The 72,089-nt window shown below is 35.9% G+C and overlaps 2 protein-coding genes across 2 annotated transcripts; both read right to left on the reverse strand.

Annotated features, from left to right (window-relative positions):
• Window positions 1-25,542: 25,542 nt before the first annotated feature.
• Window positions 25,543-36,700, reverse strand: LOC145100527 (protein transport protein SEC31 homolog B-like). Its single transcript, XM_079037771.1, has 22 exons — window positions 36,210-36,700; window positions 35,867-35,921; window positions 35,651-35,773; window positions 34,982-35,078; window positions 34,864-34,900; window positions 34,672-34,777; window positions 34,526-34,583; window positions 33,788-33,885; window positions 33,594-33,713; window positions 33,450-33,492; window positions 32,548-32,657; window positions 31,590-31,717; window positions 30,386-30,953; window positions 29,035-29,127; window positions 28,774-28,959; window positions 28,468-28,681; window positions 28,266-28,381; window positions 27,675-27,773; window positions 27,461-27,589; window positions 27,098-27,380; window positions 25,993-26,231; window positions 25,543-25,892 (listed from the first exon to the last, which is right to left on the reverse strand). The coding sequence occupies exons 1-22, from the start codon at window positions 36,536-36,538 to the stop codon at window positions 25,803-25,805; spliced, it is 3,321 nt and encodes a 1,106-aa protein (XP_078893897.1). The 5' UTR covers window positions 36,539-36,700; the 3' UTR covers window positions 25,543-25,802.
• Window positions 36,701-63,693: 26,993 nt separating this feature from the next.
• On the reverse strand, window positions 63,694-70,523 carry LOC145100538 (disease resistance protein RUN1-like). Its single transcript, XM_079037779.1, has 7 exons — window positions 68,975-70,523; window positions 67,155-68,280; window positions 66,749-67,072; window positions 65,751-66,668; window positions 65,076-65,673; window positions 64,910-64,975; window positions 63,694-64,092 (listed from the first exon to the last, which is right to left on the reverse strand). The coding sequence occupies exons 1-4, from the start codon at window positions 69,502-69,504 to the stop codon at window positions 65,856-65,858; spliced, it is 2,793 nt and encodes a 930-aa protein (XP_078893905.1). The 5' UTR covers window positions 69,505-70,523; the 3' UTR covers window positions 63,694-64,092; window positions 64,910-64,975; window positions 65,076-65,673; window positions 65,751-65,855.
• Between the last annotated feature and the right edge of the window lie 1,566 nt (window positions 70,524-72,089).

The following is a 72,089-nucleotide window of genomic DNA, read 5'->3' on the forward strand; positions in this document are numbered from 1 at the left end:
TTAAAAGATCCAAACGCAAATAAGAAAAAATTTCTTGACATGATTGTTTATGGATCCCAAAATTAGCAAGAACAATCATTTCAAATTTGAATATACCGTTCACAAGATCTAGTATCATACTGATGGACTTGTTCCAAATGCTATTTATTTTAACTAACAAGTCATGCCATTTCTAAGCTTTTGATTCCAAGCTCTTACTAGATGAAATTTTGGAGGTACCACTCACAAAAACACGATTATAATTTAACCAAATCCTACATGTAATTACAACATCCACAGCCAAATCTATCAAAACGATGAACACGCGTACACAAATGAGAAAGTGGCAAAAACTAATTGCATCTGTAACTAAATGTAAATTTCGATCACTAACCTCATTTAAGACAACTAAATGCACAACTAGAACAAAGAGTGTTTAGCTAGGCCGAGCTTTCCTTCCTGGAAATCTTACCACTAAAACCAAGTGAAAAAGCTTTGCTCATCATCATTGTAGGCATTAAAAGTACAAAAAAATCCCTCATAGATTTTGTAGCTCCAAACAAAACGAATTACACTTGGGCGGTTAAGTAAAAAACACTTTACAATGAGAAATTAAATATCATTCTACTTTTTTTTCTTACCATCTTCCTTGTCACATGTAATAGAATTACTAAATTTTTTATAACACTTGTCATCATTTAAAGTAGTAAGAAGATGAGTAGAAAGAAAAAGTAGGAGAATATTTAATTTCTCTTAAAAAACTATTAGTAAACCCTAATAGCGATGACGTCAACATTGATTGCCATTCCACGGTTACGATTTGGGAGGGGTTATATTAGGCGTTTGGGTTCCCGTTTTCTTCTACTTAATTTGTTGTTTGATTAGGAAACTTATGTATTGAAAATACGATACGATGACTGCTAATGAGTCAAAATGACACTTTGTCAAGAAAAAGAAACAGGATGTAATCAATCATGCAAATAAACAGGTTATAATCAATCATGCAAATAGTCCGAGTTTCGGATGATTAGGGTAAGTGTTTCAACCTAAATATTATGCATTAGAGAAACTTTCTATGAAGTATTACATCTCTATTTTCCCAAGTTTGTTGACTTAAAATACCTTTCATATGACTTGTTAAAATTATAGGAAAGTTAGTGCTATCTACATTCCATCGTAAGTTATCCAAGCTTGGGAAGCGTTTTGCTTTTGTTCGTTTTCTTCATGTGGATAACATGCATGAATGGAAAGCAAAATTTCCTCCATCTGGATTGGAAATTAGCATTTGTTTGCTCAATCAGAAGGTACTCTCATGGAAAGAATTCCAATCCAATGTTGATATGGGTACTGTTTTGCTTTTGTTCGCTTTCTTTATGTGGATAACAAGCATTAAATCGAAAGGAAAATATATTTCATTTGAATTGGAAATTGGCATTTAATTGTTTGCTCAATGGGAAGGTACTCTCATGGAGAGAATTCCAATCCAATGTTTATTTGGGGAGTAAGAAAAGTTCAGTTGTTGTGGTTACCAAAAGGAATGATGGAAAAATGTCTTATGTGAATATAGTATTCCATATTCAAAAGGGGTGGTACCAAAACCTGATAGAGAAGTTAAACGAGTCAATTTAGTTGATTTAGTTGATTTAGACTTTGTAACTAGTCTGGATTCAACTTGTGTGGTATTAGGATATGTTCGTGATATTAGGGGTATTGGAAATATTTTGCAATTATTTATAAAAAGAAGGATTCAAAGTTATGGAGGTCGATTATATTGATGGCACATGGGTGTATCTTGAATTTCAATCAAGGATAGGTTGTTCGAATTTTAAGCAAAGTGGAGTGAAGAAACAAGTGTTCAAGGAACTAAGGCCGGTGATTAAGTCATTTGTGGACAAATATCGAATGGTCTGGGGTAAGATAGATGGTCTTTCATTGTCTGGACACTCAATGTATTTAATAAAAATAAAAATAAAATAAAATAAAATAAAAAGTGGCATCTTTATAGTCAGAAGTGTTATTCCATGAAAAGGAAGAAGACAATGACATTGCTACATGGAGAGTGTGTATTAAGTCCTCATGCTTTGAATTCACTTTAGATCATGTAGTTGTCATGGTAGAAGGAATGGATTATATGGTTAGTATTGGGAGCTATATATTTGGTCCCTAAATATTAACAAGAGAATAGATGAATATGAGGATCAAAATGAAGATGACTCAAGTGATGTAGAGTCTTCAGAGGGAGATAATGTGAATGGTGTTGATTCATTTGGCGATGAGGAGGAGGTGACTGGTTTGTTTGTTGCCAGCTATTGCGGACATGCTAGTAATAAAGAACGGGTGCACTAGGGAATTAGGCGCACAAGGATGTAATGGTCATTTTAATCTAGAATAATGATCAAAATTCGATGTTGATATTGCAACCAATATATCATCTCATATGATAAAATTATCCAGTTAAATGCATTCTAATGGTGTAATGTGAACACAGGAAAAAAAATAGTAATCTTGTAAATACATTTAAAAGTTTTCTAACCTATTAAATACAATTAAAAGGCAAGTGGCCTAAAGAGCAAATTTTGCATTATTTGTTCTCATTTTATGATATTAACATTGGGGTAAGTGTTTGGACTTCCAAACCGGTATCAATTTACAACAATAGGTTCGGTTATAGATTCCTTTGGTTGTGCAAATGTCCTGTTTAATTGGGATATTTTAATGGTTTGGACTGGAACAATACAATGTAATCAGTAAAATTTTCAAAAGATCTGTTGTATTATTCGTTCGAAGTCGGATTGACATGAGATCTTTTTCAACATGTAGTTTAGAGTTTGTATTTAAGTTTAAGGTGTGATTTTCTCTTTTTGTTTGTTACATATTTAATAAGTTATGGTCCCCTGAAGTCGGGATATTAAAGTTGAGAGTTTTTCAGCTTTTCAACTTTTATTTGTATTTTGTAATCTATGAAAATTTTAAAAGATACATCTCATTCGTTTGAAAACGGATTATCATGATATTTTTTTTAAACATGTAGTTTAAAGTTTGTACTTGGGTTTAGGCTGTAATTTCATCATTTTTTGTTCCACATTCAATGATTTACAATGCCCTAAAGTCAGGATATCAAAGCTGAAAGAATTTCAGCTTTTATTATACTGCTTCAACAACTTGTACTATACGCAACTAAAGTTGTACATGTCCAACGTGTATAAGAACCGAAAAAACCAGAATCAGAACCGAAAATGGTATTGGCATGTTCATAAACTTTTCAAGCACCTCTTATAACCTTCTTGAAAATCATTGTTGGAGGTGAATGCGTGAAAACAAAGTTATAAACTGTCTTATTGAGTTTGATCTGATCTAATTCATGTCAAACAGAACGAAGGTCATTCTATTCTATCAATCATGTCCTACATAACAAAATGAGGCCTACAAGATATGAGGAAAGCATCAAAAAACCATGATGCTAAAAGTATAAGAATTATTACAATTACAGCCCAAACGTATTTTATAAAAACCATGCTCTCGATTTTCAACAAAATTATGTCCTTTAGCTACTCAAGAAAATGAAATCTTTTTCAATACACAAACAAAAACCATAGTTATGACAAAACCCTATAATCTAACATCTTTAAATTCAAAACCGTCCAAATTAATTAAAAAAAATACATCCACATCCTAAAAATGTATGAATTATGCTTCGTCTATCCCATATTTTGTCTAATCCTGATTATTCGTTTCGGTGTTGCTAACGAGAAACTGCACTCATCACAGGTCGTATGATCGACCTAACAAAAACAACAAACGCAATCACAAGGGTATTCATGTTTTTGTACATAGACCAGATATTTTTTATTGTGGTCTATTTAAAACTTTGTATTAGCTAGTTTCCCACTGGTATTTCTTATTGTTAGATGAAATTTGTTGAAAAAAAAAACAAAAAGGGAACTATTTCCCAGGAACTAAAAAAAATTTGGATTGTTAAATTTTATTACAATTTAATAAGATTGTGTTAGGTTTTTGGTGATATTTCCATGATTACATGGATATATCCATGTGCACTGTCATGCTACTATTTGTACCGATGTTGGTGGTTGAAGAAGAATCGATTGAAGCAACACCAAATCTATGATAATAAATGAAGGTTTTTTTGCCACATTTCATACTTTCATTCAATTTGCAAATGTCATTTTGTAGTTATTTTGAATTATTATTTTTTCCACGTGTTATTTTTATGGATTTTCTTACTTTATTAAATTTCACATCTTCCTATTCTAATAAATGAATATGTTTATTCTCCAATTGACAAGTGTTATACTATTAGAACTTCTTATTAATATTATATGTCACCTATCATGTCATTTGTCAACCTGTTAATTATCAATTTCAAATTTTAAAATTTAAATTTCTTACTCTAATTATATTAAATTAATAAATAGATGATTCTCCATTTTAAATTTCAAATTTTAAAAATTTTGATTATATTAAATTAATAATATTAGATTAATAAAATTAATATAGATTATAAGGTGATAAAACCTTACGTATTTATTTAAATCAACGATTATAATTTTATATAATTAAAAAAATATCTCTTAAGTAATAGTTTATTTAAAATTATTGATTATTAATTTTGAATTTTTAATATGAAATTTTAATTAATTTTATAACCGTGGTTCTCACGGGTTATAAACTAGTAATATTATAATATAAATATAGTAGTGACAATAAATGTACTAATAAATTGATATCAATTTCATTAATGGAGTTACATTTTAATTTTAAAATTCCCAAATTAAAGTTCATTAGTTTCTCTTGTGTATTTATTTAAATTATTTGTTTAAATTTAAAAGTTTAAAAAAAACATTTTAATTTTAATAACTCAATATTTTTCTCATTTTCTTCTAAATTCAAAGTTCTTAAATATTTAGACCTTTATATTTAACTTTTTTTTTAAATTAACCATTTTGATACATGGGTCTCACAACTAGTGAGAAAGAATTGTATGTTTGTTGTAAGTGGTTTGTTCAGGAGTGTGAGTTTTTTGAAAGAAAGATTGGTATTTCACTCTCTTAAGTAACTAGGGGCATATTCGTCGATCTATATATATTTTCAGTTCCCATACATATAAGGGCATATTTTAGTTTTTTTCCTAGGACATGGGAAACGAATGGACCATCCATGTTCGTAAGATGTAAAACGATATCGTTTTTTCCATAAAGAATGCCAACATCACACATCAACGGGTAAAATAAGCTATATTAGGTAACAATTACATTTTTTGAATAAAAGTTGTGGTATCTTAGGTTGTGATAGTAACTTTTTAATTCATGGTTATCTTTTCGAACATTTGACGTAGTTTGTCACCATTTTTATTACGATATCTACCATACTTTTTATTCTATGGATTTGTTACCCTTTATTACAACATCCACCATACTTTTTACAAATTAGTTGCTTTATCAACCACATGCAGATAGTTGTATCAATTGAGCAAATACATAATATCTATCACGTAACTAAGCAATGTCATAAGAACTCTTATTACCATTTTTGGCAATTAAACGTTAGAGTATGTTATTTGTAATTGATTGTAGGAGATCCTTGAGGGCCATTAGGATGAGAAAGTAGATGAGTGTCTTCACGACTACTATGATTACTAGCCTTCGGGAAACAGTCAAAATAATGACACATGAACGCACTTTCGAACGCACTTTTGCACACACCATGGCCAACTCCATACCTACAAATTTGGAAAACATGTATGGTTTTTCATATGTTAGTAATTAATTTTTTAAACAACATACAAATTCTAATTAACTCCTAAATTGCATCAAAGTATCATATGAGACTTTCCCCCTCAACCATTTTGGATTGATGGTCATCATGTCAACAACAACAGGTACTATATTGTTAGGACTCTAGTTAACGATTATTTAATTGGTCAATAAATATACCAAGCTGAATAACATGTTTTCTAATAAGTGCTTTCAAACTTATAGCAACAAATTACCAAAAACAATAAAAATAAATAAAAAAATCCATTAAATATTAGAAAGTAATTTAGGGGTTTTTATATTATTTACTTGGACATGGTCGTTGTCAAGAAACAAAAATTCATTTCTACGAATTTTTACTTAAAACTTTTTAATTGAGGAGAAGAGAATTGAAGACATTACATGCGATGACGAGAAACACAAGAAATGTGTAGAGAATCAAGGACTTCATCATGTTGATGTTCAGCTGATAAACTATATGGTAGTGAAGGGGTAGCTATATAGAACACAAGATCAAAGTTATTTAATTATAAATGCATTTATTGTTGGACTTAATAAGATATGTAACAAACTAAAAGTCAAACATTAAATTTTGCATGCCCATGGTTTTATAGAAATAATAATTTAAACTCAAAGTAATAAAACTTTGGATATAGAATTGTTTATGTACATTTATCTTATTTTTGTATCTTTTGAGAGTCAGTTTTGTATATCTTCATAATTAGAGGTATTTTCTGCATTTTATACTAATTAGCTATGTTAATAGTTTTTTGTATCGTAATATAACATTTATACTTATCTTGATCAAAATATAGAAGGGGACTACACCAATCTAATAAAAACACCACTAGTTAGCATGAGCTCGTAACCCTCAATCCTTGTAACAACAACAATATGTTTATTTACCATGATTAGGTTGACCTTCACCACCCTACTTTCCCTTAGTCCTTGTATATCTGTATATCTAGCAAATATGAGTACAACTACCCATGCCATCACCACCACTGCCGCAATTGTCACTACCACCACCGACGCCGCCCCCACCTCCACCCTACCACCGCTACTATTTTCTAAAAATGAAAACCGAAAGAAAAATACACATCTAAATACGTTTTATAATTTTTTAAAACTGAAAATGAAAAATGAATATGTTTTAACTAAACGGGTTTTCTAAATTTTCCAATGAAAAATAAAAATGGAAAACAAAATCTGGAAAAGGAAAATGAAAAACAGTAAATGAAAACTGTTTTTCAGTAACTAAACGTAAGCTAAATGATTGAAATATTATGTTTTTTTAATCTCTGTAATCATTTCAAATAGGGCAATGCAGGAAGTAACTACTTTGTTTCTTGTAAACCTTTTTTTTTTGTATATATTGACATATTGTTGCTAAAATGTTTTATAATTTTAGAGAGCGAGCAGATCTGAAGAGGTCTACGTGTCTACAAGTTGGAGCATGCTCTCTTTCAGCTTTTGTTAAACTTGGATGGTCTTTTACGAACTCTGCTTTTTCTGAATCCAATTATATGTTTTTCTTTTGCAAATCTGATCTGTTTATTTTAATTAAAATTGTTTTGAGACGAAATCCTAATTTTCAGATCAGGAAGATGTGTTTAATATAAAATCATTATAACCTTATATTGTCTTGCAGATCTGTACAATTTAAATTCACTAGATCTGAATTTGTTGATTATAAATGTTCTTTTGTAGTTAAGTTGTGAATTTGACTTATTTATTCTTGTATGTATTTAAAAAATATAGATTTTGATTAAAGAATTTGTTTTTGTTCAGGATGATTGTTTGAAGATGAAAGCTACCACGGATTTGATGGTTGATTTCAAATGAAAAGTGGATGGATGTAAAGAACAACTATGCTTGAACTAAACTTCACAAAATAATTAAATACGTTCGATTTTTTATTGTTTTTAAGGTTCTGATTTTTTAAGCGGTGTTTTTTTTTCATTTATGTTTATCGTTGTTTATATCCAGACTTACGTGTATATGATTATTAAAAACCAAATATTTATGGACGAAATAATGTTAGGCCCCGTTTGATACGCATCTTTCCAGGTCCAAACAGATCTTTCTGGCTAAATGGACCGGAAAGACTGTTTGATTTGCACAAAAGAAGGGGTCTTTCCCGGTAAGATATGTCTTTCCCAGAAAGCCCCAAAATCATATCTTTCTGGCTGAATGGGCTGAAAAGACAATTATATACCAAATCCCATATCTTTCTTTCTTTATTAGATTATTAATTTTTTTTAATTTATTTTTTATTGAATTATTACTTTTTTTCATCATTCAGCACAATCAATCAGATGTACAATCAAACAGCATGGTTTTTTTCTCAATCAGAAAACTTTCCCAGACAGTACTTTACCAGACAGCACTTTCCCAGATAGAAACTATCAAACGGGACCTTACTCTTCCTTGGTTTAAAAAATTGATATAATCGTGTTTGATTTTAAATAAAAACGAAACAAATGAAGCAAAACTTAAAACGGTAGGAAAATAGAGATTATTGTAATTAATACAAGAAAAAGTTTGACTTTTCAAACTCAAATTGTTGGAAATTAACTTACTGATGATTTTTTTTTCAAAAATTAGTATTTATGTTTTGCACCTTAATAGTTATAATTTATATTGCTATTTTATATAAAACGCACTGCTATTTTTTAAATGTAAAGTTTATTTAATATAAGTAAAATATAACTAATAAAATAATTAAAATGTAAATGATTCTTTTAGAAACGTATCTTTAATGGAGATGGGTTTAATTGGTATTAAGTTTTCAAGAAATTGTTTTTTTTTAATATACATATCCGTTTGATTACATGATATGAGAAAAAAAATGATAATTAAATTAGTAAAATGATAGGATTTTGACAATGGAGATAAATGGTTGCAATTAGATGGATGGTTTTTTTATATCATCTTTGTGTTTAAAAATAAAAATAAAAAAATAAAAAAATAAAAAAAAGGAGAAAATCGTAAATAACATTTTGTAATTGTGTTAACTATGAGTTGATTTGTGGAAGGAGTGGTTTCCTAGAACATGTTTCCATTGATTCAGCAAAAGAAAAGTAGTAAGGATGCCTAATAAGAGACATCTTATTTTATTTGGCTACTAGGTGTGAGACTTTTATTTTATACGGGTTAATTTAAAATTGCACGTTTGGTTCCTAACTTTTATTTTGCAGTCGGATGGTTCCTATGGTTTGGTCAAAATTGCACGTTTGGTCCCTAATTTTATGTATGTAAGGGACGAAAAACGCAACAAAATCAAACCACAGGAACCATCCGAGTGCAAAAGAAAAGTTAGGGACCAATCGTGCAATTTTAACCAAACCATAAGGACAATTTCAGTAATTTACTCTATTTTTTAATATAAAACTTTAAAATAAGAAAAGAAAGAAACATATTTATTGCAATTTAGTTTCGTATCTCCTCTAATAAATGAAAGTTATTTTTGTCACTTGTCAATCTCTGATAAGTTTTGACACTTGTCATTTTGTGGTATTTTTGAAATAAATATTATCCACTTGTCAATTTCTGTTTGTTTCAATTTTTAAAATTAAAGTCATATATTTATATATGTAAAGTATTAAATATAATATATATGAAATTAAATTGCAATGAATATGTTTCTTTCTTTCTTATTTTAAAGTTATACATAAAAAATATTTACTACTTACATTTTAATGTTTAATTTTTTTTTAAATTAGCCCGTATGATATACGGATCTCATACCTAGTATATTATATTTAATACTTTACGTATATAAATATATGACTTTAATTTTAAAAATTGAAAAAAACCAGAAATTGACAAGTGGATAATATTTACTTCAAAAATACCACAAAATTACAAATGTCAAAACTCATTAATATAAGTAAAATAAATGTTTTTTTTGCCACTTATCAATTTCTTATGAGTTTTTACACTTGTCATTTTATAGTATTTTTAGAATAAATAATATCTACATGTCATTTTATTGATTTTTTGAAAATTTAAAATTAAAAATGCACATAATACTTATATTTATATATGTAAAATATTCATTGTAATAAATATGATAGTAAATTGTAATGAATATGTTTCTTTTTTTTATTGTTTCGAAGTTTTATTTTAAAAAATATTTAATATTACACTTTAATGTTTAATATTTTTTTAATCAATCTATGTAATGCATGAGTTTAACACCTAATTTACTCTAACAAATGAATGTTTTTTTTTTTTGCCACGTGTCACTCTCATTCATTTTGACAAATGTTATTTTATGCTTATCTTGAATTAATTTTTTCCCTATATGACATTTTATAAATTTTTCTATTTTATTAGATTCACATAATATTTTAATATAATAATTGTTATAAATGTAGTAATAAATGGATATCAATTTTATTAATGAACTTACCTTTTAATTTCAAATTTTCTAAATTAAAATTCATTAGTTTCTTTTAGTTATTTATTTAAATTATTTGTTTAAACTTAAAAGATAAAAAAAAAAAAACACATTTTAATTATAATAATTCATTAAAAAAATTATTTGTCAAATTAATTCTCTTATTTTCTTCAAAATTCAAAGTTTTCAAATATTTTAATATTTATATTTATTTATTTTTTAAATTAACCCATCTAATATATAGATGCCCAAAAAAAATTATTATTTAATAACAATAAATGCTATTGATATTATAAATATATCGAATTTAATATTAAAAGTAATTTGACTTTTGAATGGGATGTACGTGTACCAACAGTCAAAGCAGAATCAATTGAATGACTTATCAAAATTTCAAAAGAAAACGTGTGTGGTGTCTTTATCTGAGTTGTGGGAACAAGACAATAAAATGATTAACTCTCATAGGAAATTGGTGTCTTTGTCTCTCCGAGTATCCGACACTTTTTGTAGTATATTAATTTTTTTAGTTTATATTTTATAGTAAAAGATCGGTTGAAAAGTCAAATTTAGATATTATAGTTCATCTTTTCTTTTTGGTTTGTCTTAAAATAATAGTCCACTTCTAAAAATAAATAACATTTTTACCAAAATACCCCTTCATTATTACTTAACCAACTAAGCATTTAATGGAACATTAAATGCAAAGTAATGACAAAATTGTCATTTTATTGTATAAAGTTAGTGATAATTAATGTTTTCTTAATTTGTGTGTTTTTTGTCTGTGGACAATAATATTGAGACGGAGGGAGTATTTCACATATGTTAGTCATTAATGAGATATGTACTTTCTTAACCTAACTATTAAAAGTTTTCATATATTATCTATAAATAAACTCATTAACAAAAATATTTATGTCATTGTCTTTTTTATGGTTTATAATCCTTGATTTAACATAAGTGAAATGAAAAATCTTTTCAAATATTTATTATTTTATTTATATATTTTAAGAATGTAAATAAAATTAAATAATAGAATCCAATATCAGTGTACATACAAAGAACATCAAATTCTATGAAAACCATACTAATCTTTTTCCTGTTTTAGTCTACATAAACCAATACATATAAGATTTTGAAAAATTTTAGAGTGGTTTTCAAGCAAATAGCAAAACAATGAAAATCAAACTATAATAGTATATTTTAAAAAACAAACTTTAAGAATTTTAAAAGCCTTAAAAAACATATCAAACATTTTCTTATAATATACTAGTATATCATTAGGCGTGCATTATTATTATTCCACAATAATTTAGGTTTAGGTCTGGTAACGTTATTAAGATGTGGTACTTGGATGGTTGGCCAAACTTTATAATTTTTGCATAATATTATTCATAACATGTTATGATTTCCATTTTGGATTTGTTTACAAATAATGGTTAAATATAGTTAAGCCAAAAATTCTCATGTTTTGTGTTCATCTAAAAATCTTGGAAAATTTTAATTATAATCAAGTACAAATATATCATTCAAACAATTTGCTTTTTTGACTTTTTTTTTTCAATTTTATGCACACTCATACAAATAATACTAAAAACTATAGTAATAAATGACTTTTAAAAGAAAACTATTCACCGCCACCGAATTCCCTGTCGAAAATAACTATATTGTTCAAAGTAGTTCACCAAAAGGCCGAATGAACTATCTGGCACCAAAAGGTAACTAATTTCCGCATGAAGGATGTTCATAAAAAAACTAACTAGCGCCGCTACATCGCGCGGGTACCCCACTAATATATATATATATATATATATATATATATATATATATATATATATATATATATATATATATATATATATTGATGTGACCTAGTTCTGCTATGGCGATATAGTATCCGTGTTGATTCCAATGAAAATGCGAGGTCACAGCGAGAAAGGATCGTCAGCCATCCCTCGGGAGGAGGTTTCTAGGAAAACGCTCTGGCGGTCAAGTTAGTAGATTATAACACCGTAAATTTTCGCACAAATTTTTTCATTTTTAAATTCACATAAATGACATCAACACATCTCACAAAATCTCAATCTATCAATTATCAAAACACGTGTTAATAATTATTTGAATAAAAATCCAGGATCCTCGAAACACAACTCCATCTCGTGTGTACAATCAACCCGGCGTCTTCCCGTGATCCTGAGAAGTATCTGAAACACATAACACATAACACGGTAAGAACGAAGCTTAGTGAGTTCCCCGAAATACCACACACATCCCATTAGCCTATCATGGCTATACTTACAATAAGACCCTCCGGTCAATGTGTCTTAGTGGGACCCTCTGTCCCACAAATCAGATGGACCCTCTGGTCCCTCAACTCGGAAACTCAATTAATCACAATATACATATCACAACAACAATAAGCAGGATATCTCAACACACAACATATGCGCATAGAAAATGCATACTATCACACAACTCAGGTAAGCACATAAGATCAATATTTACACAGATTACTATAACAGCATAAGTCACAAAGACAATATGCAAGATAATACATATCACATTATAAACAAACAAAACCCTCCGGTTCATAATGTACTAAGAGCCTTCGTTCTACAATGTACAGTGACCCTTCAGTCAATAATATACTAAGACCCTCTGGCCAATTGTGTAAATACGACCTTCCGGTCATCAACGAGAATAAGACCCTCCGGCCACACACAGATTACAACATAGGTAAATATAGTGAGAAGACTCACCTCGGATAGCAGACAGATCCTACAAATGTTGTTGTTGTACTCCGGACTCCGGCCACTAACGCTGAGCCAAACCCTCAATTAACCTCATTAGGATCTAAGACCATACCTTCACATATTAGGTCTAAATATGGTCCACCAACCCATCCCATAAATAATCCAAGCCAATTGGGCCCACCAAGGGCCCAATATCACATGGGTCCACAAAAAGTCCTCTAATGGCCCAATTTTCCAAATTAGGCCTAAACCCTCATATAGGCCTTACCTTAAAGCCCATCTAAAATTTTAGTCCACATGATTGCTCTTGGATAGCCCATCAATAGCCCAATAGAAAGGCCAAGCACAAGGCCCAAGCAAATTTAGGGTTTTCACATAAAATGACGATTTTGGTTAAGTGTTTCTAACTTAGCCCATTAAGGACTTAACCCATTAAGTCCATTACTCCACTAAGCCATCATACAATAGAATCGTCATGAGTTATAACTTCAGTCCACTGGTTTAAACGCGGGTCCTAATAGGCCCAAACAACAAACCCAAATTTAGGGTTTTCTAGCCCAATAACAATCTTGCTAGCCCAGATCAAGCATTTGAGCCGATTAGGGTTCAGTATGCCAAGCACCACCCACTACCACCTCAGGTAGTGGTGGTCAGTGGTGGCTTACAGTGGCGACCACCATCTCATGGTGGTGGTTGTGGGTTTTCCGGCTACATAAACACACATACAACTTCCAAAATACCGAAAACAGTGGAAACACTCGAGCACACACCCATAAACACACCTACAGCCACCTCCCACGGTGGCTGGTGGCGGTGGAGGGCGGCAGAAAATAACATTAGGTGGCTACAACCACCTCTCGGTGGTGGTGGCGGGTTCTTTTGATTTCTAGCTGATTAAACCTACATACATACACACAAATGCAATCTGAATCACACAAACACATCCACTCAGCCTCATAGAGTGGTAGACGACGACTGATGGCCTAGAAGCGGCGACCTAAGCTCACCGGCGACTACAGCCGATGTTCACGACGTCGCATTCATTGCAAGAATGAAGAAAGAGGATGTGGGTGGCGTTAGACTTACCGGGATCTTCCTATTCGCTCGCACCCAGCACAACAACGCATCAAGGCTCAATACTCGGTCTCGGTGGTTTGTTCGACTGCCCAATTACGTCTCCAACAGTAGGCGTTGTAGTGGCGGCGATCAACAGTGAGATAGCAAACAAAACAAGGTGGCAGTCGGACTTGGCGAATCGAGCGGCGGCTGAGGAGTCTCACCTTGGTGCCGGCTGAAGAAAAGATACACTAGGGTTAGGTTACTCGGCGTACATCTCTTGAAACAGGAAGGAAAGGAGTGTTGGGTTTTGAGCAATCTAACACTTCCTAAGTGTGCATGCAACCCTAATAAACCTTGGATCTATGTTTGTCTAAATACATGCAAAATAATAATTTTCCAAGGTTCATAACCTATCTAACATGGCATGGGGTACTTTTAAACATAAAAGAATTAGATTAGATTACATACCTTTTGATGATGAGTTTGATTCCTAAGGAGTTTGAGGGTCAAGCACCAATAGTGTGAATGCCTCAAATGGAATCACAAATCACCACAAACTCTTGGAAAACTTTGACAGAGTGTATACACACATAAAAATCGGCCACACACAAAGTCTCACACAACTAGTGCCACTAGTGGCTATTTCATGCAACATAAGCATGCTTATATAGTGTACATGATTAGGGTGAAACCCTAATAACCCATGACCTTTCCTTTTCCAAGGATCCATGGGTTAAAAGCTCCATGGATCATCCATGGACTTCCATACAAGCCTAGCCCATTAACAAATGAGTGTTAGCCCACACTATATAAAACCAATAGCCCACAATCTAATTAGTCTTCCTTTTAATCTCTAAATTAATTCATAATTAATTTAAGACTAACATGACTTCATATTAATATATTATAACTTATAATATATTAATAATCATATGTGTATAACTCTCATAAAATTATCCATAAATAGTTTGGATGAAATGCAACCCAAATGGACCATGTCGGGTCGGGTCAAGTATATACCAAATAAGTTATGGACTTAGACACCTTATCCAACAGACTCCCACTTGGATAAGTCTAATAACTATATTTGCGTATGTTATTTCAGGAACCAACCAGCAATCGTAGCTCTCGAAAACTATGTTGAACTATGAAGCGCCATTTTAGATAAGTGATCATATAATCCTCTGTTCTCATGATATCAGCCGGACAAATACATGGAACAACGTCGTACTTATTGTCCAGCAGTTTGTTTCCCGATTTTCGATTTGTTTGACAAAGAACTTAATCGAACACATCAATTTAGTTCTGACCGGCCGGTACATAGGTCACAACAAAATCATCGAGGGGCCCAAATATCGCTTCTATTTCTAGAAGGAACAAATAAACTTCGACTCATATGCTTGTTGTATTACTTGTTGAATTGTACACAAAGGCACGTTTTATAACATCAAGTTACTGATGCGTTTACGTGCAATCAATGCACAACCAACTCATAGGTAACAACTCATATCTCTAGGTTTGAAGATTTATATGATATTACCGTCTCACGATCACTCGAGATAAATTCCATGAAGTGATACAAGTGAGCGTGGGTTTATTCCAATACTCATAACTTATGAGCACTCATGAATGTTGTAGCAACCATTGCTATGACTAAACCCATTTAGCCATCTAGAAACTCGATTCATGACAGTCTTGATTCATACCTACTTCCAACATATGAACGACTGTGGAGTTTTTAAATAACTTAGTCATTCGGAAAGAATAACCTAGCTATTTTGGAAGTCAAAACATGCAAAGTGAAACACAATAATAATCGAATCCAATATGATCTCAGAACCCTTTTGAATATAAATAGAACCAGCTTTTTATTTATCACCATATTGATTACACATTATTCATTGTATAATGTTTCAAACAATCAACTTAATACTTGAATAAAAAACAACAGTCGTCCCATGCTCCTAGCATGTGCACTTTGTTTTTCTAAACAATAGTTATGCCATACTCCAAGTATGCATACTATGTTTGTCTATGATCCTTACATTGTGATGTAGATCAATTGAACATGATTCCAATGATACTCATTTCACAATCCCAAATCCTTATTGTAAATGTGAGAATCCCCGATTCCTATCATTTACCAAAAAATCTGTTAGATTTTAAACTTTTATGCAATGTTCCTCTTGTAATGATTATGCACAAAGTCACCAAAACCTTGTCACCAGTCATTACAGAGTATTCCAAAAAAGGTCAACCTCTATGGAACGGAAGTCTCATATTCAAAGTACATTGCTTTGAACATCCTTCTTGCATTAAGGTTTTCTAATCTTACATAAATTGAATAACTTCCACCTATGGAGACATTTCCATAGTCCCATTTTGACTATCACTTCCGAACAAGAGTTACTTCTTTTCAGAATATGTCAATATGGTCCTTTCCGACAACTTACATCATACTTCCAACTTTCCTTGAGCAACCAATCTTTGGCGAACCTCAGATTGTCCTTGATAATTGCTTAATCACTTTAGTCATATCCATTTCTAGACTTTTCCCTTCTCAATGCCTTAAGCATTTGGAAAACTTAGAAAAGATGAATATTATAGCACATGCAATCGATCCTATATCTGAAGCATATGGGACACGATTCATGATGCTTGACATAAAGACATGATACTAGACAAGTCTTTTGCTACAATATTTTTTTTTATTTGCCATGTTTTCAAAATTTAACTATGAAGAGGGATGCCGTAGTCATAATTGAATTTTGAGAACGCAATATATATAGAATTTCCTTAAGTCGAACCATTCAGACATAAAATTCATACATATATCCTTGACTAAAGATGATTAAAATCTCAATCTAAGCGTTAGAATTGAAATGAAGTATAATTTTCTCTCCCTTAATTATAGCAAAACAATTTTTCAACCCCTGCAACTTCACGAATTGAAACTTTGTTTTCTATAATTAACATTGCTAACTAGCAACACTAAACGTAATAATCATGCTCCCACTAACATGATGATTATCAACATAACACTTATGCTCCCACTAGCTCTGACATATTTCCAGAAATCTGTTGGACTTCTGAAATTTAGATTCATACATCCTTTCTTAGATAGCTCACATGTGTGTCTAAACAATTTTCAGGACTATGAAAAGGGATGCCGTAATCATAGTCTCAATTGCTTAGGCATTTGCCATTTCTCACAAGTCCATGTTAGTGTGCCGGTTAACCACACGCGCTCCACTAACGACTTTTGAAAATGCAAATAACACAATTGATATCTACGTAAAATCTACTTAGTGAAAGCGTTTCCTCACCATCATTTTCATGAATCAGAGAGAAACCTTATGACACTTAGATTTTATAGTGTATGAGTTGCTATCCATGTGAATTTGTCAAAACCATAATCACAAGATAAGATTAGTGACAAATTCAGCCTTACATGGATTAAACTTGTTCAATTTTAGTTTCTTGTCACCTTGGTAGCACAAGGCCCACCAATGCTTCCAAGTTGAAATCTGATAACTCACATGCAAATTCAACTTATTTGAAGTAGGTACAGAAATAAGAATTATGTCAACACGATAGGTTGCAAACCTTAAGTCGTGTGCTAGTGATAAATTACAGGTTTTACTCTTGATTAAATCTTGAAACTCTTTCAGGATCTTTAAGGCTCCCACTGTCCCCTTGACATATAAGTTTCCCCAGTCAAGAACCATTCCTTGACAAAACAAATATTCAAGGGATAGTGTGGATTCTTATCAAGACTAACACTTCACACAATTGGTCTTAGTTGGTCTTTGTCTCATCCAAGACATCACAACTTACCAATCTCAAATGTACAAGAGTAGAAAACATTTTACTCTTACATTTGACTAGTGTTAATAAATCTTCCTTTATGTCACTCAAAGTTACAATCTTGGAGTATGACTCTAAGAATTGTTTTGGAACGATGTATGACTCATCTTCTTGATTTTAACCAATCCAACAATTCATGACCTCTCTTCTTAGCCATAACAATGCACTAAGACGTCCTTAGAGTATGAATTTGTGATATGGTTTCATAATCATTAAGATGATCATGAAATACGATACTAAAGTACTCTCCCATCCTTTCAGATTTGAGAAACTTTTATCTTTTTGCCCAATTTGATTCTTCTCATTTGTTTTGTCATACATTGTAACCTTTCCAATGTTACAAAATTATACTTAACCTCATAAGTATAATCATATTTACTAATCTTTAGTAAATCATGACAAATCAATCTTTGTGGTGGACCTTGACCAGCGCACACCCAGTGTACCTAATTCCTTAGTCCTTCAATTGACTCACATATATATGTGATCAAAGAATTAGTCTTAATTTTCAAAGATGAAAATTCTCATTCATCATACAATACAACTTGTATGATTCCAAGTTTCTATCCAATTGAAACTTGGGTGATGAAAAACTTTCTTCATTTGGTAAATTCAAACACTACCACAAATGAAAGAATCAAATCCACTTTCCAATATTGCTATTATTGGAAACATATAAGCAACAATTTTCCACAGATGCCATTGTAAGGATATTTTTTTAAAATAAATAAAATTAAAACCCCTTTTTTTATTTTAAAACTTTGCGGAAAAACTTATCCTTACAATCCACATGAAAACCTTGTTGTTATCTATTCATAAGCAATATATTATAACTCTTAAGCAACAGCTCAAAATTCTGATTGTCGAACCATGCGATCGAAACACACCTTCGCAATCAAAATCAACATATACTTACTTTAAGCTTCCTATCTTTTCTTTGATTCTTAAAAACATCAACATGTGACCCATTCACATTATGTAATAAGAATCTCCAAATAGGAACATAATAGAGTTAGACAGTGGACTTTACCCGAAGTAGAGTCAAACCTCTTGACTTGATCAACCTTATGACCTTTCAGGTGAATAGGGCAGCTTCGCAACCAAAGCCCCTTCCTTTGGCAACAAAACACATGGACCCTTTGGTAATGGCACATGAGACTATATCAGACTTAGCCTTTCTCTTTACCATTTGGTCAACCGAGTTGACTATGGCCGATCCCTTTCCATTGGGAAGAGAAATGCTTTTCTAGATATCCAATGCTACCATTGTCAATGTCCATTTATGACTTGGGAAGTTGTTCTTTTAATCAAATTTTCTTTACTGGTGTTCCGAATCATTGCTGATTCCACAACACCAAGCAAATAGATAACATCATTAAGGGTCATGTCATAGTCTGTCTCATAGTAGTCCCAAAGAGACTCACTATGTTACTAAGAAAGTGATTGAACATCCAACTTTCACAAGACTTTGACACCCAACTCTCCCAGCTTGTCAATATGTGACTTTATCTCCAAGATGTGAGCACACATATACTATGCTTGCCAATAGGGATTGAGTGACCTTAAACTTGTGGGTTTGGGAGAATAAATGGAGGAGGTGGAGGAAGTGAAGCATGATGTTGAGGGACACCATCTTCAAGAGATTTGGGAAGATCATAGTTGTCTGAACCAGACATCTATAATGGGAGAAAATCAAGTTAGTTGATTCAAAGTCCTTAATATAACACCCAATATGAAATATTAAGGCTAGGACCCAACACAATATTTTATAATTTGGAAGAGGGATGTCGTAATCCAAGTTATAAAATATTTGAAGGTAGGCGAATGACGATTCACCAATTTTCACCATGAAAAACGAAATAATTTATTAGGTTTTAATTTGATTTGAAATTCCTAGATCTTTTGAGATTCATTGAACTTTTCAATGGCATGTTTCAATCTCGAGTGTGCCCTCTCAAATTTTGTGACTGGGATGCCGAGGATCACAAAACAAGGTGTGAATAACCATACCAATTCACTTGGTACCCTTAATATTATCACCTAATCAATGTGTCGGTTAACCACACACGCTCCATTGATCTATGACAAACATTAAGTCACCCTTCGTGATCCTTACTAGTCCAAGTTAGTGTCCCGGTTAACCACACACGCTCCACCAACGACTTGGTAAGGTACAAAGTGTGAATTCCATGGGCTAGCACCAAATTCACATTTTTCCTAAAGTAACTAAGATTGGGAATTAAATAAAAAAAATATTTAGTTACTTTATAATAATCATTATACTTTTAATGATAATTTAAAGTCATTGTCCTACCCGTTCGGCTAACGACCCTCCACCAGTCAAGCAAGCGGTGGGTGAGAGTGGACACTTGTTAAGTTGTCATTTTATAGGCAACAACCTTATACCCACCTTATAGACCGGCTTCGTGAATGAGGCCTACTAACGGTAAAACGACTTGTTCTTATACATATATACATATATATATATATATATATATATATATATATATATATATATATATATAATAATTAACCATTAATCTTATAATAGTATAAGGGTAGAATTTTAACTTTTAAAACTTATAGGGTGTGGAATTAAAGTTTGTGTGAGACTTTACAAATTCCAAAACTTGAGGGCAAGTTTTGAACAATTCATAAACTTTTGGATATTCATAACTTATGAGTTTTAATTAAGTGTTTAAAACTTTTAATGAAGAGTCTCTTGGAAATCCATAACTTGAGGACAAGTTATGGAGTCCATAAAACATTTATGGGAAAAACTCTTCAAGAAAATGTAACCTACAACTTCTTAAAAAAAACATTTAAAAGAAAACCTCTTGGAATTCCATAACTTGAGGACAAATTAAGAATTCCATTAAAACACATTAAGATCAAGAATTAACTAACAAACAATTTGCAAATAATTCCTATGATCTAACAAAACTCATATGAACATGAACATCCACATCAACAATTTCAAGAATCATATGAACACATATAAAATTGAAATTTTGATTATAACTTTGAAATTGGTCCACCATCATCATTACCACATCAAAAACAGGTTTTATGAGTCCAAAACAGTTTAAGATAATGATTCTAGACCAATTCCAGCACCAAAACTCGAAGATATGCTGTCTGGGGGTCCAACTCGTCGAGTGCATGAACCAACTCGCCGAGTTGGATGAGTTTTGCCTTGGACTCGTCGAGTCCCTTCATGGACTCGGCGAGTCAGCTGTGCAGACAGCATAAAATCTTCGATTTTCAGCAATTTGCATCAAGTATTCAAACAAGCAAGCCTAGGCTCTGATACCACTGTTGGGTTTTGAGCAATCTAACACTTCCTAAGTGTGCATGCAACCCTAATAAACCTTGGATCTATGTTTGTCTAAATACATGCAAAATAATAATTTTCCAAGGTTCATAACCTATCTAACATGGCATGGGGTACTTTTAAACATAAAAGAATTAGATTAGATTACATACCTTTTGATGATGAGTTTGATTCCTAAGGAGTTTGAGGGTCAAGCACCAATAGTGTGAATGCCTCAAATGGAATCACAAATCACCACAAACTCTTGGAAAACTTTGACAGAGTGTATACACACATAAAAATCGGCCACACACAAAGTCTCACACAACTAGTGCCACTAGTGGCTATTTCATGCAACATAAGCATGCTTATATAGTGTACATGATTAGGGTGAAACCCTAATAACCCATGACCTTTCCTTTTCCAAGGATCCATGGGTTAAAAGCTCCATGGATCATCCATGGACTTCCATACAAGCCTAGCCCATTAACAAATGAGTGTTAGCCCACACTATATAAAACCAATAGCCCACAATCTAATTAGTCTTCCTTTTAATCTCTAAATTAATTCATAATTAATTTAAGACTAACATGACTTCATATTAATATATTATAACTTATAATATATTAATAATCATATGTGTATAACTCTCATAAAATTATCCATAAATAGTTTGGATGAAATGCAACCCAAATGGACCATGCCGGGTCGGGTCAAGTATATACCAAATAAGTTATGGACTTAGACACCTTATCCAACAAGGAGCACCGGGTCTAAACCCGTGCTCATTCAAACATTCAGCCATTCTTTACATATTTGGCCACTACTCCACTAAAACTTCTCAATATAATCCCAATATTTACCATTTAACCCCTAAGCCTTCCGATCCTTTCAATTTAAGTCCAAAACTTACCATACACACCCTGACTTCTAAAACTCTTCTCAATTTAAATCCATGACTTACTCTTTTAACCCGCAAAATCCAAAATTATATCAATTAGCTCCCCAACACCAACACCAACACCCCGCTAAATATTATTTACTTTAGGATCACTATTCACATTAACCCTTATTTATTTATTTATTTATTTATTTAATACACGGGATGTTACATGGATGGACTAGAGACTGTATTGTGGGTAAACTAAGAGAAGACGACTTACCTTCCAAAGCACTTGGGGTAGCCTTTTATATTAAGTCCTTCTGCTAGTCTGTACGGGACAAGGGCGTCAAACCCGACATGATCGGGGACACTGATTGGGTGATCGTGCTCCTTAATCTGTTAGAGCCAACTATTGGTTCATGCGGTAATGCTATGAGCATCTGTCTTGTCGCCTGAGACTGTTATATTTGTCCCAAAATAGCGGGGCCGAGCCTTTCTCCATGAGCACTTTGCTCTTAAGGGCACTTATGGGCTCTAGGTTCCTTCGGGTGTAGCCCGCCGGGCGTGGCATCCCTTGGGGCAATCTATGGCGTGTCTAGCGCGACTTCCTCATGCGTGCTAGGTGCACATCAATACATCATTAAGTCCCCTAGTCTAGTAGTCATAGCGTTGCTAGATTAGCTGTGATGTTCAGGGCTTAACTGCTCAGTACACGCGTCGAGCTCTAATTCCATCGTCGTTTCGATTTTTACGATGATGTGACTGCCCATTATGGCAGTCAGTTACGTCATCATGTCAAGGATTTTGAATATCCCACATTTCCTTATTCTTTATAAGGCCAAGGGCGTTTCTCATTCACACCACTTCTTTCTTTTTTCTTCTTCAACTAGGACTTTTCTCTTGGTTCCATGGCTACTCAATCTGGTACCGTTTCATATGAAGCCGAATTCAAGCTCCATAGTGATGCTTATGGCCTTTCTCCGGCCGAAGGGGTTGAGTTCACGTTGCCTGATTTGATGATATTGTCTCCTCCTCCATGTAAGGTGGGTATTTATCAAAAACCCTCGACGCTGGACTACGCCTTCCCCTTACTAATTTTTAGGAGGAGCTTTTGAAGAAGAACGAATGTGGTATCCAAATGCTCACTCCAAATGTTTTCAACAAAGTGGTGGAATTTGAGATGATTTGTCTTCAAGTTCTTTTTTAGGTTATGTGCTATGGGCAAAAAATATACGTTCTCTGTCGAGTGGGAATACTCTTGTTCTTGATGGAAAGACCCCCAAGAACTGGCAAGACAAGTGGTTATGAGTCAAACAGGATCGGGTTGGCCGTGGGCGGTACCGAGCAAACAACTTGCTGATGTTGCTCCTAAGCTATACCCTCATAACCAGGCTATTGTTGATCTTTTGAATAGTATTCAGGTTGTGCCAGAGGAGTATTCGGATGCTTTGCTTGACGGTGTTGGGATGAGCCATTCTTGGAGACGCCAAGGGAAAATGCCCATTTTTTACACTGTTACTAATGGTGAGTAGTTCTATTATTCTTCCTCCTCCTCCCCCCCCCCCCCCTTTTTTTTTTTTTTTTGAAAAGAATAGGGAAGAGTTTCATGTTTGGCCATGTTGACTTTGTTCGTATAACCTTGACTTGCTTCTGCTTTTACAGGCGTTGAATCCCCTCTTTCTATGGACGAAGTCCTACGGAAGCGTTATCGGGGGAAGTTGGAGCACCGAGAAACTGGTCTAGTTGAGACGCTTCCTCCACATTGCTAGGCCAATCGGCTTACCATGACTGCTCCTCCGGTGTTTCCAGTTGTGGAAAGGTCGTCAGTGACCGTCGGGGGACAACCACTGGCTGCCTAGCCTATCACCATCGTCGTTCCATCTTTTGCTGTCGGCTCTAGTCATACGTAGGTGGTCGAGGATAGCAAGGATGGCATCATCTCTCACGTCCGGCGGGCTATGGCTAAGAGGAAGGCCATCTTGTCCATAGGGGAGATCTCCACCGATGTCTTTAACATCGGGTGATAAGTTCAATCGAGACGCAACTTTACTCGTTTATTGAACTCAATCTCTTCTACGCCTAAGGCAGTCATTGTGATCCCTGATGACGACATGCAACAGTCGGAGGGGGATCAAGGGGCCCATTTTAATTGTTTTTTTAATTAACCAACTTTTTTTTCCTTTTTAATTCATCCTCACCCTACTTAATTGATCATTTTTGTCAAATCAGTTGTATTATTTTTTTTCCTAGTTCACTCTCATCCATTTTAATTGATTAGTATTATTAAATTATATATATATATATATATATATATATATATATATATATATATATATATATATATATATATATTGAGGGCCCATTTTAATTTTCGTTTTTTTCTAGTTAATTCTCATCCATCTTAATCGATTAGAACACCTTAGTAGTATTAACAATATTTTTTATATACATATAAAAAATTATATTAAGGGCCTATTTTTATTTTTCGCACAAGGCCTTCGAAATCAGAGAATCGGCCCTGACGAACTTAACGGAATAAATAAAACTCGAAATTTTATTTATCGGATTTTACTTTTGTTGATTAGAAAATAATGAGTTGTTACATTTTATGACATAACATTGGGGTGTGACCGTTTAGACTTCGAACCGGTACCGGTTTACAAAAATAGGTCTGGTTATCGATTCCTTTATAGTGTGCAAATTCGGTCCAACTTTGTTTACTAGTTCGGTCTAGCGAGTTAAAGTATTGGACCGGAATTTTAAAAGTCTCAGTACATGTAGCCTGTAAAATTTTAAAAGATGTTTTATCTCATTTGTTTGAAATTTGATTAACAATGGATCTTTTTCAACGTATAGTTTAAAGTTTGTATTTGAGTTTACGTTGTAATTTCATCAAAAAAAAATTTTGTTACATATTCAAGGAGTTACAATGCACCAACATCAAAATATCAAAGCTAAAAGATTTTGGCTTTTCATATACTGCTTCAACAACTTGTATCATAAGCAACTAATGTTGTACCGATACTAGAACCGAAAAACTAGTATCAGTATTTGTATGCCTACACATGTCCGGTCCACCGGCCACACTTTCACCTTAAATCGGTCCAGCCCAAGAATCGGTTCCGAGATAGTAGTCCGATGTGATCCAAGTGCTCACCCCTACTTTAACCCATATTTCAATGACAAATTTTAGGTTTTTGTCATCGGATGGTTGCTTATACCATATTATGCAAAGAGCAATTGGATGTCCGTCCTTAAAGACCTTTGCAATAAATACATCACAAACTTTTCTCACACCTCTTATAACCTTCCTCGGGATCATTGGACATGAATGCACGTTTATTTATGCGTGGAAAAAAGCTGTAAACTGTCTTATTGAGTCCGATCCAATCAAATTCATGTCAAACTCAATGAAGGTCATTCTATTTATACATAATGCCCTACATAACAAATGGGACCTACAAGATATGAGGAAATAATCATAAAAAAAACATGATATGCTAACAGTATAAGAATTAATACAAGTACAACCCAAGCGTATTTTATAAAAACTATGCTCTCAATTTTCAACAAAATTAAGTCCTTTAGCTACTCAAGAAAATGAAATCTATTTTAATACACAAACAAAAACCATACCTATGGCAAAACCCTGTAATCTAACTTCTTTAAATTCAAAACCATCCGAATTAATTTATAGAAAGTTAACAAAAAAAAAAAAAAAAAAAAAAAAAAAAACACCACACATCCACACCCTGAAAAGAACTGTGCCTTATGCTTATCCCATACTTTGTCTAATCCTGATCATTCGTTTCAGTGTTGCTAACCAGAAGCTACACTCGTCCCATTCACTGGTGGTAAGATCCACCTAACGAAAAAACAAAAAAAACAACACGATCAGAACTCAGAAGGGCATTCATGTCTTTTTACATTTTTGAGTGTGAGATAATAATATAATATTATAATACCTGGATTTTGAGGGCTGTAGTGAAGTCGCCATGATTTAATGCTTGACATAACTGAACAAGTTTTTCAGCAGCATTTTTGGAAATATCAGAATTGTTTAATTTCACAAACAAAGCACCGAGTTTCTTTGAGTTGTCATCAATCTCTCGTTTCTTAGCTGGAACTGCTCGTGAACCTCCTAAAGCCTCTGATGTCTCGTTGAACAGTCTGGTCAATGTCCCAATAACCGGCTTCTGTTGGGCTGCAACACAGAACGTCAAAACTTTTCTTTTAGACATAATTGCAAAAATGGTCCCTGTGGTTTCTCATTTTATGTGACTAAGGTCCAAACCTTTGAAAAGTTGCAAATTTGGTCCTTTTCAACAAGCTCTGTTGTGGTTTTGGTCCCTCTCTTGTTAATTTTAACTTTTTGAAAATGACAATTTTACCCTCAGGGACCATTTTTGTAGAAATGGTCCTTGTAGTTTCTCATTTTATGTGGCTAAGGTCCAAACCTTTGAAAAGTTGCAAATTTGGTCCTTTTCAACAAGTTCTGTTGTGGTTTTGGTCCCACTCTTGTTAACTTTAACAGTTTGGCTGTTAATTTTTTTTGAAAATGGCAATTTTACCAAACTACAAGGACCATTTCTGCAAAAATGGTCCCTGAGGGTAAAATTTGAAGTTGCAAATTTGGTCCTTTTCAACTAGTTATGTTGTGGTTTTGGTCCCTCTCTCGTTAACTTCAACAGTTTGGGTTTTAACTTTTTTGAAAATGACAATTTTACCCTCAGGGACCATTTTCGCAGAAATGGTCCTTGTAGTTTGGTAAAATTGTCATTTTCAAAAAAGTTAGCAGCCAAACTGTTAAAGTTAACAAGAGTGGGAACAAAACCACAACAGAACTTGTTGAAAAGGACCAAATTTGCAGCTTTTCAAAGGTTTGGACCTTAGCCACATAAATGAGAAACCACAGGGACCATTTTTGCAATTTTGTCTTTCTATTAATTTTAACTTTCAAAAATAATTCTTATAATAGCATCCACAATAGAAAAGTGAAAAACATTTAAGATATCTCCACAATTATTTAAATGAATATAATATTATTAGAATTATGAAAAGCTCAAATACCAGGAACATTTGACACGTCAGCAGTCTGTACTGTTGGAGGAGGGGTGGCAGGAGGTGGTGCAGCAGACTCGGGGCCACTGTTGGATTGCATTTGACCGGATCCTGTTCTTTGCATTCCTGTATTGTTATTAATAGGCATGAATCCTCTTACAGGAGGTGTGGGTCCCACGTCATGGAGTACCTTCGGCCCGGTGGTGGGGACCATTGGAGATGGGACCGGGGTAAAGGAACCGAGCCCCGGTGGGCCCGCTTGATAATTGGAATTTGCATTCAACTGAGATTGCTGATAAACATGGTGTTTGAAATTAGAAATTTAGAATCATACTTATTTTTTTATATCAAGGAATGGAAAGAAATACGTACAGGATATAACTGAGAACCCAAAGTGGGAGCTTGCTGATATTGGTCAGCATTTCTCATCATTGGAGGTGTCATGGGAACAAAGGGTCTTGCAGCCGGTTGATTTGCAGGTGGAGCTTGATTGAATCCCATCTAAAAAAAATATATAAAAGGGTATTTTGGTCATTCGATAAAAGAACTGGAAGAATGTAGGAATTAGGATCAATGATTTTCATACCTGTGGAGTGGGAGCTGCAGGAGATGGAACAAACATGTTACGTTGTGGCTGTTCATATTGGTTGCTGTAAGAAGGCCCAGGTGGTTGTTGATAGTTTTCCTGAATAAAAAAAATAAAATAAATAAATAATTAAGATGATAATGATACAACAACTCGTGTATAGAGAGTAAATTACATGAATGGTCCCTATGGTTTAGGGTAATTTGCGCGTTTGGTCCCTAACTTATTTTTTTAACTCAGACCCCTATTGTTTGTTTTTGTTACGTGCTTGATCCCTGTCTTACCTAAAAAGACTATTTGACCCTTGATTTTTTTAATTTATTTAAATAAACACACTCCCAACCCCACCCCACCCCCCTCACCTTACCTTACCTACCCCACCATTTTTCCCTCTTTAAATAATAGTCTTTTTAGGTAAGACAGGGGCAAACGCGTAACAAAACAAACAATAGGGACCAAGCACATAACAAAAACAAACAGTAGGGACCTTCCAAGTTAAAAAAATAAGTTAGGGACCAAGCGTGCAAATTACCCCAAACCATAGGGACCATTCGTGTAATTTACTCTAGATAATATAAAAAGCATAAATACCTGATAATAATTTTGAACAGGCTCCACAACAGGATTTGTTTGTTGGTTAGCAGAGTATACGTTTCCTGTATGTGTTTGAGAATATGCATAATCTGTAGATGCGTTTCCATTTATCTCTATAAGACAATAACAAACAACAAATTCATTCAGAATGTAGGGTTTAGGGTTTAAAATGTTGGGAAGCAGAATGAATAGTGAATACCTGGTTGAGATGAGAAGGCAATTCGATCACGTAAGATTACAAGTTCAGGAGACAAATCTTCAGTTCCCATTAGTTTCAAATACTCCATAGCTGTTGATAAAAGTCCTTGACTTGCTAAAATCTCAGCATACTTCTCAACAAGTTTACATAAAGGAGCACTGAATCTCTTTTGTCCAGTTGCTAAAGCAAGGACCACAGTTTTCTCCATTAAATCCTTCAAATACATACAACTTATATAATTACCAATTCACCAAAAGGAAAAGATTTTATGTATATATTAGATTAAAAAAGGTAAAGGACTTTTACCTGAAGAAGATCAACATAGGACTTTCCTTCATGCTCAGTTGAAACCTTCTTTGACCAGATTTCTACAGTTTTATCGATATTTCCAGAGCATATGTAGCAAAGAGTTGCTGCTAAAGTGTTTCCAGCATTTAGGAGTCTAGAAGCAAGAGTATCACAGAGTGAAGTCCATTCATCTCCTTGTGCAAACTGTGATTAGAGGGGGGTAAAAAAGTAATTAATATCATTGATTTCTCAGAATTGTAAGTTATTTTATTAGCTTACAGTGCAGAGGAGAGCAAGAGTTTCTTTCCAAGATCTGAGGGGCCTGATATTTACTAGACTAACAAGGTCATTATTTACCATTGCAGCAACAACCTGTCAAGTAGAAAATTATAAAATTAATAAACTAACGCACTTAAAAGTAGAAACTAAAAAAGCTGTGATTTAATAAACAACAAAGAAGAAAAAAAAACATTGTACTTTCATTGATTTGTTAACTATAACATTCAACTTCCATTTTTTTCTATTAAAGCTCTAGTTTTAAGAATCAACCCAATACAAAGAAAGTTTCATTGTTTCATTGCTATAATTGGGTAGATTTTACAAAGAACAATTTTTTTAATAAATAATAAAATAAACTGAAAGTACAATGCTACAATTGGCTATAATTTTCAAAGTGTGTCTTCATAAGAAAAAAAAAATCGAAAGTACAAACATTAATAGAAACAGAAGTTGTAAAAAACTGGTAGATGGTGACTTTGTAGGATTTTAGAAAATCAGCCAAAAGATTGGCTTGGATCAAACGCGTCTACTTGGTCAAAAAGTCAAAACTAATACAAAATGTCCTCATTTTATAAGGTTTTATACAGAAAAGTCCCATTATTTTGGGAAAGTTTTTGAAAAAGTCCTAAATCTTTTTTTTAATAGAAAAGTCCAGATTATTTAACATTTTGCCCAAATGAACGGAAAACCGCTTTTTTAAGAGTAAATTACACGAATGGTCCCTATGGTTTGGGGTAATTTGCGCGCTTGGTCCCTAACTTATTTTTTTAACTCGGAAGGTCCCTACTGTTTGTTTTTGTTACGCGCTTGGTCCCTATTGTTTGTTTTTGTTACGCGCTTGGTCCCTATCTCACCTAAAAAGACTATTATCTAAAGAGGGAAAAATGGTGGGGTAGGTAAGGTAAGGTGAGGGGTGGGTGGGGTTGGGGGTGTGTTTATTTAAATAGGTTAAAAAATCAAGGGCCAAATAGTCTTTTTAGGTAAGACAGGGACCAAGCACGTAAGAAAAACAAACAGTAGGGACCTTCCGAGTTAAAAAAATAAGTTAGGGACCAAACGCGCAAATTACCCTAAACCATAGGGACCATTCATGTAATTTACTCCTTTTTTAATTTAATAGGAAACGACAGATTATGTGATTTTCCCAAAATAATGGGACTTTTCTATTTTCTACATAAAACCCTATTTTATCTATATTCTAATTCTTATTACTTTTGCAACCTTTAAAATAAATGAAAGCAGAATGCTATAACACACAAAAACATTAAACTATGTTGATATTTCTTGCATTTAGCCCTTAAATCAAAGGTAAACAACATATAAAGTATAAAGAAAGAGAAGAAAAACATGCCTTTAAGTATGGAGAAGTATTCTTTTTAAGGTACTGATCACGTGTGGTCTCCCACAGGGAAGCACCACCAACTTGAGCAATAACTAAAGCATCTGCCATCTTATTTGCAGCTATACACTGTTCAACAGCTCCCTTGTAATCCCCAACAACCAATGCCCGTTGAACACCATCATCAAACAAAGCATCTTGTGAATCACTTTCTCTTGTTGGCTCTTCTTCTTCTTCAACAACTGGACCAGATTCTTCAGTGACAAAAGTGTTATGAGAAGTTGATGAAGGGGTCTCAGCTCTAGGAGTTGGGAAATTGTTGAAGAAATCTTCCCCGTTGTCAGAGGGGTCATTTGGTAATTTCAGTGTCAGGTTGGATTCTGTTACTTCTCCTTCTTTAGGTTCATCAATGTGGGAAGTTGTTATATCCTCAGACTCAGAGGGGTTGTTTTGTAATTCATTGTTTTGTGTTTCTGAAGGTAGAGTGAAACCAAGATGGTTTAATAGTTTTGTACGTGCAGTTCCATCTTCTTCAAACATAACCTTCAAGAATCCCCATGTTTCTTTGTCATCTTCAGATCTGTTTTTGACAATTCAACAAAATGTTTTTGTAAATAAATATAACTGATTTTTTCTTTATTTCAATATATATTATGAGGGTATTTTCGTGTTTCATGTTCCATTAAAAGACCAAAATACCCTCATAATATATATTGAAATAGAAAAAAAAATTAAAAAGATAAACTGATTTTTTTATTTCAATATATATTACGAGGGTATTTTCGTGTTTGATGTTCCATTAAAAGACCAAAATACCCTCATAATATATTAACAGACCAGAATTGGAATTTGACATTCCATTCCATGACATGTTTGGTTGCCTTGGATTCCTTCAATTTTCGTGTTTGATGGATTTCACCATCAGAATTCAATGCCATTAAAAGACCAAAATACCCTCATAATATATATTGAGATAAATAAACCAAAACACTCTGATTTTTTTTATTTCAAAATATAAGGGTATTTTGGTCTTTTAATGGCATTGAACTCTGATGGTGAAATCCATCAAACACGAAAACTGAAGGAATCCAAGGCAACCAAACATGTCATGGAATGGAATATCAAATTCCAATTCTGGTGGATTCCGTGAACCAAAAAGATAGCCTCAAATTTATTTGGAATGAGAAAAGTCCATAAAATTATTAAGAACACATACTCAGATTCTTGAGATTTTTTGTCACAAAGTTGCCTCAATAAAGGCCTCTCTCCACTACTCATTGCAGCTTCGAATTCAGATGAGGTGCTAACTAAACTATGTTCAGTAACCAACTCATGCACATCAACCTGAAAACAGTATTGAAAAACATGTTAAGCTAAAAAATAACAGGCAAATTTCAAAAAAAATAGGAATGCAGTTTGCCTTTTTTTACCAATACGAGTATCTACATCAGTTTTTACCAATATGATTAAAATCAAGGGAAATTAAGTAATCTAACCACTTTTTAATGTGTATTTGAAAAAATAACCCTTTTTTTTGCAAAAATAACCACTTTGTCCGGAATGGGGTTATTCCGGACCAAGAAAAAACATTCTTTTTTACTAATTCCGGAATGGCATTCCGGATTCCGGGCTAAAATTTCGGATTTCGGATTTCAGAAAGAAAAAAAAAAAAAAAAAAAAAACTCCGATATTTCAAGAACAAGTATGAAATTGGAAGAACAACTCCGGAACTTCGAAAAAAAAATAAATCGTTTTTACTTAAATTTAACAAAAAGGTTTAAAAAAAACATAATAATGTGAACTACATACGTTATTAGTGCATGAAATTAGACATCTTATTGAGAAACAATGACATTAAAATTTTCAAAATGTAGCATTTGGAATCCCAAAATAAAATAAAAAAATTTCTTTGAAAATTTAAAAAAAAAAATCCGGAATATGAACAGTACTCCGGAATTAGGCATTCTAGAGAAAGTGGTGATTTTTCAAAAACTGAAAAAATATGGTTATTTTCTTTGAAAACCTCATTTATAATGGTTGTTAGTTTACTCAATTTCCCTCAGATCAATATACATTGGCTATATTGGTGAAGAGGCAGAGTATGTTGCTATTTTCCCACAATTTGCCCTGATGATAAATAAAAGAGAAAGGCAATGGAAAACCATTAGAAGTACCTCTGAAGCTCCAGATGAAGAACCAGTTGTGTGAAAAGAAACAAGTTTGCCACCAAAACCAAAAGACACTCCAGCTTTGCGTTGGTACCATTTTGGAGCCTTTAAAGGTGCTGCACAGAAATTATAAATATATAAAAACCGGCATTTAATAAGATAATATGACATATGTAAGGGCAAAAAAAGAACACCAAAACTCAGAAGTGAAAAAATATACAAGCCAAAGATAAGGCAATATAAGGTCACGTCTTTGGTTACTGGATTCTTATGAAATTGGAATTCGAGATTCCATTCCATGGTGTGTTTTAAAAGCCAAAGATAAGGGGAAATAAAGGCGTCTTTGGTTGGTGGATTCCAATGAAATTGGAATTCGAGATTCCATTCCATGGTTTTTGGTTGCCAAATTTACAAAATTCAAATCTGTTAGAATCTTTCGAAATATTTGTTTGGCTGGGTGGAAGGAGTTTAGATTCATTCGTTTTTATTAAAAGACCAAAATACCCTCACTGTATATATTGAAAATAATAAAAATATTATAATTTAATTATGTATACTGAACATATATAAAAACACTAATAAACATAAGAAAATTTAAATATCCTCCTAACTTTTCTTCCTAATTATCCTCCAACTCATATTATGACATGTGGATATCATTAATTCTCTCTTACTCCCATCTCTTTATTCTGACACTTGTCTTCATCTAATGAATAGGAGGATAAGTAGGAAGAAATTGTAGGAGGATATTGATTTCTAAAAAATGTAATGATATGATTCAATTTTTGTTATTGAACCCCATTCCATTCCATAAATAGAAAAGATGCATCTATTTATTTCAATTGCAAAAAGGGTATTTTGGTCTTTTAATAGAAACGAATGAAATCGAGCATGAAGAAGTATGTTACCTGAGCCATAATGACCCTCACCAACACCATATCGAGCACAAGCCTACATGAATCAAAGAACAAATATAAGCATTTCATAAATCTCAAAATACAAACAAACAATTATGAAACATAACAACATTGAATAGGAACAATATAGCTAACCTCAATGTTATAAATACCAATTTTCCCATCAAAAGAAGATGCTGATATGACCCCTGGTAATTTTGGATACCAGTGCACATCAAAATTCCAATTGGTTCCAGCAGGAAGTTCAGACACAATCTGAAAAGTGAAATACCATTTTATAATGTTTAGTAAATATTGTCATAAAAATAACTAAAAAAAGATCTACATACCTCAGCAGAATTAGTGTTCCAACAAATAGTGCGATTATCTTTGGCACATGTAAGCAGATATGAACTATCATGGGGACACCATTCCATTGCAACAACACCTGTTATATCATTTTGTTGTGAATCAGAGATTAAAAGAGTATGAGAAAACTATATAGAATATTCAAAGCATAGGCTTCTATTATATTTGGAATTTTCTTTTTGAAACTCAAAAGGACTTGTTGACTTATGGTTGTAGGAAAAGGAGTTTTTAAAAAAAGTGTTTGGATTAGCTTTTGTGGTGGGAAAAGTCAATAAGTTATTTTTTAAAAGGTCTTTGTTTTAACTTAACATCTTTTAAGGGGTGTTTTACCTTTTACAACCCAAAAAGCTATAAGGAGTTTTGATAAAGCTAGAAATCCCAACTTATTGAAATCTCCTTTTTAAAGAGTTGATGAAAAGTTATTTTAACAGTCCTTTTCACATTGCCAAACACTTTTTTTGACTTATTGACTTTTCAATAAGCCAATAGTCAATAAGTTATTTTTAAATGAAATCCCAAACACCCTCTAAGGCCTTTTTTTAAATGATGTCTTGGATAAATGATGTTTGAGAAAATGAAGGTACACTTGAGCAAGTTGAAGGAAAACATAAATGAAAGCAATTTGTAAAAAGTTAAGACTTAATTGGGGAAGAATCATTTCCCTGACTTTGTTTTTTAAGTTGTTATTTCTGCATTGAGTAAGAAAGAAAGCAGTATACCTTTAGTATGACCTACTAACTCTCGCAATGGTGACATTGTGTTCCTCATATCCCATAACTGCATGCCAAAAACAAATGTAAGTTGCAAGAATTAAGAGCTTAAAATATGGATATGCATAAACGAAGGCATAATTCATAATCATTACCCTTAGTGAAGGTGAATTATCATCCTCTGAGGCAACAATAAGTTGAGTAGCAAAATCAGGATGCCATTGCAAAACTGAACATCTTCTTCTAACTGAATCTGAGAAACTGAAAAGTAAAAAATTCATATTAAATTGGTTGGTGGATGTAATTATTTGCAAATTCATCATCTGAATCTGAATGCATAAAATTACCTTATAATTGGCTTTTGCTTCCTGAGGTCCCAAACCACTACAACCACCAAAAAAAGATTTAAAAAGATGTATTAATATTTGGATAGCTAAAACATATTCAGGTAATTCACATCCATACCAGTTGTTCCATAAAAAGAAGTTGATGCCAAGATAGGCTGGACCTTCTTATTCCATGACAAATATGCTATTTCTCCATGTGTTGAAGATTCACTGCCCTGCAGACACAGGTTAATTAGAATTTAGATGTCAAAACTCAAATGGCTTTTTACAAGTTTGCCCTCAAATATTTCTGACTTGTGCAAAATGAACAATTTAAAAGAGAACCCAATGAACTTAATGGTTTCTTCGAGAACAGCAGAATTTGAAGTATGGTTTCTTTATGACTTAATGAACTTAATGGGAATAAAATTTTAATCTGGCAAACAATATATGAATGTAGGGGAAAGAATGAGGGCCTAGATCTTTTATGATAAACGGGATGAGAAGCAAAAATTGAGGCCCATAAAAAACTAAAGAGAGGTAAATAGTACTAAACTCAGTTTGCTAAGTTGAAAGGCATATAACTAAATACCACCTATACTTGTAATCATATTTCTACTATTAGTCTATAAGCAAAAGCCCATGGATGGAATGCAGGGGATAAAACAAATTAAGAGAAAAATCCTGGATTTTTTTCTACTTTTTATATACAAGATTGCAGCTCACATATAATAATATTAATAAGAAATTGCCATGGGAAATTTAGATCAAAATTTGGATAATGAAAATGTAGTAAAGCCGTTGTTACCTTAAGGGGAGGAAAATGTGTAGGCTCTGTTGGTTTAGCAAAATCCCATATACAAATTTCACCTTCTTCAGCGCCAGATGCAAGATGGTTTGGAGAAAGGGAACTAAACTCCAGACCACGAACCTGGAAAAACAGATATGATGCACAACCTTTCAATAACGGTTTATTTTAAGTGTCAGTGAATGTTAGATCCCACGAACGAAAAATAAAACTCACAGGCCCTTTGTGTCTTGATAGTTGTTGAACAAGAGCATTTTCCCTTTCCTCCGGACTAGAATCAATGAAAATAAATAATAATGAGGTTTACATGAAGATAAGAGCATAGTATGGCAAATAATATAATAGTTTTGTGGAATTGGGGGAGTGTGTTAGCCTGTAGGAGCTGAGCTACAAGTAATCGTATCATTCAACATTCTCAATGACATAATAGAAGTTCATACAAACAATTCCCTCGGATTCGGAAGAAAAGAAGCAGAATCTAATGTAAGACTCAACCAAGTTCAGTAAACGACTGCAATCTGACCAGCTACAACGAAGTGCATCGTTAATAGTAGCGTACCTCATGAGTAAGCGAGGGTTCCAGACACCGATGTTGCCATCTACAAGTCCACCGGCAATGAGACCGAGTGAGAATTCTTCTGATCCCGAAGACGGTGATTTCCCCCAAGACAGCCGATTAAACGGTTCTGAACTAGGTACAGCACCTGATACCGGAAGGTCACGATCATCAGATCGGAAATCAAGGTTAAGGATTTCAAGATTTGCAGACGAACTGAACGACATGTCTACGGCCCCAGCCATAGTTCCGGCGGCAAGGAAGGGCGCATCGGGGGCAAACGCCACCAATGCCGATCTATCCACTTCCTTTACACACGCCGATGTGCCCATTTTGATTCGACTGCTGATTAATCGAAAGAGTAGTTCGAGATCTGAAGGGGGGATTTGAGTTTCTAGGGTTAGGCTGTGATCTAAAGGGGATTTTGTATCCGGAGACCCGAATCTGTGGTGCTTGCCGTCTCTCCTGTTTCTTCTGTTTTCTTGGCGTGCGTTTATAACAGTAGCACTACTAACCTTATGTAAATGACGGTTTACCCGTCATTAGCACCAATCACATTTTGCCACGTCTTAACTAAATTTAAACAAAATACTACCTGAACACGACTAAATTCTACTAAACGCATTAGTTAACCATCCTACTATTTTTTTATTTATTTTAAGCAGCAAATAATATAAATAAATAAAAACAAAGAGGGCAAAAGGCAAAAGTAGCAAAGGCAAAGTATGAACAAAAGGGAAGATAACAAAACTTAGACAAGCATTAAGAAATATAAAAACTCATATAGCCTTGTATTTGTGTCACACCCCAAAACCGGAACGGCGGAAACGTTCTGGGGTGGATGACGTCATGTCAAGTATCACAACACATTTATTATAGTAATCAAAATACAATAAAACATTGCATTAATAGTAATAATTTTACATGGTTTACATTACAGGATATCAAAGTAATACAAGCAAATATAATAAATACAGCATGGTACTAAGCCATCTTCATCAACAGCTTCGGGGATGTACCTGTCTAATGCTGACCTGAGAATACAAGTTATTTGAAAAGCGAGTATCAGCATTTTTACAAATGCTGGTGAGTTCATAAGTATTTAGTGACATTTTATTCGAATAACTTTATAATGTAGTATTTTAAGAATTTACAGTGTATTAGAGTTCTTTCTAGAAAATCCTATATTTTCTTTAATAAAAGCAGTCTTATACCAAGACTGGACGGAGTTAGTGTGGTAAAAGTAGTTTTCCCTTAATCGCTATCATTATCAAAATACTGAATTTGATTATTAAAGAAAGCAAGAAGAATTAGGGAAATACCATATGTCTCAGCAGTGAGGACTGCTGACTAAGGCAAAGGAATCCTAGACTCCAGGAGAGTATCGAATGAACGACACGCCTGGCTCAGTCTACCAAAAGGAGACACAGACCCCAGAAGGTACCAAATGAAAGGTACAGTTGGTAAGGTCTAAAACAGTGAATACAGACCATAGATAGTATCAAATGAAAGATACATCTTGCAAGGTCAAAAACAGAGAAATATAGACCGCAAACAGTATCAAATGAAAGATACAACTTGCAAGGTCAAAAACAGTGTGACTCTGAGAATGAGTTACCAGCATACAGTGTAAATTGCTGGTGAAATATCGTTACCTTAAGGCCATGAATTATAAGGTAACCCGGGGTACTCGTAACCATACTAACCGACACTAGAGTACCAGACGCCCTACATGCGTCTATAAAATATGACATTTTTCACCCCTTGGCTTGGTGGGTCGTGGACTGTAGCTAGCAGTCAGGGTGCGGGGGTGTCAATCCCGTATAGATCTATACACACAATGTCTGCTCTCCCTACAGGAGACTCTGGTTACCAACTAGACGACGGAGAAGGTCGTGTCCCGAAGATGCATCCCAAATAGTGGGTAATGACTTCCAAACAGTGGGTAGTGGGTTTCTAGTGGGTAGTGGGTTTCTAATGTAAGTGTTGAACTAGAGGTAGAGACTCATAACTGAACTGAATAGAGTAAACCTATATGGCTATGCTCGTATACATAATATATAACTAATGAATCAAACGACCTTCGGATGGACATCCGATCCCACCAGACCACATCTCAACGAAGAAAAGGAAATAGGGCGGACAAGCCTTCCTAAGTCCTTTAATCATTATTTATATGCATCTATACAAGCACATACATACATCTAACTACGTTTGAGTGTGTAACAAGTGGAATCATATCGTGAAGTATAACCAAATCGTGATGTATAACCGAATCGTATGTAATAATCGAATCGTATGTAATAACCGAATCGTGAAGTATAAGTGTACAGTGTGGAATAACCGAATCGTATGTAATAACCGAATCGTGAAGTATAAGTGAAGTAGAAGCGATATCAAGTATAAGTGAAGTAGAAGCGATATCAAGTATAAGTGAAGTAGAAGCGATATCAAGTATAAGTGAAGTAGAAGCGATATCAAGTATAAGTGAAGTAGAAGCGTATCACTAAGTAAGAGTGTAAACAAGTATAATCATTTAACTAAGTAGAAGTATCCACTAACTAAAAGTATAACAAGGCAGTGGTATATAACGAGTGGGGTATCAAAACATGGAAGAAAACTTTATACTTAAGAAAAACACGACTGGGTATTCCTTTGTAAAATAAGTTTGAAAACCTTTAGAATTTCTTTGGAAACCTTTCATAAATCAGTTTTAAATGAAACTTTGATAAAACAATATAAGTAAGAGATTTGAACAAGTGGAAACATTTTAGAAAACCATTTACAGTATCAAACTTGGTAAAACAGTTAACAGTGTGGTAAATCCTTGTGCATGCGGGTTATCAATCACATGTGATTGATATGATAACTGGCATGTTTAACTTGCATTTCCCCCTTATAAAACATGTAAAAACATTTAAAAGGTTCGTTCAGGGGTATGAACTCACCTGTAGTGAGTGGTTCTGATGACAATGTTGGATCTATTGCTAAGTATCAAGTGGTGACTTGAGTACACACGCGAATCCTATTTAGCACATATTGATACATATATGAATATAATTAGTGTTATGAACAACTAACTATTGAATTGGGACCACTTTAGGGACTAGTAAACACTTATATTGAAGTGTTACAACCATAAATGATTGTACGAAGGGTTAAAAGGCTATACAAGAGAGTGTATGGCCTGAATACACACTATATGTGTGTGTGCGCCCATGTGTGCGGCCAAGTGTACTGCCAGCATGTGTGTGCGGCCAGGTGTGCTGCCATAAAACATGGTGTTCTTGGTTACCTTTCCGGATGATACTTGAGAGGATTTTCGAGTCCTAGCTTTGTAAGAGTGTAAGAAATGATCAAAATGACCAAGGATAGTATATATAGGAGGGTGTTGCGGTTGGAGGTGTGTGTGGTTGGCCTGTGTGCGGCTGGCTGGCCGCACATACTAGTGTGCGGCCGCACACACCTGGTTTGGTGTGTTTGGCTCGTTTTTCCAATGCTACACCCAAACTAACCCATCCTCCGACGCGTATTTCAATTATACTAAACCTTAAGCGCTCTTTAAGACTCGATACTTCATTATAAAATGGCAAAACGAAGCTAACTTTGATAAAAATGAAGAATGTAAACTAGAAATTTCGGGTTGTCACAATTTGCACCAAGTAAATAAATACTAGGGAGATAACATTATCAGCAACATTGGCGGGGTTACAGATAATTTTTTTAAACCCCGCATCATTCACTGCTCTCCAAACACTCCACATAACGCAAAAGAAAATCGCTTCAAGAATTTGTCTTTTTCTGGGACAGTTCCCCCACGTAGCGGCATGGTTGAGAAAATCTGTGACATTAAGGTATCGCTGATGTTGGATCCTGCACCATTTAAAAATCCATTTCTACACTGCAGTAATATAATCACACCTGGCCAAAAGATAATTGACAATTTCCATTTCTTTGACACAGCGGGCAGAGAGGTTCCGAGACTTTAATTCCTCTAACCGCAAAGGTATCAGTAACCGAGATCCTACCTAAAGAGGCACTCCAGACGAAACATCTTACCTTCAATGTAATGCTTTTAGACGAACAGATCAAAAGACCCTTGTATGGGATAAGATTATCATCAATTAATCTCCTCATAGCATTAACATTGTATCCGCCATCAGTGGATTTAGTGAAGCATAAACCAAAAGAAGACAAGGGAAGATTGATCAACTCTCTTATAACATTGTACAACTGCATTAATTTGTGTAGGGAAACCGCATCATTGGGCTCACGTTTCCAGTTCCAAGTGAAACCATGAGCAGATAGTCGATCCTCCAATATGCAACATTTAATTGCCTCCCGACTGTATAAAGATGGAAAACGAACTTGAAACAGGATGGGACTGCATCATTGGTCTTTTCGTAACAAGATTTGAACATTGAAGCCAGGAATAAACTTAAAGATTTCTGATCGATCGATATTTAGAACCTCCAGACTTTTGACAACTTTAGCTATATTACACCATACGCTATTGGAAGATTTACGGGTAATGTAATGAATGGGCTTACAAGAGAGATTGTGCAACCTCATAATTGTAGTCTTCCATAAGCTATCTCTATCATTAACCAGTCTCTACCGCCATTTAGTTAGCAAAGCCAAATTTTGAGCTTTAAGAGTACCAACCCTTAATCCACCATCTTTTATAGGAGCGATCACTCTAGACCGGTCGACCCAGTGAATACTTTATTTCTGATCACCCCCTCCCCAAAGAAATTGCCGCCTAATCTTTTCCACCGAATCTAGAACTCCTTGAGGTGCCTTGAATAATGACGCGTGATATGTTGTGTAACAGCCCGAAATCTCAGGTATTATTAATATTATGTTTTGGGGTGATTTAAGAGGGGACTCGGCGAGTTGGAGCCTAGACTCGCCGAGTAGGATCGCAGACTTGGTCGCGGGATCGCGACTGGACTCGACGAGTCCAGATATGGACTCGGCGAGTCGACGCTGTTTAGCGAAAACCCTAACCGTTCAGGTTTGGGACGTATAAAGGAGACTTATTGGCCGTCATTATTCATTTTAGCCTTCTGAGAAGAACCCTAAATCGATTGGGTGCATCTGGAGCAAGGATCATAGGCCATTATTGATTATAGAAGAGTGATTGTGCAAGGAAGAGAAGAGATTGGCTAAGGGAGCAGCAAGGGGGTCACATTCTGAGGATTGGGGACACAGAGAATACATCATCCAGGTAAGAATTCGTGTATGCTCTGCTATATTGATGAATTTATGAATTTAGGGTTTATGGAACCCTTGTGTGATTAGATTGACTGTGACCCTAGTTCCCTAAACGAGTGTAAACCTGTATTGAGACCCTTGGAGGTCCAGAATGTCCCATGTCTATGCAATTCGGGAGTTGATGAAGGTTTTGGATTGGAATCCTTATGCCTTAGGTCAAAATGTAAATTATGAATCACATGGTGTATCATGAGCACTGAAATGAGGACTTCACGTGGTAGATCATTCTAGGAAGGCCAGACCTAGGAATGGTCGAAGCAGTTCTGACCTTGGGATGCAGTTTGAGCGGTTGCATGGCATGGACTCGCCGAGTTCGATGAGCAGACTCGGCGAGTAGCTTGAAGATTAACTGGGACTCGTCGAGTCGTTCTTCAGACTCGGCGAGTTGAGTCGGGGTGGCCCCGCGATTCTTCCAGGAGTAACTCGTCGGGTCAAGGAGGATACTCGACGAGTGGATAGGGAATCCCAGAGAGTTGGAGGACGTCTAGACTCGCCGAGTCGCCATGGTACTCGCCGAGTCCGGTCGAGTTGACCGTTGACCGTTGACCAGAGTTGACCTAAGTCTGACTTCTTAGGGATAGTCACACTTAGAAGGTATATGTGTTAATGAGATATGTGATGTTATAGGGAGGTTGTAGCTCGTCGGATTGTGCACGAGTGATTTCAGGATTTGCTAGCTTTCAGCATTCACGAGGTGAGTCTTCTCACTATACTGCACCCGGAAGGGTTTGACTGTGTGACCGGAAGGTCAGGTATGATATGTAATATGTATGCTATATGTGGTAAGATATTTGTTATATGTGCTATGTATGTTATGTGGGCCGGAAGGCAATATGTTATGGGCCGGAAGGCGAATATGTTATGGGCCGGAAGGCGTAGTGTTGATGACCGAAAGGTCAGGGCCTGGAAAGGTGTATGTGCGTAAGTTGTATATTGGGGAACTCACTAAGCATTTATGCTTACAGATGTTATGTATGTGTTTCAGGCACTAGCGAGGACCGTGGGAAGGCGCCGGCGTGATCGATACACACTGAAGAATGCTTTTATGATCTTGGGATTTTGAATATTTGTAATTGACAGAATACTTAAACTATTTATGCCTTGTTTGAATGGAAATAATTATATTTTAAAAATGAAAAATTGGTTTGAAAATTTGAGTTGTTACAATTGGTATCAGAGCCTTGGTTTGAGGGATTCGGGTGCACCTTCGGGGGTAACTGAACTCAAACCGAGGATTTGAGGAAACTTTTTAAATAAAGGCATAAACTTTTGTAAATGGTGTTGTGGTAATCAAGAAAGAAGCAGTGTGTACGATCAGTCAGCGCCCGAACGGTAAAGATCCCCAAAATACCTTACAATATTATATGATATGAATTGTTATGCATGCTAGAAGACTAGGTAATCATGATAGGACTAGCGTGGCCTGATTTGTGATGCCTTAGTCTAGGGAAGTTTGCCTATATGAGATGCTTTGCTAGTATGCGGGTAGATAGTGCATATCCGAAGTAGAGTGCTCACTATCCGGAGTTTGGAGAGGAAGACTTGGGGTGAACACTGATGCGGTGTGGTTGGTAGTATTGGGCCCGTACTACCGAGGACACCGGGTCAGTGGGAGGCCCAAGTAAGAATCCCTGGATATCGGAGACTGAGTAGGGTTGCGTTATCGAGTGCGATTACACTCGCTGGAGTCCCTGATAGTTTATGTTGTATTTCAGAGACATCATGGTTAGACCACGCCACGGAGCGAGTTCGAGCGGTGTGAGTGACGAGGAGATTCGTCAGATGATTCACGAGGAAGTAGCGGCGGCGATCCGGGCTGAGATCCCGGAGATGTTTGGGTCTATTAAGACCACACTGATGGAGACGTTCGATGAGCGGTACGCCGCATTGACTGAGGCTGCAACCGCTGCAGCTACCGCAGCTGTGGCCGCTGCTAGGCCACAGGGGGGTGACTCGTTGCTGTTCCGAGAGTTCAGCAACACGAAGCCCCCAGAGTTCGATGGGACGCAGGATCTGATTGCTGCGATGAGGTGGATCGCAGATATAGAGGGGTGCTTCTACACTTGTTCATGCCCGGAGCACCTGAGAGTACGGTTCGCTTTGAACCAACTCCATCTGGGAGCGAAGGATTGGTGGAAGTTCGTGATAGCGAACTTCACTTTGGCAGAAACTGCGGCAGTGACATGGGAGGGGTTCACTGCCATGTTCAGGGATGAGTACGTTCCCCCGGTGGAGCGGGAACGATTGGTTCAGGAGTTCTTAACCCTCGAGCAGGGTACTGACTCGGTGGCGGCAATCACGCGGAAGTTCCATGAGAGGGCGATGTTTTGCCCCGAACTGGTGGCCACAGAGCAGGCTCGGATGAGCCGGTACTTGGGTGTTCTGAGGAGGGAGATCCGAGAGTTTGTGTCAAACTCCACTTACCACACTTTTACTGAGCTTCAGGCGAATGCCAGGAAGCGTGAGATCGAGTTGGAGACTCAGACCAGGGAGGAGGCCGAGTCTCAGCAGACAGACCGGCGGCCGGCTCAGTGTCAGCCGGCAGCCAAGCGGATCAAGTTCGCCGATTCGAGGACGGGAGGTTCGAAGAACCGCACTTGCGGAAAGTGCGGCAAGGGTCACGATGGGGCGTGTCGAGCCGGTGCTTGCTACAAGTGTGGCAAGGAGGGGCACATTGCTAGGGAGTGTCCCAAGGGGTTTATGGTTTGCTTTCATTGCAACCAGACCGGCCATCGGAAGGCCGAGTGCCCTCAGCTTCGTCAGGGATCTGCGCCTACTGCCAGGACTACTGAGACTCGACCGGTGAAGGTCGAGGCCCCGAGGGCTCGTGGGAGAGCCTTTCAGTTGACTGCGGAGGAGGTCCGCGCTGCGCCCGATGTTGTGGCAGGTATGTTGTAATTCATGTATTTATTTTGATGTCGAGATGTTATGCTTATGTTATTATATGCGTAGGTACTTTCCTTGTGAACTCTGTGCCTGCCTTAGTGTTATTTGACTCGGGTGCGAGTAGGTCCTTTGTATCTTTAGCCTTTAGTCAGCATATCAGCGTTAATCGTGAGTCTTTGAGTCGGCCTTTGAGAGTTTCTATAGCTGACGAGAAATCGATTTATGCCACGGAGGTTCTTCGGGGATGTGTGCTAGAGATTTTCGGGGTTGGGTTTCCGATTGACCTGATTCCTATTGCAATGGGTGACGTCTGTGTCATCGTGGGCATGGACTGGTTGAGCCGATTCGGCGCTGTCATCGACTGTGAGCGTCAGTTGGTGACTATACGAGACCATAGTGGAGGAGTTCTTTCGGTGTATGGCGAGGGTACCCGTTCGGGATCAGCTTTTTGTTCGGCCGCTAGGGCGAGGCAGTGTCTACAGCAGGGCTGTAAGGGTTTTGTGGCGTATGTGACGGATACGCGGGAGGTTACCGAGAGACCGAAATCAGTTGAGGAGGTTCCTGTGGTGCGCGAGTTTTCAGATGTTTTCCCCGAGGAGTTGCCGGGAGTACCTCCTGTGAGGCAAGTAGAGTTTGGTATTGACCTGGTTCCGGGGGCAGCACCTATTGCTAAGGTGCCTTATCGTCTTGCACCTCCAGAAATGCAAGAGTTGTCCTCGCAGCTCCAGGAGTTGCTGGGGAAGGGATTCATTCGGCCGAGCAGCTCGCCGTGGGGAGCACCTATTCTGTTCGTCAAGAAGAAGGATGGTTCACACCGGATGTGTATTGATTACCGGGAGTTGAACAAGTTGACGGTCAAGAACCGTTACCCGTTACCGAGGATCGATGATTTATTCGATCAGTTGCAGGGAGCGTCTTGGTTTTCCAAGATCGATCTGAGGTCAGGGTACCATCAGGTGAGAGTACGGGATGGGGATGTACAGAAGACAACGTTTAGGACGCGATATGGGCATTATGAGTTCGTGGTGATGCCTTTCGGGCTCACCAATGCCCCGGGGGTGTTCATGGATCTCATGAATAGGGTATGCAGACCGATGTTGGATCGGTCAGTGATTGTATTTATCGACGACATTCTGGTGTATTCTAGATCTAGAGAGCAGCATGAGGAGCATTTGAGGGAGGTCCTCGAGGTATTGAGGTCGGAGAAGCTTTATGCGAAGTTCTCCAAATGTGACTTCTGGCTGCGGGAGGTCCAATTTCTAGGACATGTTGTCAATCAGAAAGGGATATTGGTCGATCCGGCCAAGGTTGAGGCGGTGATGAGTTGGGAGGTGCCGAAGTCACCTTTTGAGATCAGGAGCTTCCTTGGGTTGGCAGGGTATTATCGGAGATTCATCAAGGATTTCTCCAAGATCGCAGTGCCACTCACCAGATTGACCCGGAAGGGTGTTGCATTCTCATGGGGGCCCGAGCAGCAGACCTCCTTTGAGACACTTCGCCAAAGGTTGTGCGAAGCCCCGGTATTGGCTCTCCCGGAAGGGATGGAAGATTTTGTAGTATATTGTGACGCTTCGATTTCGGGACTGGGTGCAGTGTTGATGCAGAGGGGTCATGTGATAGCATATGCGTCGAGGCAGCTAAAGCCTCATGAGGCGAGATACCCCACGCATGATTTAGAGTTGGGAGCAGTAGTGTTCGCTCTCAAGATTTGGCGTCACTACCTGTATGGGGTTCGATGTACGATCTATACGGACCATAAGAGCTTGAAGTATTTGATGGATCAGCCCAACCTAAATATGCGTCAGAGGAGGTGGCTGGATGTGGTCAAGGATTATGATTGTGAGATCCTGTACCACCCAGGTAAGGCTAATGTGGTAGCCGACGCGTTGAGCCGCAAGACGGAGAGCACTCCATTGCGAGAGGTATGCTTGAGACTGACTGTGATGACCCCTGTATTGGATGCTATTCGTGGGGCACAGGCCGAAGCGGTGCGACCAGAAATGCAGAAGAAAGAGCGGGTTGTGGGGTTAATTTCAGAGTTCGTTCGGGATGGTCGAGGGCTTATGACGTTTCAGGGCCGGATTTGGGTACCGTTCGTGGGCGGTACACGTATTACTTTGATGGAAGAGGCTCATAGATCGAAATTCTCGATCCATCCCGGTGCTACGAAGATGTATTTGGACTTGAGGAAAGAGTATTGGTGGCCCTGTATGAAGAGGGACGTCGCATGGTTCGTTGAGAGGTGCCTGACCTGCCGTAGGGTTAAGGCCGAGCACCAGAGACCGCATGGCAAATTACAGCCATTGGAGATTCCCGAGTGGAAGTGGGAACAGATCACTATGGATTTCATCACCAAATTGCCGAAGACTGCCAGGGGAGTTGATGCAATTTGGGTGATTGTGGATAGGTTGACGAAGAGTGCACACTTCCTTGCCATCAGTGAGAGTTCCTCAGCGGAGAAGTTGGCGGAGACATATGTGAGAGAGGTGGTATCTCGGCATGGGGTACCGATTTCGATTGTTTCAGACCGTGATGTGCGTTTCACTTCCAGGTTCTGGAAGAAATTTCATGAGGAGCTGGGTACTAAATTGCATTTTAGTACCGCATACCATCCCCAGACAGACGGTCAGAGCGAGCGGACGATTCAGACGCTGGAGGACATGCTTCGAGCATGTGTATTAGACTTCGGGGGTAGCTGGGATGCGTATTTACCCTTAGCAGAGTTTTCCTACAACAACAGCCATCATTCGAGCATTGGTATGCCACCTTTTGAGCTGTTGTATGGTAGGAGGTGTTGGACCCCCATTTGCTGGGGAGAGGTGGGACAGAGAGTGATGGGTAGTACAGAGATCGTACTTCAGACGACAGACCAGATTCAACAAGTTAGACAGAGGTTATTGACCGCCCAGAGCCGACAGAAGAGTTATGCAGACAGGCGCCGATCCGAGCTTGAGTTTCAAGTCGGCGACTTCGTCCTCCTGAAGGTCTCTTCTTGGAAAGGAGTGATTCGATTCAGGAAGAGGGGCAAGTTGGGGCCCCGGTATATTGGGCCATTTCGTGTGATTGCAAGGATAGGTCGGGTAGCCTATCGGTTGGAGTTGCCAGCGGAGTTGGGACAGATCCACGACACGTTTCATGTGTCGCAATTAAGGAAATGCATAGCCGATGAGTCGGCAGTGGTTCCATTGGAGGATATCCAGGTGGATGCGAGCCTGAATTACGCTGAGAGACCAGTGACCATCAGGGATCGGAAGATCAAGGTTCTGAGGAACAAGGAGGTACCTCTGGTGTTGGTTCAGTGGCAACACCGTAAGGGATCGGAAATGACTTGGGAGCCGGAATGTGAGATGCGGGAGCAGCATCCGGAACTATTTGCAGAGTGAGACTTCGAGGGCGAAGTCTAATCCTAGTGGGGGAGAGTTGTAACAGCCCGAAATCTCAGGTATTATTAATATTATGTTTTGGGGTGATTTAAGAGGGGACTCGGCGAGTTGGAGCCTAGACTCGCCGAGTAGGATCGCAGACTTGGTCGCGGGATCGCGACTGGACTCGACGAGTCCAGATATGGACTCGGCGAGTCGACGCTGTTTAGCGAAAACCCTAACCGTTCAGGTTTGGGACGTATAAAGGAGACTTATTGGCCGTCATTATTCATTTTAGCCTTCTGAGAAGAACCCTAAATCGATTGGGTGCATCTGGAGCAAGGATCATAGGCCATTATTGATTATAGAAGAGTGATTGTGCAAGGAAGAGAAGAGATTGGCTAAGGGAGCAGCAAGGGGGTCACATTCTGAGGATTGGGGACACAGAGAATACATCATCCAGGTAAGAATTCGTGTATGCTCTGCTATATTGATGAATTTATGAATTTAGGGTTTATGGAACCCTTGTGTGATTAGATTGACTGTGACCCTAGTTCCCTAAACGAGTGTAAACCTGTATTGAGACCCTTGGAGGTCCAGAATGTCCCATGTCTATGCAATTCGGGAGTTGATGAAGGTTTTGGATTGGAATCCTTATGCCTTAGGTCAAAATGTAAATTATGAATCACATGGTGTATCATGAGCACTGAAATGAGGACTTCACGTGGTAGATCATTCTAGGAAGGCCAGACCTAGGAATGGTCGAAGCAGTTCTGACCTTGGGATGCAGTTTGAGCGGTTGCATGGCATGGACTCGCCGAGTTCGATGAGCAGACTCGGCGAGTAGCTTGAAGATTAACTGGGACTCGTCGAGTCGTTCTTCAGACTCGGCGAGTTGAGTCGGGGTGGCCCCGCGATTCTTCCAGGAGTAACTCGTCGGGTCAAGGAGGATACTCGACGAGTGGATAGGGAATCCCAGAGAGTTGGAGGACGTCTAGACTCGCCGAGTCGCCATGGTACTCGCCGAGTCCGGTCGAGTTGACCGTTGACCGTTGACCAGAGTTGACCTAAGTCTGACTTCTTAGGGATAGTCACACTTAGAAGGTATATGTGTTAATGAGATATGTGATGTTATAGGGAGGTTGTAGCTCGTCGGATTGTGCACGAGTGATTTCAGGATTTGCTAGCTTTCAGCATTCACGAGGTGAGTCTTCTCACTATACTGCACCCGGAAGGGTTTGACTGTGTGACCGGAAGGTCAGGTATGATATGTAATATGTATGCTATATGTGGTAAGATATTTGTTATATGTGCTATGTATGTTATGTGGGCCGGAAGGCAATATGTTATGGGCCGGAAGGCGAATATGTTATGGGCCGGAAGGCGTAGTGTTGATGACCGAAAGGTCAGGGTCTGGAAAGGTGTATGTGCGTAAGTTGTATATTGGGGAACTCACTAAGCATTTATGCTTACAGATGTTATGTATGTGTTTCAGGCACTAGCGAGGACCGTGGGAAGGCGCCGGCGTGATCGATACACACTGAAGAATGCTTTTATGATCTTGGGAATTTGAATATTTGTAATTGACATAATACTTAAACTATTTATGCCTTGTTTGAATGGAAATAATTATATTTTAAAAATGAAAAATTGGTTTGAAAATTTGAGTTGTTACATGTTGGGAGACTGTTAAGGACTGATTTTATTAGGGTAACGCGCCCCTTGAAGGATATGGACTTTGCTTTATAAACCGACAATTTGTTTCTGGATTTTTCAAGAATAGGTTTCCAATTTTTCAATAAGGACATATTAGCACCAATAGGTACCCCTAAATAAGTGAAAGGAAATGCTCATTCCCAACAACCGAACACTCTCGTCATACTCTGAACTTCCCTATTAGATACTTCAACTCCAAGAAATCTTGATTTATAGAAATTTACCTTTAAGCCGTAAGAGATTTGAAAGCATTTCATAATGCGATACAAATTCTTGATACTGTAACATCCCGACTCCCAGGTATAATAATTTAATATTTATATTCTCATGAGTTGACTGAGCAACTCGACGAGTTGATGTCCCAACCCGTCGAGTAGAGACGGATTGGCCACATGGGTTTAATGATCAACTCGGTGAGTCGGTGTGCCAACTCGGCGAGTTAGTGCTGCGAGTGAAAATGTCACAACTAGAAATTGTGTGCCTTGTAACTACAACACATAAGTAAAATTTTGAATCAAAAACTTAAGAGCATGTATGATGCTTACTTTATGACATCAAAATTTGCAATCAAATACACCATACAAGCATAACAAATAGTCAACAAGCGAATAGGAAACACTAGAAGTTCTTGTTTAGGTCCATTTTGGACTAGGACTTCCTTATTGGGCCCAATGGACCAATAAGCTTCCAATTTGACTATCTTGGGCTTAGAATCCTTAAATGGGCTCTAATTGGACCCACTTTCATTTATTTCAACATTTTGGGCCATATTGGGCCTATAATGAAATAAATTAAATATTATGAACCATTATGGACCATAATTGACCTAAACTAGCCTAACAAAGTATAAAAATCACACTTATATTTTATAGGGCCAACAATCACTCAACCTAACTCTAATATGGGCTTAGGGGCAATAAAGCCCAAAAATCTTTTTTTTCCTCTCCAAATCTCGGCCCAAGCCCAAACTCAAGGGATGAAGAGTTGACTTGTGAGATTGCCACCTCATTAATACATCCCATACCTCCATGCATGGACCAACATGCATCTAGGTTAGTCATTTCAACTCTCTCTCTCTTCTTCTTCTTGATTCTCGGCCGAGAGCTCCCAAACACACACACTTCATCCACTTTTTGTGTAGCAAACTCTCTCAAGGAACACCCTCACCTTTCTTCATCTAATTTTCGAGACTTAAGAGCTTTTCAAAGAGATTTTCCACAAGAATCATCATCTAAGGTAAGTTTATACTTAAATCTATGATCTAGGTTCCTTGTTATATCAAACATCTCATCTTAACTCATGTAAATTTATGGTCTAACTCCCTAGAACCATCTAAGTTCGAAAACCTCCTCAAGAAGTTGCTAGAGTCGAAAACAACATCAAACTTCTTCCAAACTCCTCCAAAACCGAAATCCAACTCAAGGTGAGCTTCATACCCCCTATTTTTCGGTTTTTATAAGTTTTGTGAGGGTGGGGGGGGGGGGGAATACAAGCAAATGTGTAGATCTATGAGTATATGTATGCCTTGTGTAATTTCTATGTTTATATATATGTTCTTATGTGATTGTGGTGTTGGATCTAGTCAAAAAGTCCTTAAAACCGAGATTTACATTAGGTTGTATGAAACAAATATAAATCATATTATTACACACAAATCATTTCTAGAAAAATAACCAAGTTGGTTAATATGAACATTTTTGGGCTAAAAACCCATTTTTGGGCTCAAAATGTTGAAAATATAAATTCAAAGGGCCCAAAATGACAAAATGCAAATTCTGATGGTTGAGATGAGTCAAAACAGTTTCAAAAATGTATTTTCTTGAAATTTACTCTTTTGAAGGATTAAAATGTGAATTTTTAAGCATAATGGGCCAAAAATGAATTTTTCGGCCCAATAAAGCCCAAATTGCGAGATTTTCAAATTAGAGGCGCTGAAACTATACTTTTCTGTAAAACAGGGGACTACTAGTGCTCCAAGTCCATTTCAAGGGTTAAAAATACTTTTCATATTTAAAAGTGACCAAAGATGCAAAAAATTTCTATTTTGGGCCAAAAGTGTAAAAATTGCTAAAATAGAGGTTTCAGCCGAGAAAACTTCATTCTGAGGGACTAAAACTGTTTTTCAAATAAATTTGAGCTAAAAAATACCTTTTCAACAAGTTTTGATACTAAAGTGTCAAGAAAAATGGTTTAAGGACTAAAATGGAAATTCTTTTATACAAAGGGTCAAAAGTGTAAATTTATCCAAAAGAAAGGGGCTGCAAAAAAGTAAAATTCTAATGTTTTAAACAATAAATCTGTCATGATGAAATACTAGTACCATGACTACTGACGAAACATAATACACCTTCAACACCAAAAATCGTTACCAAACGAATTGATTCGGTCTCGAATCAATAATGAATCAAAAATCTATACACGACGATACTACAATACACACGCTGAAATTACGGGAAGTCAATACACACGCGGGAATTCACCAGATGTTGATACACCATCTTTGGGCCCGAAAGTTTCAAATCGTGCTTGTTGGGCCTAGCTAGCCCAATGACATGATCTTTAGGCCTGAAGGAAACTCGCTTACATGTTGTTGGGTCTTATATGACCTAATTCCATGTAAAAGGACTTTCAATGGCTTTTGTGCTGTTGGTCCCCAAGGGTCTTTTGGTACTGCTAGCAAAGTCGAAAATTCACAAATCCGAGTCGGGCCAAGGGCCTTTCGCATTCACGATAGCCTTGAACGACTTATGGAAATAGCGGGGGATTCGCACCCTCTTTTCTCCTCGGTTGTGGGACTATGAGAAGTTAGGGTGGTTGGATTAAGTGAATAGTACGGACGACGCCTAAGGGATCGTTTGTATAGTTGTAAACTAGTCATTTTCATTAATGCATGTTTATAACAATTCACAATCCATAATTAATCCAATGTCACCTGGAATTATCGAATACACACGTCACAACGGTATAACAAAATATAAAACGCGTAATTCAAAGTATTAGGAAAACATCGGGTTTTCCTAGGGTTTTCAATTCATACACCTACAAGATGCATACCAAGTCTAACAATTTCTTTTACATTTATAGAAACAAACAAGCATACTTACGGATCTTCACACTTTTTACACAATACTCTTTTCAGAAAATATCGGATTTTCTGGTGGTTTTCAAAACAATACAAAACATTATATTTCAAACATTACTTATGAACTCACCAACATTTCATATGTTGACGTTTTTCAAAATACTTGTATTCTCAGGTAACAGGTAAATTGAAGGGAAAAATGTACTCAGTGATGTCTTGTTGTTTGTTTAACTAGTATCGAACAATCTACTTTTTGGGAATGTAATGTTATGAAACAATGTACTAAATGTAAACACTACCAGTTGTACTATTTCAATGCATGGTGATGAATGATGTTATGTTTCATATATATTCATTGTGATGGTATTCAATTGAGTCACAACAGCCCTCGGACGTTTCCGCCGTCTGGTTCGGGGGTGTGACAGAAAACCCTAATTTCACGGAGTTGGGTCCTATTTAAAGGACCCTAGGCCCTCATTTCCGCCACCACTTGTCATGTGAGAGCCTGAGAGAAACCCTAAACCTGTCCCATCCATTTTGAAGAGAATGGGTGGCTATTTTGAGCATTCTTGTGTACTTCTTTGAATAAGGTAGGAGGGAAACGTGAATTGGATCGAAGAAGGGTTGTATATCTGTTGTTTTTCTTGCATCAGCTTCTGTGTGGAGGTATAAAGTTCTCATCTTGTCCATTTCTTTTGGCTAGATCTCATCTTAGGAGTTTTAGGGTTTTTCTCCCATTCTTTTGTGTCTTTTAGGCATTTGAGCATAGTTTGAGGTTGGAAACCTCAGATCTGGACTGTATGAGACTTTGTGAGTCCAAAGACCCGAGTTTATTGAGCTAGAGACAAGATCTTGTGCAACTAACCTTTGTTAGCGTTTTGATTTGGCATTATTGAGCCAAAATGCCATGCATAAACGTAAAGTTGCAAGCTTTACGTGATATCCGAGCCTTAGGAGGATAGATCCAGAGTATGGAGTAGCATTTCAACCTTAAAGCGTCTGAATAAGAATGTGGACTTAAGGGACTCGACGGGTCGATGAGATGACTCGACGAGTCGGTTGGGGTTTTCCCTTATGAGTCTGGACACGTGATAACTCGACGAGTTAAGGAGTCAACTCGGCGAGTTGAGTTGGACTTTCGCGATACTTCTGAGATAAACAGAGGAATTCGACGAGTCACGTGGGTGCACTCGACGACTTGAGTCAACATGAATAATTGACTGGAGTGTTAACTTCGGTTGACTTTCAGGGTTTGGTCCTGTCAGGGATTATAAGGACCATAGAGGGGTAAAATAGTCTTTTACCCATTCCATGAGTTGAGAGAATAACTTAGAGTTGTGATTTAAGTGTTAATTAAAAATAATTATCTTATGTGTTAGGTAGAGGCTAGGTCGAAATTCGTGTACAAGGTTATTTACTTGCTTGCTTACGAGGTGAGTCTTCTCACTATACTTACCTAGAGTGTTAATCCTTGTGTAACCTGAGGGTCTTATGTGTTTATATTGAGTATTGTGATATCCTACTTTATGTCTTGCGATTCCTGTTATGTAATATTCTAAGCCTGTTGAGTTAGGACTAGAGGGTCCACTCGAGTTGTGGGACTAGAGGGTCCCACTAAGACACATTGACCGGAGGGTCTTATTCGATCATTGTCATGAGAGGCTAACTAGTTATGTGTGGTATTTTGGGGAACTCACTAAGCTTCGTGCTTACCGTGTTATGTGATATGTGTTTTAAGTACTTACGAGGATCGCAGGAAGGCGTCGGCTTGATTGTACACACATGAGTGGAAGATTTGCTTTGGAGGATCCTGGATTATGTTTTTAAAACAACTTATGAACATGTGTTTGATAATTTGATATTTTGGAGTTTTGCGATTATGTTACTAAATTAATGTGATTTTTAAACAAAAAATTTGTTGAGAATTTACGGTGTTACAAGTTGGTATTAGAGCCTTGGTTTGAGGGATTCAGATGTACGTTCGGGTGTGTCTGGACTTAGACTGAGGATTTGAGAAAGATTTTCAAAAAGAAATGATTTTCTAAAATGAGAAGGAGTTTCAAGAGAAAATGAGTGGAGCGGTGTGTACAATCAGCTAGAGCCCAACGGTGATTTCCCAAAATACCCTCACTTATTTGTGTTATGAGATATTTATGATATGTTAGAGATGCATGTTGGAGGATAGGCTAGGTATTTCATATTTTAGGGCTAGAGTTGCCTACTTTGTGATGCATTAGCCTAGGAATTGTTGCTAAGTGTTATTTACCTTGAGTATGTGCTGAGTATGAGTATCTAGCAGGAGTTCTTATAGAGAAATTGAGACGAAGGGCAATCTAGGAGAGATATCTAGATGAGTATATGGGGAGACTAATGAGAGGGTAGTTGGATGTTTGTGAAATGCAGGATACTTGTGAATTGGAATCCTAGGAGGAGGGCTTGGGGTGACTATAGGTTGGTGTGGAAGGTAGTATTGGGGTCGTATTACTGAAAGCATCACATATGTATGCAACTCAAGCACGAATCCTTAGGGTACTAAGGAGCATGTATGTAACACCCAAAGTTTTGAAGGCCAAGAAAGGAAAGAAAAACCCTAATTTTAAGGGGAGACTCGGCGAGTCAACCCGTTGACTCGTCGAGTCCCTATACTTAGAAACTCCCATATCACGGCTCAACTCGCCAAGTCACCCCAAGACTTGTCGAGTCCAACAATCATCGAGTCCCATCCTACTCAACTCACTGAGTCATCCCTCGACTCACCGATTCACGACTTAACCAGAAAAGGTTAGGGTTCCACGACCATACTCGCCGAGTCCAAGAACAGACCTGCCGAGTCCAAGGCAATCTTCATCAGACTCGCTGAGCTGTTCTTCCAACTCACCGAGTCCATGCACATGTTCATACAACTCATCGAGTACACCCATGTGACTCACCGATTCTCTCCAGTTCTCAACCCATTCAGAAGATATTCGAGCCATGCAGAGGCTCAAATCCATAGATCCACCCCTCTACAATCTAACCCCCACATAAAGTTGTGAACTTTACGTGAAACCATGGAGATTTAGGCCTAAAACACGCTAGGGTTTGGGTTTTAGACAAATGGGCTTCACCAACAACTCAAAGACTGAAACTTTATGACATTATGGACCATAACAAGCCTAGATCTGAAGTAGAAACCTCGGATCTAAGCCTCTAACTCGAAATAACTCTTAATCATACCAAAAATGCCCCAAATCTCAAATGATAATAGATCTAGATACCAAAGAGTCCAAGCAACAAATTATTACCTCCAATATGTGCTCCAACTGAAATAGATTTCGGATCTACACCCCTCCTTTGCAGCAAGCCTTTAATTCCTCAAGCTCTTTCCCACTAATTTCCTCTTCCAAGCTCCAATCTCCTCAATAATGAAGTCTCACACGAAGGTTAGGGTTTCTGGAACTCTCAGGGGGATTAGGAGGCTGGGAGAAGGACATAAAGTCCTTTAAATAGGGTGTAAACTAGGGATGAGCAAAAGGACCGAACCGGACCGGAACCGGGAACCGGCTTCGGCCAAAATCAAGAACCGAACCGGCCCGGCGGTTCTACCGGTTCCCGGTTCCTACCGGTTCTTGTCGTGTCTTCAAATGTTGGAACCGGTCCTCGAAAAATAGCATCATATGGTTCCGGTTTTTACCGGTTCTATCGGTTTTTGCCGGTTCTACCGGTTTTGGTTATATCGGTTCCGGTTCCTATCGGTTCCCGGTTCCAAAAATCCACAAAAATAACGTCCCGGTCCCAGCCCGACCGGTTCCATCGGGTTCCAGTTCCGGTGTCGGTTCCGGTTCCGGCTGGTTCCCCGGTCCATATGCTCATCCCTAGTGTAAACCCTAAGATTAGGGCTTTCTCATTCCAGCACCAACTCATCGAGTCCAACTTCCTGCTCAGCGAGTTGGTCACTTGATTCGCGATTCAAACCCGCTCCGACTCGGCGAGTAAGCGTACCCACTCGTCGAGTCCCTTCCTTCATTTACACTTAGCACTCTTCACTTCTTGTTCCGAACTCGGGATGTTACAATAAGGCTCAAAGGAACTAGGTGAGCCACCAAGTTGCAAACTTTGTCTCATCCCAACATACAAACTCTATTTATGGACTAAAACATTCAAGGGAAGCTAGATCTACAAAGAAAGAATCATTAAGATAGGAACTTGAAGCCCTACAAATGGTCTAGAGAATGATTCCAAGGATGGAGAAGAGTTTCTTGCTTGATCCTTGCACCAAAACCTTCTTCTTCTTTCTTCAAAATGTACCAAGAACACCAAAATGAACCAAAAATTCAAAAGGGGGGATAGGGTTTAACAAGAGTGTTTTGGGGGTGATGGAAGCCATAGCCATCACTTTCCTTAAATAGGGCATTGAGCCCAAAAATTAGTGTTTTGCACATCTGCTGCCCCAACGTCGTGGCAAGCATCATGCCACGTCGTGGGATCCAAAGTGAACATGCGTTTCATGCAAGGTTGCCACGTCAATGTAACCCCTTCATCACGTCGTGGCCAACCATAAATCTCAAATTTTAGAAGTGAAAATACATACCAGAATTGGGCGTTACACATGTTCTTTTTATAGGTGAAGTGTAACCAAAGGCCGTGTATTATTAGGTATCATACGGCCACATTAAAATTCAATGGTCATAGCAACTAGAAAAGTGTGTCTGTATCATAAAAGTGTGGCTAAAGGGTACCCACATTTCTAGTTGTTATCAAGGATTTCGTCCATTAAGTGTGGCTATAGTCGTTTTCTAGACACACAAGCATTTATTGATTGTGACTTTTTCTTATACAACCGCCATATGAGCTTATTGTTAGTGTGGCTATAGCTATTATTTAGTCACATACAAGATTGTTTATTGAGTTTTTAGTCAAATCGATTTAAGAAAAACGTGGTAAAAGGGTTGTTATAATCAAACATTATGTTGAATAGGTGTGGCCATAAACAATTTGTAGACAAACATTTTTTGATTGTGACTATTGCTCATCCAACGACCACATGAGTTTATTGTTAGTGCGGTTGTGGCTATTATTCAGTTACATAAAAGATTGATTATAAAGTCTTTAGTCACATCGATTTGAGAAAAACATGGCAGATGGGTTGTTGTAATAAAAATTATGTCGAATAGGTGCGACTATAAACGATTTGTAGAAACACACACGTTTTTTGGTTGTGAATATTGTTCATGCAATGACCACATAAGTTTATTGTTAGTGTACTCGTGACTATTATTTATTGAGTTTTTAGTCACATCATTTATGAAAAACGTGGCAAAAGTGTTGTTGTAATCAAACATTATGTCGAATTGGTGTGACCATATACCCTTTGTAGACACAAAATTGTTTTTTTGATTGTGACTATCGCATCCAACGACCATCCAACGACCACCTGAGTTTATTATTAGTGTGCATGTAGCTATTATTTAGTCACATAAAATATTGTTTAACGAGTTTTTAGTCACATCGATTTAAGAAAACTATGGAAAAAATATTGTTGTAATTAAAGATTATTTCAAATAAGTGTGGCCATAAACAAATTGTAGACAAAAACATTTTTTATTATGACTATTGCTCATCCAACATCCATATGTATAAATTCACATTATAATTCCATGTGGTAAAAATTGAAATATCCAAAAAATTGAAATAAAAATAAAATATTTATATATTAATAATATAAAATTCATACATAATTTTTCAAGTTAATAATTGTTGGATTAGTGTCTAAGTCCATAACTATTTTGGTATGTACTTGACCTGATGGTGCATGGTCCTTTTGGGTTGCCTTCACCAAAGCAACTTGATAGGATGAATTATGGAGAGAAAGGATTAAATATGATTTATTAATATATTATGAGAATAATATATTAAAGGATAAATCATATTGTTTAATTAATATTAGTCAAGAATTAATAGGAATTAAGTTTGTGACTAAAAGACATTAATTAAACTTAAGGGACTTGAACTGTCAATTGTATGATAGTTGAATATTGAGCTAATGGACTCCATATTAAAGGGGTGGACGAATTCTATGGGGAAACCCATTAGAAATCGTCCCAAGGCCTTTAAGGAAGGAGCCCATGGGTTGCTTAGGGCTTAAGCATCCAAATTAGGGTTTCCTTGTTAGATAACCCTAATAGCCTCACTATTTAAAGAGCCATTATGCCCCAAAAACGTGGTGAACTAATTGATTAGGGTTTCCACACGTTTTGGGCAGCCTCCTTCTCTTCTCCTCTTCATCCTCTTGCTCTTGGTGTTTGTGAACCATTAGAGGAGTGACATTTGTGACTCTAAGCTTTCTAAAGTCATTACAAGGAGAATTGAGATTGTTATTGCTACATAACAATCAAGGTATGATCTAAACCCTAATTTATATGTTATATTGATTATCATATACTAGATCTAGGGTTCATAGTCTTGGATAACTTGCATGTACAATAGAGAAACCTAGATCCAAGCATTAGGGTTTGTATGAGCACATAGGATGTTCTTATAGCTAAAACCCATCAATAATATATTTTCCATTTCAAAAAAAAAAAAAATAGTAATCTAAAAGATAATAACTAAAACATATACAAATACATTGAAAAGGAAAAAGTATAAGAAAAAATTAATCCCCGGATGAGAACTTCAAAGTTTATTTTCTTAATTAATAACATTGTTTCTTGTTTGCTTTATCTCTTGTAGTTTGTATAAGCGGGTGTTTGAGATTTCATTTTGAAGATAAAAATTACTTTTACCAGAACGACTTATTGACTTATGAAAGTAGGAAAATGAGATTTTAAAAAAATATTTGGATGAACTTTTTAGTAACAAAAGTCAATAAATCAATAAGTTAAAAAGTGTTTGACTAACTTATTGATTTTTGCTTGTTTTTTTTTTTATTATAATAAGTCATAAGTCATTCCAAGAAGTTATAAATTGTAACTTCTTCAAAACTCATTTTCAAAGGCTAAACCAAAAGTTGTTTTAAAAGTTCTTTTAAGTATCCAAACACTTTTTTTTAGCTTATTGTCTTCAAGAAGTCAATAAGTTATTGTATTCGTTGATTCTTAATACATGATGTGATAAGATTACATTTGAATGTTTTGCAGGATCAGTGAAAAGAGATGAATCTTGATGGAAGAGCAAGATGAATCTAATCACGAAGAAATGGATCTCGATCGCATGGATTTGAAGATTAGATTTTGAGCTTAGAAAGTTATGATAAAATTGTTAGGAATATTTGACTACATACTTTTTCAGTTGATTTTGCATTGTAAGGACAAATGTTTTCCGCTGCTTTTATGAATAAAATAAATTTTGTTTTGACTCATTTATTTATTTCCTTGAAATGAAATCGTTATGAAAAATTTATGTTTGTATATTTCTACAACGAATGGATGTGATTCTTAATTATGTTAATAGTGGAAATGTCGAGAATTTACCAAATAGGGAGAGTTTCTCATCACCCAAGGTTCAATTGGACAGAAACTTGGAATCATGCAACTTGGTTGCATGATGAATGAGAAATTTCATATTTGGAAATTAGACTAATTCGTTGACAAAGTGTCAAGTGAAGGACTAGGAGATCGAGTACATAAAGTTGTATGTTGATTAAGTCCACCACAAGAGTAACAAAGATATTCGTCATGATTTACTAAAAGTTTAGTAAATGTGATTATACTTACAAGATTAAGTGTAATTCTGAATTGATTGAAAGAGTTTAAATCAATAGCAGAACGAATAAGAAGAATCAAGTAGGCAGAAAAATAAAAGTTTCTCTATTCTAAGAAGAAAGGAGAGTACCTTTTATGCTTTATGATATGTCTTAATGATTAAGAACCATATCTCAATTGATCCTCTAAGTGAGTCTTAGTACAATTGTATGTCTAAGAAGAGGAATTAACAATTGAAGAAATGGTTAAATCAGAAAGTCAATCATACTTCGTTCCAAAACAAGTCTTAAAGATTGTTATATTGAGTGACAAGTCTTAAGAAGGTTTATAACACTCATCAAATGTAGAATTTGGAAAAAGGTTTTCTTATTCTCACATATTTGAAATTGGTAAGTTGTGATGTCTTGGATAAGACAAAGACCAACTAGGATCAATTTTATGAAGTGTTTTGTCTTGATAAAAGCTGCACTAACTCTTGAATATTTGGTTGTCAAGAAATGTTTATTTAGATTGTTTGGTAACATCTTAATTTTTGCGTCTTAAAAATTAAGAAGGCTCTTAATATTTCAGATGTGGGGCTGTGTCTGAAAATAAAAAAAGACGCGTTTTTCCTTCTTTACCCTACGCTTCTTCCCTTTCTATTTCTCATAACTCCTTTTCCATCCCACACCCTCCGATGATCTGCAACCTCCACCGGCCCATCGCCACCAGCTGGTCTCCTCCCATCTCCGATCAATTCCAGCGCTGACCACCTCCGACCGACTCTTGCACTAGCCACTACCGACTGATTCGATTTTTTCTTCCTTCTTTTGCCCCAACTCAGCTTTGACTGCCAACATCTCTGATCCACACATCTCTGATGTCGTTGCACAACCCAGTAGATCGTACGGTACCGTCGCCCCTATAATCGACCTCTCACAACACCAACACCCCATCTGCTCCAACCGGTAAGATTCTTTTGTTCTTGATGTTCTGATGTTTTTTCTATCCCTGAAATCGATCAATTTATTCTTTATTTTTTCCCTGAATTCGATTTTCACTAGGCCACTATATTATTTGTGGATTTCCTGGTTAGCATACATATTCCTTGTGCTTGATTTTCTTTTTTCAAAATTTCAATAATCAACTACACATACAAACAAATTGTGAAATGTGAAGATTTGAAATATATTGTGTACAACTATTTCTAATGCGTGAAGATTTGAAATATGATGACCATCAGAGTTATTTTGATTTTTTTTAAATCATATGACCATCCAGATGCTGAAATTATGTGTATTTCTTGATGTTGGAATCTGATGTGGTGATGTTTGGAATGCTTGGAGTGTTTGAAATGCCGAAATGATATGTGTATTTCTTGATGTTGGAATGAATGATGCTTGTGTGGTTATTAAAAGAATTGAGTAGAGGTTATGGGTTCTGTTTTTTTGTTGTTTTGTAGGGATGTTTTCATTGAGCTTCTAGATGAATTTGTTGATGATGTGAATTAGTTAAAGAGCTTAAAGTTTGAACATTCATTTGGTGAACCTCATATCATTGATTTGGAATAACTATTAAGGGTTTTTCTTTCTAGAATGTGTTTGTACTTGTCATGATATGTAAGAAATAGCAATCTATTTTTGTTGATCTAGTTATTATAGAGTCAAACTTTCACCTCTTCCTATTAGACCATTGTATTTTGAAAAATCTATTTAGTTACACAATGTCTTCCAAAACAAAGCAACTTTAATTGCTAATTGGATTAGATTTGTCAAATATTTATGTTTGATTTTGATTTTTGTTTAATTTGGATTTTGTATGGTGTTTATATATATATATATATATATATATATATATATATATATATATATATATATATATATATATATATATCCAAGAAGTTGGTCCAGTTATATTCTAAACAAAATCATTTTTTCAAAAAAAATAATACAAAAGGGTAAAATGGTCATTTTTATAATTCAGACAACAATTCAGAGGTTCCAACCAAACAACATGATACAAATTCAGATCTTAAAAATTCAGATCCTCTTAGCAATTCAGACATCTTAAAAATTCAGATCCTGCCAAACAGCCACTAAGTAAGGTATAAAAAAGTTGAAATATTTTGAAAATTTAGAAAAATAAGATAAATATTATCCTAGTCAAATATTTTAGGTTTCAAAAACATCAAAAAGATTTCCCTAAGTCTTATGCATGCTCTCAGAATTTTCAAAATTTTAATGTATGTCTTAGGGCTTAAGGCTTAAGGCTTAAAGATTATATGCCATACAGTAAATTACACGAATAGTCCCTATGGTTTAGGGTAGTTTGTGCATTTGGTTTCTAACTCGGAAGATCTCTATTATTTGTTTTTGTTACGTATTTGGTCCCTGTCTTACCTAAAAAGACTATTTTGTCATTGATTTTTAATTTTTGTTTAAATAAACACACCCCCTCACCTTACCTTACCTACCTCATCATTTTCCCTATTTAAATAATAGTCATTTTAGGTAAAACAGGACCAAACGTATAACAAAAACAAATAGTGGGGACCAAACGTGTAACAAAAGCAAACAGTAGGGACCTTCTGAGTTAAAAAAATAAGTTAGGGTTCAAACACACAAATTACCCCAAACCATAAGGGCCAAACACACAAATTACCCCAAACCATTCGTGTAATTTACTCTTAATTTTATTGAAAACAACTAGCAAGGAGCTAGAATGGAAAAAAATAAAATAAGAAGCATTACAGGTCAAAGGGTTTTGTAACCACATGGTCTAATTACCGGCATGTTTAACATTTTTATTAGAAGACCAATCAAATAGAATGAATAAAAATCTTTTCAAAAATACTACTTCTCTTCAATTTAGACAATTGGAACACGACATTATTACGGTAATTCTAAAGCATCCAAATGGTAGTCAAAAGGATCCCCTCCAAAGTCCTTGCTACAATGACAATGCTAACCATACACACCCAATACAAAAGCTCTGCCACAAAACGAATTTCCTTTGCGTATGTCTGTCGAGTTGTAACACACATGTTAACACAAAATAATGATTTATTTAAACTTATATCCAGTTCAAGTAATTTTCGTCTGGGCCATCTATTCAGACAGGATACAAGTAGAAAAAACTAATGGCCCCTTAACATTTGTGTATAAAATTTGAATTTACTACGATACTATTATTAGCCGAATTACTCCTAGCTTTATTAATCCATATTAATTCTTGATCACAAATGAGTTATAAAAATTATAATTCCCAAAAAGGTTATCCAAATTAACCATCATTTAAAAGAAATCCGATCAATGATAATTTTGCAAAATTAACAACCTACTCAACTTATCACTCGTTGATTTTCAATTACTTATTATGTTATTGGTTATTTAGTCACGTAAGTAAAACAAATTTGCAATTAACATGAGTGATGAATCGTTGGGTTATGGCCAATGAGGCGCCAAAAAAGTGATAAACATGAAAAACAGAATTGGGCTAAAAGAATATACGAATTTCAGCCTAGATTATACGTATTTTAGTTTCAGCCCATGTCGTCATTGTGTTATACAAGAAAAACAAAACAAAACTACAAAAACGTCGTCCTCATTCAACAGCACCCGAAGGTTTATCGGTAGTGTCCCACTAAACTATTCTTATTAACACGAAAATCAATCAAACTACCCATTAAAAAACTAACATCTCTCTTGCACATATACAACTCATTCAAACCTGATTTTTTACATCCATTAACGACTCAAACAAATCAATCCCAATCAACTAAACAGAGCCGATTCAGACCTTGTTACCGGAGCAAAAGAATTTTGAGTGTAGTTTGTTGAGAGTTCCATGGAGTGAACGAAATCTCATTCACATAATCAGTGCCACCTTGTCGAAACACAGATCTGATAGAGAGGAGGGTAGATGGGTCAATTTATATCATATGAAAGGAGAGGAATGTAATAAGAATAGGGGTGCGCCGTTAACACAGCCAACACAAATAGCCCAATAAAACTTGACCAAGAACAAACATTATTTCAAATCCATCTATAGCTTAGTTAATGTTGAACATAAGATCAATTTGTTAACACAAAAATATGTGTCCGTTGATCAATGTTGTGCAAAAGGCTTGTGTTTTGGCTAGCAAGACAAATATGTATACATAAAATACATCCAACTTGGTATTGTATAAATTTCTAACATGCATGTTTTGAAGTTCCAACCAACTCTCAGGGACAAAAAAACACCAAAACCAAAAGCAAAAGCAAAAGCATCTTCATTGTCATTACATTAGAAAACATAAAACAAACCTGAGAGAAGACTGCATAGAAATTAGAATCGCTAAGCTGTAGAAATGAGGAAGGGTGATGTAAGTCTAGGGATGAGCATATGATCCGTTGGACCGGACCGGATATTCATATTAGTAGGCCGGTTTTCGGGTTTTGTTTTTACCAGTAATCGGGTTGCGGGTTTGGACCGGACCGTACCCCGAATTCGAGATTTAACCCGGACCGGACCGAAAAACATTTTCACCTTAATTCCTTTTATAGATATCAACATAAAATTTAAAATATATAGATAATTATATAGATAATGATGTTGAGATTTAACCTGTTGCTCATCCGTATATGAAATTCGACGCGCTTTAGTATGCTTGTCACTTGCAAATAATAATTTGTTTATATATATGTTATGAGAAAATGGTTTATGGGATTAAAGTACCTTAAGGGACATCCTCGAGTACACCAGATTTTCTTTGGGACAAAGCTTTGAAGTAGAATAACACATCTAATTAAAAGAAATAGATTAAAGATCTGACATGATTGCAGAAAATTAAAAATATGAATTAAAAGATTATAAAAGGTATTAACATAAGAATGACATCTACCTTTCAAGCATGCTCCTTCTCCACACAGATAAATATAGCTTGGAAAAGGTATATCAATATTAGGCGACAGAAATCGATGTTTGCTTAGGAAGTATTCCCCGGTTGTTAACTGAAATGCCGTAAGATCTCCACCAATGATGTGATTCCATGACTTGTAGTAACCCAACACATCTTCTTCTTCTTCTTCTTCTTTTCCATCATCATACACAAAACTCACCCCACACTCCTTAGTAACTGCATCACTTTGTGTTAACCTCACAGTAATAGTAACGTGGTCACCAGCATCCATTTCATTCATACCAAACATCCAATGGCTTAACAACATCAAACACTTTCTACCCATATTGACTATCTCAATGTAATGTTGGTATATCCAGGTGAGGTTCTTTGTTATATTACTAATTTTCATCACTGGAACCTCATGGATACGATGTTGATGATGGGGTGTCAGCACAAAACAAAAATTCAATCCTTTGAGCCTGTTTAGAGATGATGGGATGGTAAATGATATTGATGGCCCCATGCTTCTATCTGAAATCCAATTCGGCATCTCTTCGCCTTCATAAATTGTGCTGAATATTCCAAATTCATAATACATCTGCCAAATACAACCACCTTCATTAATTATATATACATACATATTCACACAAAGACATATGGTTAACTAGACTAAACCTGGATGTCGGATTCCTCTAGTTCGCTATAACTAACAGAAGTTGTCACGTGCCTTTCTTTAATGAAGTCTAGGTTAGTCCAGCCTAAACAATGTAATACCTTTTCCTATACACCTGCCATTGGTTGAATTTTAATAACACCTTCAAATTCAAATGACGAAGGTATCTTCCAGTTCATGAAGAACTCGAGTGGAGACATTTGTGGATCGAATACAACTTTTCGTAGCAAAGTCTTATAATCAGAATTATGATTGAGGTTCAAATATTTTAGTGTATGTGGAGGATACTCAAGTGATGCCAGCATTGTACAATTTACCATACTAAGTGTCTCAAGCCTAGGAAGGCTTCTCACACAATCGGGTAAGGAAACTATAGGATTACCATCCAAAACCAAAAGCTTTAATAAGTATAGGGAACTGAAGTCAATGGTAAACGATTCGGTGGACAAATTATTATTTGCAAGTGACAAGCATACCAAAGATCTCGGTAAAAAAATTGAAAATAGCTTAGGATCACGTGGTATAGCCTTGAAAAAGGTGGATGAAGAGGTTATGGAACTTATGCCAATGTGGTTCGCCTTGAGCATTTCCAATGAATCCATGTCTCTAATCTTGATTTGAGATTCACCGAAAAAACAACCATTTAGCAATAGTGTTCTAACTTTCTTTAACATGCCTAAGCTTCTTGGAAGTTTTTCAAGCTTCTTGCAGTAGCTTAGATCAATGTGGACAAGTTCATGACATTGCTCAATTGATTCACAAATCTCAAGCAAACCAATGCAACCTTTAAGTATCAACCTCTCAAGTTTAGGGAGGTGGTCAAAGCCACCAAGACTACGAATCTGTTCACAAAAACTTAAATTAAGAATCTTCAATGATCCAAGCAACCTTTTGTCTTTTGAGCACGATCCAATCAATTGCTGAAAAAAAAAAAGTTACAGTATTAATGAATTTTATCAACTCGACATAGAAGATCTAGTAATACATAGAGATAAGTTACCTTTAGCCTCTTATGGAGTCGTTGCGGATAGCTATAAAAAATCCCAAATGATTCAATATTGCTATATGACATGTCAAGAGCAACCAGATTCTCCACCGGTAAGTCTAAAGGTATAGACTTCAAAGGAAACCCATGCATACACAACCATCTTAATTCTTCTGGAAAATTCTTGTAAGAGCCTGTTATTTGAACATAATTGAGTTGTAGAAGCATTAACCTATCCATCTTACTCAATGCGTCTGTTTTCAACTCAAGTGATCCATGTAACTTCTCTTTCTCAAGCATTCCCATGTCAAGGGTGAGGCCTAGAGCATTTTCCATTTTCTAAGAAGAAAGGGATACAAAATTATTTTAAAATGTTAAACATGTATATAGATATACAAAATGCTTTAAACAAGCATGTTACCTTTTTTTGTTTCAGCGCTCTGAATGACTCATGACCCCATATTCGACTACGTTCCCATGGATTGTAAAGTGATTCTTCACGTACCACAAATCTTCCCATCTCTTGAACCAATTGATGCATCGTCAATTCTTTATTCCATCTGATACTAAGAAGACCTCTGTCAATAAGATTCGTGATCCCTGATCTTGTCTCTACATCACATGCCTCTAATATTGTTACAGTAACATATCTATCCATTCCAACAAAGATACAAGCAATATGCTTAAACAACTCCTTGTCATTTTCTGACGGCAAAGAGTCAAAACTCATTCTCAAGACTGTATTTATAGGGGAATAATTTTCTTTCTTTAGTCGGTCTATGTACCCATCCCAATAAGTTACATCTCGATTATGTAGAGACCTACCTAGAATTTTAAGCGCCATTGGATGTCCTTCACAATACTTCACTAGCTTTCGTGACACGTCTTCATAACCTGCCTTGGGATCGTTGGACATGAATGCATGAAAACACAAAAGCTTTTGTGAGTCAATTGTAGATAAGCCTTTAACCTTGTGCTCTGCATACTTGGGTTTAATGTTCGTTTTGAATGGTGAACTACTCTGTGTCAACCATGCGTCCTTTGTTGTTATTAAAATTTTGCTTCCTGGGTGAAAACCTTTGCTTCCAAGTAACTTATCTAGCTGATCGATACTACCAATATCATCAAGAACTAGAAACACCTTTTTACGGGCTACTGCATTCTCTATCATTGAGGTGTATATAGAACCATCAAGCACTTGAAGTGAACTTGGTTTTGAAATGTCATTATAGAGTTGTTTTTGTACATCAAGCATCCCATTTGATTTCTCATCACATTTCCTATTGATATCTTCAACGAAGCTGCTTGTGTCAAATTCATGAGAATGTAACGCATAGACATATTTGGCTAAAGATGTCTTCCCGATCCCACCCATACCCAGAATAGTGAGTATATCTATCGTATGTGATGATGCATCTTTCAACCATGAAGTGACAAAGTTAATGGAATCTTCCATCCCAATAAGTTGTGGTAGTGGAAACCTTGAGGATATGTGTAATCTACGGAAGATGTTTTTGACAATTTCATCAATAAACTCCACCTCTAGCCTGGAATTTAATTTTAGTAAGAACAAGAACATATAATTTAGAAAACTCCACCTCCAGCCTGGCATACTGGAGATTTAATTTTTTCAATGATCCAAATCAGCATTATATCATAACAAGCTATTATATAATTAATTTTTTTTGTATCATAACTATTATTGTATTTGCACTTCTAACCATGTGGAAGGTTATATAAATCTCGATAGTTTTGCATGAATATGAACAAATTTTTTGTGAATGGTGATAAGTTAACCTTTAATACTTACAAAGTAAAAGCATTAGAATATCATAATAAAAGATGATATAGTTTGAAGGTAGAATGATATAAAAATTTGTTCATGTATTACGACTGTTCAAAATTTGGTTTATTAATTAAAAGCATATAAAATCATTGAAATAATTTATCTAAATAAACTAATTTGTGATAAGATTAAAAAAAAATGCGTAGCAAATGTGTTCAAGTTAGCATGATGGTTTAACTGGCCAATATGAATTAATTTGTGAGATCACATAATTGCAAAAATTAGATTCAATTTCAAGCATATCTTTGTCCAAATTTAAATGCATCAAAAGTATGCTTATTTTATAAATATGAAGAGGGGTATTGAAATGCATAAGTAGAAGATTATGCTGAATTTGAATGTACTAATTAAACAATCTTAAACGAGTATGTAAATATGGGTAAGAAAGTGGTTACCTATCCTTAACATCCTTCCCTTTTAAATCAGCAACTTCTGTAAGTGCTTTATTCCATTTTTCTATCTTTTGAGCCAATTTACTTCTTTTATTTGCATCTGTCTCTGCCTCCATCCTCTGCCTATGTTTCTCCATTGCATCTCCAAAGCTACTTGTTTGCTTCCTGACATGGGTGGGCTCCACATGATAAAAGATGGGTATTACAACATGATTGGATTTCATACGTTGCTCAAGGATCAACACCAGTTCATCAAGACACCAGGTGGAAGTGGCATAATTTTTGGACAACACAATAACAGAAGCCCTAGATGACTTAATCGCACTCTCCAATTCTGGTTTCAGATCTTCCCCGGTTTCAATCTCTTCATCATCCAAGAAGGTAGTGATATTGGCATGCATGAGGGTATTATAAAGGTGATTAGTGAAACCATGACGAGTGTCAACACCTCTGAAACTTAAAAATATGTCATATCTATGACCATGAGTTGAAGAAGATGAAGACCCTTCAGAAAGTTCTGACAGAACAACCATTATGAGTTATGGGTTGACGACACTTCACTCTTCCCGTGACTTTGTGTATCTCAATTAGCTATTGAATCCCACACTTTTGTCAATTGTTTCTACAAAAAAAAAATTAAAAAAAAAAAAAAAAAAACCATATGCACCTCCAGACGTTTCCATGTGAATCAGTATGCTTCAGAAATAACCAATACATTTAATTAACCTACAGAACCTTTACTTTGATCTGATTAACCCACTACAGATATCCCTAATATTGTCTAAACAAATTCCATCTAAAGTTTAGTTAAACAATCCTCAAACAAATCAACACCAAATACCATTCTACAAACAACTGCAGGATCCACTATTACATCCTAAGAAAGGAATTGCAAAAACGTATTGGCAATCCCCAAATTTCACTAAATATGAACAAACAATTAAAAGATCCAAACCCAAGAAAGATACATGGTTGTTTATAGGTCCGTAATATTGGCAAGAACAATCTTTTCAAATTTGAATTTATCTATCCAAATGATATAAATATTAAACTAGAGTCACACCTCTTCAAAGATTTTGATTACAAAGTCTGATTCATAGAATATAACAATAAAAGTTCTTAATATAGCATATTAAAAGTTTAAAACTCTACGGGTGTTTAGCTAACTGTTAAGATTCAAAAATACTCATATGTAGAAAATTGTATTTGTGAATTGGAAAATAGAGAGGAATTAAGGAAGTAGATGTTGGACTCTGTACAACCCTAACTGGTATACAGAAATCAACAAAAGTAATTGAAATAATTGAAATCAAAATCACCTGTTATTAATGAACAACCCAATGATTATTATCTGATTTATGATTGATAGGTGAAAAGTACAGCGCGAGCGGAGGTGAGCCGGCCTGTAAACAGCGAGTGTCAACGACGAAGGAAGGTAGACGGCAAGAAATGGTAGCGAAATCTGTTTGAGTAAAACAGAATCAGGGAAGAAAGGAATAGCTGTTGCACTGAATACTTCATGCTTTATTCAAAGATTGATCGTCGTTATATAGAAAGGTCCAGAAATAAAAGTCAATAGCAACGACCCATTTGCTTAAATAGAAATAAATAAATAAGAACTAAAGAAGAAGAAGAAGTAGTCTTGCGGAAAAGTAAAACCGTCAATCCCTACATTAAACTAATTATAACGAGATATGTTGGCCGGTTCTGATTTTAGTGTATTTTTGTTTATGGATTAATATGGGTTGCTGATTGTTTTAGTTGACTTTGATGAGTGTAGAAAAAAATAAAAGAGGACCAATATAAAATAAGTATACCAAAAGAAGAAAATGACAGACGTAGAAAGTGTAACCGTGAAAAACCTGAGATTTGTCCCGGACCGTTTTTTGTGTTTTTTTATGAAAAATGTAAAAGTTTTGACTGCGATAACTAAAAGTGTCAAAATGGCTAAAAAATTAAAAGGGTTGAATTTAACGAGTTTTTAGAAAATGGACCAAAGTTGTCACTTAAAGTTTTGTTGCCAAATTTTGAATATTAAAAGGTTCCTAAAAAATATAAAAATTTTGTTTGCAAGGACCAAAAGTGTCAACATTGCTAAAGAATGAGGGACAAAATAGATAAAAAAACACAAATTTACTATTCCTAACTCTTAACTTTTTTAATATTTACAAAGCGGTACTAATGGCGTGATTGGAGCTGTTCGTTCGTGGTGTTGAAACAATGGTAATCGATAGAAAGAAGGAGAAAAGCGCTGAAGACATATTGAGGCGATGGTGGATCCTCTGTTGCCTGTATCTAATTGGAAATAGTGGAGGGTGGGAAAAGGTGAAAAGGTATCGAAATCCAAACCTGATTAGGAAAAAAACAGTGAAGTAAAGTGAAAATAACACTTGTATGCAACAAAACAATTGTAAACAACTTCACAGACAAAGGACCATTCCTGCCAGAATAACATGAGTTCACTATTCCTAAACCTTAGACATTTTTAATATATATATATATATATATATATATATATATATATATATATATATATATATATATATATATATATATATATATATATTGAGACAATTTTAATTTTGTGAGACCGTGAGACCAAATCTAAAAATAATTTTAAAATGCAAAATAAATGGAAAAATCCAAAAATTCTTTTTTCAAATATTATTTTCGGAATTTGAATGAACTAAAAAAATAAAAAAAACAAAAAAAATCCCCTTTTTTTGAAAAATACGTGACATATTCTAATACAATATAACATTGTACATATTTTAAAAAATAATTTTAAAATGCAAACTAAAAGGAAAAATCCAAAAATTCTTTTTTTAAATATTATTTTTGGAACTTGAATTAACTAAAAATAAATAAATAAAATCCCGTTTTTTTTTTTTTTAAAAATACATGAAATATTCTAATAGAATATTACACTGTACATATTTTAAAAAATAATTTTAAAATGCAAAATAAATGGAAAAATCCAAAAATTCTTTTTTTAAATATTATTTTCGAAACTTGAATTAACTAAAAAAATAAATATAAAAAAATCCCATTTTTTTTTGAAAAATACGTGAAATATTCTAATAGAATATTACTAGAATATGTAAAAATGAATTTTTTT

Source organism: Lactuca serriola, chromosome 1 (assembly GCF_051521515.1).
Source record: "Lactuca serriola cultivar US96UC23 chromosome 1, Lser_US96UC23_V15, whole genome shotgun sequence".
Classification (NCBI taxonomy): Eukaryota; Viridiplantae; Streptophyta; class Magnoliopsida; order Asterales; family Asteraceae; genus Lactuca; species Lactuca serriola.

Coding starts and splice junctions, on each gene's coding strand:
- LOC145100527 (XM_079037771.1), bottom strand. CDS start 36,538: ATGGGCACATCGGCGTGTGTAAAGGAAGTGGATAGATCGGCATTGGTG. Junction 34,901..34,981: donor TTCTTTTTATGGAACAACTG/GTATGGATGTGA, acceptor TGGTGGTTGTAG/TGGTTTGGGACCTCAGGAAG. Junction 26,232..27,097: donor TGACGTGTCAAATGTTCCTG/GTATTTGAGCTT, acceptor TCTGTGTTGCAG/CCCAACAGAAGCCGGTTATT.
- LOC145100538 (XM_079037779.1), bottom strand. CDS start 69,504: ATGGTTGTTCTGTCAGAACTTTCTGAAGGGTCTTCATCTTCTTCAACT. Junction 68,281..68,974: donor GGGAAGGATGTTAAGGATAG/GTAACCACTTTC, acceptor ATTAAATTCCAG/GCTAGAGGTGGAGTTTATTG. Junction 67,073..67,154: donor GAGCGCTGAAACAAAAAAAG/GTAACATGCTTG, acceptor CTTTCTTCTTAG/AAAATGGAAAATGCTCTAGG.